We start from the raw sequence: 72,089 nt of genomic DNA on the forward strand, positions 1-72,089 counted from the left end.
GGGTCCTATGGTCCAACTGAATCAATATTTGGCGGAAATGGTTATTTTCGTCTGCTTGGAGACCATTTGGAGCTATTGAAGGACTTCATGATCCAAAACAACTATGGAATTTTTATTGATGACAATGAATCATGACACCAGGCCACGATTGTTCGCAATGGTTTGAAGAACATTCTGGAATGTTCGAGTGGATGATTTGACCACGCAAGATCGCTCGACATTAATCCCATCGAACACTTATGGGAAATAATCGAGAGATCAGTTCGGCCTCAAACTCCTACTACGGAAATACTTTCGAAATTAAAGGAGGCTGTAGAGGCAGCGTGGCTTAATATTTCTGCAGGAAACTTCCAACGACTTGTGGAGTCCATGTCACGTCTAGCTGCTGCACTACGCAGGGTAAAAGAAGTTCCGACACGGTATTAGGAGGTATCCCATGACATTTAATCTTGAGTGCATTTTTAGACTGTATTTCGTCCGGTCTGAGTACAGTTTGTCGGACAGCAAAGATAACTTAATTTATTTTGCGCTAGTAATAGCAACACCGTTTAGAAACATGTCCTGGAGAAACTTCGCTGCTGTCCTTCCTGAGTAGAACATATTTTTCCTCGAGAATTTCGTCGTGATGCAGCAGACGGCAGACACCGGCTGCTGTCTGCCTGAGGCTAGCCGGCGACCGCCAGCATGATAACAACGCTTTACACCCACAGCCTGTGTCGCATGTTGAAGCATTCGTATCGGCAAGCAATAAATTAACAGCAATGTGACCCTTGCTCGTGCAGAAAACGACTCGAGGAATATTGAAGGGTGTAACCTACCATTACATACAAAGTTTACCTGAAATAAATAAGTTGATGCGTAATTTCGTATCGTTGTTGTTTGATGTGTCTTGCCGCAGGTTGCTACAAGTTCATTTGAGGTTCTAGCATGTACTGAAGGCTGTACATTTGAATGTTAAAATGAGTGTTGTGAGGAGTGTTGTTTTAGCGTTAGAAAACGGGGCATCAAGTGGAAAAGAATCTGACATTTGCGAAATTTATGCCAACTAACAGCGCAGCCATGGAGAGTTTGAAAGAACATATGATGAGATAAAAGAAATCTTTCATACAGTTAAGGGAAAGGAAAATTTAATTGTAATGGAAAGAATTCGATGCTAAAAAAAGAAGAGAAGGAAAAATACTAGGAAATTTTGGACTGGAAGTAGGGAATGAAAGAGTAGTCGCATGGTAGACTTTCAGACAGAGTATAATTTAACTATCCGTAACATTTGGTTTAAAAATTATGAAACAGGGTTGTATACGTAAAAGAGGCCCGGAGGTACTGGAAGGTTTCAGTTTGATTGTATAATGGGAAGACAGAGATTTAGAAACCAGATTTTAAGCTCTAAGACTTCTCCAGAAGTAGATGTGGACTGTAAAGCAGGAAAAGGGGAATCCAAAGGCCTAAAATATGAGATTGGCAGCAGATGCAAAATGGCTAGGCAGGAATGGCAAGAGGGCTAATGGAAGGCTATAGAAGCATGTATAACTAGCAGAAAGGTAGATACCGTCTATATGAAAATTAATCAGGCTTTGGAGAAAAGAGAAGCAGCTTTATGAATATCAAGAGCTCAGATATAAAACCAGTACTAATCAAAGAAGGGAAAGCTGAAAGGTGCAAGAAGTACATGCATAGAAGGGTTGTACAAGGAAAATGAACTTGAAGGTTATATCACACACAGGGAAGAGGAAGTAGATGAAGATGAGAGGGAAGATTCGATATTATGAGAAGAATTTGACAGGTCACTGAAAGAACTAAGTCGAATCAAGGCTTCTGGAAATGGCTTACTAGTATTCACTGGAGAGCTTGTCGTGACTAAACTATTCCACCTGGTGAGCAAGATGTATGAGATAAGTAAAATACCTTCAGACTTCAAGAAGAATGGAATTATTTCAGTTCCAAAGAAGTCATACGCTGATAGGGGTGAATATTACCAAACTATCAATTTAGCAAGTGATGGTCGTAAAATAGTGACACGGATGGAAAAACCGGTTGAAGCCGACCTCGGGAACGACCAGTTTGAGATCGAGAGAAGTTTAGGAACGCCCGAGACAATACTGACCCTACGACGTATCTTAGGCTGACGTAAGCCTGAACAACAGTAAAGGCATTGTAGATTTAGAGAAAGCGTTCGAGAATATTGACAGAACTATAGCCTTAAAATTTTGAAGTTAATTAAGGAGGAAAACTTGTAGAGAGGCTAGATGACAGTTATAAGAGCCGTAGAACATGAAAGGAAATGTGTAGTTGAGAAAAGAAATTGGCTGGGTTGTAGCCTACCCCTAATGTATTGAATCTGTGCCTTGAGCAATCAGGAAACGAAACCAAGGAGAAATTGATTCCATTCCATTGCGGGCACCTGGTACAGTGACTGGTTATGAATTTTTGAAATAAGACTGTCTTGATTGCTAACTGTTTTATCTATTTATTGCCAATGACGCTTTTCGCTCTTGTAGGGCATCTTCAGAATAACGTAAGAAAAATATGGCGAGCAAACACCCGTCCTTTAATGCAGGGAATAGCATTAAGATAAAAGTTATAAGAAAATATCGTCTTATCGTCATAAAGCAAATAAAAATACACTCCTGGAAATTGAAATAAGAACACCGTGAATTCATTGTCCCAGGAAGGGGAAACTTTATTGACACATTCCTGGGGTCAGATACATCACATGATCACACTGACAGAACCACAGGCACATAGACACAGGCAACAGAGCATGCACAATGTCGGCACTAGTACAGTGTATATCCACCTTTCGCAGCAATGCAGGCTGCTATTCTCCCATGGAGACGATCGAAGAGATGCTGGATGTACTCCTGTGGAACGGCTTGCCATGCCATTTCCACCTGGCGCCTCAGTTGGACCAGCGTTCGTACTGGACGTGCAGACCGCGTGAGACGACGCTTCATCCAGTCCCAAACATGCTCAATGGGGGACAGATCCGGAGATCTTGCTGGCCAGGGTAGTTGACTTACACCTTCTAGAGCACGTTGGGTGGCACGGGATACATGCGGATGTGCATTGTCCTGTTGGAACAGCAAGTTCCCTTGCAGGTCTAGGAATGGTAGAACGATGGGTTCGATGACGGTTTGAATGTACCGTGCACTATTCAGTGTCCCCTTGACGATCACCAGAGGTGTACGGCCAGTGTAGGAGATCGCTCCCCACACCATGATCCCGGGTGTTGGCCCTGTGTGCCTCGGTCGTATGCAGTCCTGATTGAGGCGCTCACCTGCACGGCGCCAAACACGCATACGACCATCATTGGCACCAAGGCAGAAGCGACTCTCATCGCTGAAGACGACACGTCTCCATTCGTCCCTCCATTCACGCCTGTCGCGACACCACTGGAGGCGGGCTGCACGATGTTGGGGCGTGAGCGGAAGACGGCCTAACGGTGTGCGGGACCGTAGCCCAGCTTCATGGAGACGGTTGCGAATGGTCCTCGCCGATACCCCAGGAGCAACAGTGTCCCTAATTTGCTGGGAAGTGGCGGTGCGGTCCCCTACGGCACTGCGTAGGATCCTACGGTCTTGGCGTGCATCCGTGCGTCGCTGCGGTCCGGTCCCAGGTCGACGGGCACGTGCACCTTCCGCCGACCACTGGCGACAACATCGATGTACTGTGGAGACCTCACGCCCCACGTGTTGAGCAATTCGGCGGTACGTCCACCTGGCCTCCCGCATGCCCACTATACGCCCTCGCTCAAAGTCTGTCAACTACACATACGGTTCACGTCCACGCTGTCGCGGCATGCTACCAGTGTTAAAGACTGCGATGGAGCTCCGTATGCCACGGCAAACTGGCTGACACTGACGGCGGCGGTGCACAAATGCTGCGCAGCTAGCGCCATTCGACGGCCAACACCGCGGTTCCTGGTGTGTCCGATGTGCCGTGCGTGTGATCATTGCTTGTACAGCCCTGTCGCAGTGTCCGGAGCAAGTATGGTGGGTCTGACACACCGGTGTCAATGTGTTCTTTTTTCCATTTCCAGGAGTGTACATTATATTTAGGAAACGTGTTACGAATAGATTTTACTTAATTACTACATTTATAAAAACAATATTTCTAAGAAAATCGGTGTGAAAGACTTCTCACTTTGCACAACATGCTTCTGGAAAAACAAACTTAACAACTAAATAAAGGAAGAAAATAATTAAAAAATAATAATTATAATACAAGAAAAATATTCTTCCCTTGTCAATATAAACATATTTTTGATAATAATATGGGAGAATATAAAAATATAAATTAGTAATACAAACTAGCATAGAACAGAAAAACATGGCCGAACAGTAAGCAACAAAATTTAGATAACGGAATAATTTTTGACTGGCTTAGACAACGATTTAATCATTGCCTAACTTCAGTACAAAAATTAAGTTCGAAGGGTGGTGATATGTAAGGTGTCAGGCAAATCCAACACCTTCCATGAAAACCCTGACATGATAAGCAAATCCAGTAGTATGTCTCATAGCTCTGAAGAAATTGTGACATTCGATTAACCAAAGTAATACGAGTAACGAGTGAGCAAATGGAATACCACAGACTAACACAAGAATGCCTAAATGCATGTCATACCTTCCCACTGTGAGACGGACGCAGCTAACCGCTAGGACCACTCCCCAGCCCATGTTAAAAGATAGAGCCCTCCAGAAGATCTTTGCTTGTACAGCCCTCTCGCAGTGTCCGGAGCAAGTATGGTGGGTCTGACACACCGGTGTCAATGTGTTCTTTTTTCCATTTCCAGGAGTGTACAAGGAACATAATACAGAGCCAACCGCGTTGCGGCGTACACAGCATGGAGTGTTGCATACAGCGGACGTAATGTAGATATGTATAATGTGGTCGAGAAGACAAGATACGTCAGACCTCACAGCCGGCCACGCAAACATAGCATAATGTTTGTGGATAGAACATGGACGAGCGCTCGGTATGTGCAGAATATTGTTCCATCTGATTCTCTACCATTCTTGAGAAAGGACAGTGAAGTGCTGCTCGAATAGGATAATGCTCGCCCGCACACTCCAGTGAATCTCTGCGTGATCTGCAGGACGTGCAGAAGGTTCCGTAACCAGAACGGTTGCTGGACTGGTCTCTAGTCGACACGTGTGGGGAATGGGACGACAAAGGATTCGTGCGACTAGTTCACTCACAACCCCTACAGAGCTAACAGATCGAGCAGGTGTGGAACAACGTATCCCAAGACAGTATTTGTCACCTTTATGGTCAATTGTACATCACTCAGTGACTGCACTGTCGTCCGTGAAGGCTACACCGCGACTGATATGACTGCGACTGATATGACTGTTTCAGCAAGGATCCATACGTGGTACCTCAAAGCTGCTTGCGCTATTGATCTGTAAATACTTCATATGCTTCAGATGTACTGTTTGCACAATAAATTTTGAATGAGCTATATAAATGTCAATCGATTTTCTAATTTTATTCGGTAGTCCAAAGCCGTTGCTGTAGTAAACCGACGACTGAGGATGAGATGAGCCAGTGCAAATTAAAATGCCACCATGCTGTGGTAATCGACATGGAGATAACTGGCTCGAATTCTATCGGTGGATGATATTTTTAACGCCAACAAAGGGGTAACGACGGAGGCAAAGAGCCCTGCCGATAACAGTGTCGCTAAACACAAAATAATAGATCTAATATATTGGTCAAGTACTGGGGTGCATATTAGCAAAGGTCTCGTTTAAGAGCAAGTGATTTAGGGATTTCTGAATGCGACTCAAGTGCTTCAGCTCCGCGTCACGCCCTCCAGTAAGCAAAGGAAGGAGAGTTTATGGCCTCCAAGCTGATGATAATTGTTCTGTACTGCAATGTCCGGGATGAAATCCCAAATCCAACAATCTCATGTATGATAGCATGTGACACTTTTGACATTGATCGAGCACATCTCGCTTGAGTATATTTTAGATCGAAGTATGAATACATTTTGTTTTACCAAGAGTTTAAATCAAATATGAACACTACTGTATTGTTTAAATATTTTAATTTGTTAAGTGGAGACTTCCATATTGTATAGTGAGCAGCTTTTATTAGCAAGTTGTAAGTGGGCTGCTTCTGTGTTGACAGCGCTTTGTAGCGCTTTGTATTGGATCTCTGACTGCGCTTTCTTTGTAAGAGACTCTGTGGCTGGCTGGACACGTTGTTGGAAGTTTATCGCCAGTAAAGTTGGTCAGTTGGAAGTTAGTCGCCAGCAGTGATGCAAGCACTGTTGGACAGTTGGAGGTGAACAGCCAACAGTGATGGATGTAGGATGTGAGAAGTTAGCATTGATGGAGGGTAGAGGTCTGAAGTGTTAGCGTAGGCAAACGATCTGTACATGTTCGACTTGGTGTTTGAATATTATTCATGATTATATATCTTTGTACTAGATGTCAATGACGATTTATATTCGTCTTTGAACTGGATGTCACATTATTAAGGTAAAAAATACATTATTAATCTTTCCTTTGCTAACCACATGCTTGTTAGTAGTTAGTGGCTTTATTAGTTGGAATCTTTTATTTAGCTGGCAGTATTAACGCTCGCTGTATTGCAGTAGTTCGGGTAATGAAGATTTTTGTGAGGTAAGTGCTTAATGAAATGTACAGGTTATTGTTAGGATTTCTTTTTAGTCAGGGCCATTCTTTTGAAGTAATTATTTGAAGTCAGGTTGTAATTTTTTAGAGCAGTCAGATTGCGTTGCGCTAGAATATTGTGGGTCAGTGTTGACACCATAAGAAAAAGTAAAGAGAAAGTAGGCTGAGTACGTTCAGTTTTACTCAGCTGTTTCAGAATCAAATAACGTAGAAGTTTCACAGTACGGTAAGGCAGACCGGGAAGGCAAAGGGCCATAATGGAGAGTTTAGCGTCCTGCTGCCGTTTTCTGACGGTCACCGGGAGAAAACTATCACGTATTTTCTCTGCCAGGTCACTCCCTGGAAAGGACGAGGTCATCCTGCATCTATAAATAGTTCTGTTTTTCATAAATAAGATATGACCGTCATTAACAACATATTTCCTGGGCTATAGAAAACCGCGCCCTCCAGCAGCAAATTTTAGACTTAGTGAAACTGCATAGGATTCCACGACCCGATTCAGTCGACATGAAAGTATTCTGGGTGTGGTGTCGCGTCATATTGTATAAAACTTCTGGGTCACCAGTAGACCCAGAAGAAGGCCGCTGCAACTGTGGCCGAAAGGTTGGTTTCCTCCAGCAGTAGTTTTATACAATATGACGCGGTACCACACCGAGTAAACTTTTATGTCTTTAGCCGTAGTATCAAATCTTCGAAATTTCCAAACAAAGAAACCGTGACAGAGGGCCAGGGACGCTACATAAGCTATATAAGTCCCCGTGCTGACAGAGGGGAGCATGAACTTGGCGTCGACGACGACAGTGGCCCGTTTCCTACCTGCCGCACCAGGACTTCCAGCTACAGATGGGGAGCGCACAGGAAGCTGCTGGAGCCCGTGTCAGTTACAGTCTACACTACCCAACTGATTTTGCGTACCAATCAAGTTTTCTGTAATTTCTTGACGGGCAACATGTGTGAGTGTACGTGATTTGATTAAATATAGGCGGGTTCGATTCCCGGAGGTTAGTTAGGTTTAAGTAGTTCTAAGTTCTAGGGGACTGATGACCATAGATGTTAAGTCCCATAGTGCTCAGAGCCAGCCATTAAATATAGTGAGCAGTCAAATGAAAATGAGTCAGACCGAAAAAAGTAAGTAAACAGATAATTATTTCAAAAATAATCGCCGTAACTTTTAATACTTATATCCTACTGTGAGGCAAGACTACCAGTGCCTTCATGGCGGTTGCGTACAGAAGCATCTGTTCATAGGAGCGGACACCTCTTCGCCCGAATCAAATCGACAGCTACGAATGCTATTCTTTAGCTCTCCAAAAATACGAAAATCGGATGAGGAGAGATAGGGACCGTATGGAGGATGTGTAAGGGATTCCCAAGGAAACGTCTGCAGCGTGTTAGAAACCCCTTTGCCAGAATGTGCTCCCTCCACCCTCCCTTCCAATTGCTTCGGACGAAGAAGTGGACGCTTGGATAGGATCATGATTCTGTAGGCAGTCGTAATCATTTTCCCATGAGAAAACTGACCGTCTTGTCTCACAGTGGGCAAATGTATTAACAGCTATTGAGGTCACTTTTGAAGTAATAAACAGTTTACTTACTTTTTCCAACCTATATCGTTTTGTTTTGACTGATCCTTATAACTCATTTTCTTCCGCTATGAAGTCGCAAGCCCTACAGTAATTCTTATTCAAGTTCGGCCACATTTTCTGACCTACGATTCCGCCAGTTTTTTGCCGCTGGGCCGGCCGGTGTGGCCGAGCGGTTCTAGGCGCTTCAGTCTGGAACCGCGCGACCGCTACGTCGCAGGTTCGAATCCTGCCTCGGGCATGGATGTGTGTCATGTCCTTAGGTTAGTTAGGTTTAAGTATTTCTAAGTTCTATGGGACTGATGACCTCAGATGTTAAGTCCCTAGTGCTCAGAGCCATTTGAACCATTTTTGCCGCTGGCTGATGTTATCTCTGAGTTTCATTTACTCCACAATGTCTTACCTCTGCTATTGATCCGTCTCTGATATTCTTCCAACAACCCCGAATTCGGTAGAGTGTTCTATCACCACTTCTATAAAATGTGCACTTCGGGTCTTCTGATTTGTAAGTTATAGCATTCGTTCTGATTGCTTGCTCCTGTCCTGCCAGAATAAGTTCTTTTTACGTTTTCAGCATTCCACTGGTCCGCTGCAATTGAGTCTTTTCCATGTATAGTATGTTTTGAACCTTCTCCACCAATTCTCCGTTCAGTGTTTCATCACACCAGTTGACCTTCCACGTCTGCACAGCAGTTTGCCTGTTTTGACGCATCATTTCCAGAAAACGACTTTTTTTTTTTTTTTTTTTTTTTTTTTTTTTTTTTTTTTTTTTTTTCACTTGCTGCTTTATATTTAATGACCCACCGCCTAATTTCTTATGGTGGGTCTTATATAGCCTCTTGGCCGCTGTGGCTGGGTCCGGGGTCCGGAGTGGCTGATTGTGCTATCACCCCGGCTCCCGTCCCCACCCACACCGTTGCCCGTGTCCCGCCACGTGGAGGCGGGCTTTGTATGGTTCTTATCTTTTTTTTTTTTTGTTATTGTGCAGCATATTAAAATCTTAAAACTAATATAAAATATAAAATAAGTAGGATACAGACAGACAGACAAGTATACGAAAGAATTAGGAAAATAATAATACAAAAACTTAATAATTAATGGATGTTTGGAAGAAGTAGAGAAAAGGGAAAGGAATAGGGAAAGGAATGGTGTAGTATGGGCCCGTCACCTGGTTGTGGGCGGCGTCCAGGGTCTTGGAATGATCCTCAAGTCGCTGGACGTCGCTCACCATTCCTTCTAATGTCTGCCATTCTAAGTACTTACTTAACTATGGAAGGTTGAGGTACATTAGCCAACTAACCCTCCATGTCTAGTCTGCAAAGTTACCTTGTGATGAATAACAAATAATGCCCAGCTTTATGATCTGGCTCAGAAGTTATTGGTGGAAAGTTGTTATGGTAATGGTAATAGAGGTGAGATGGAATGTGGCTGTTTATTTCGGGCTTGCATGGCTCCTAATAAAGACTGTTCGGTTGTTAGCACCTCCCGGCCCCGCCGAAAACGACTATTCAGAGTCGGATTAATTATTATTGAGCTGTGCCATTCCGCTGCTGGTAGCTGCGCAGTTTTGATTTCCGCTGCGGCCGCGCCGGCCGATGCTCCGGCGCTGGAGGGCGCGCGATGACCGTGAACTGCACCGCAGCGAGGCATTCGGAGACACAACGTTTCTTGGCATCGATCTGAAATGGTCAGCATTGCATAGGCTGCCCACCGTGACTGCTGCTAGCCGAGAACGACGCCTACACTTGCAAAACTTACTGGGTGTGGCTGGGTTCTTCCGTGCGGCACGTCAACAGGGTCTCTGAGCCAACTGTCGGCAACTGAGAAGTAACCTGAAGAAGAATACATTTCCCTTTGAAACAGGTTTCGAAGGAGACCTCCACGGTAATACTTGTATAACTTAAAATTTCTCCTGCGAGCATTCACTTTATCGAAACTAAATATTGTACCACTAGTTTTCTAGTGTCAGTTATGTCTTAGTTAAATTCTGTTTAATTTTCTTTTCTTTTCTTTTGTCAAATGGCCGTTGTGCCTAGATATCCAGTTAAAATTGTTGTTCTTGTTATACTGGCTGTTGTGCCTTAATCAAATTCAGATTTACAATATTTTTGTTAAATGGCGACTGGGCCTAATTTTTAAATGCAATTTTTAAAAGTTTTGGTAAGGTGGCGGCTGAGCTTATTTTTATTTGTGCCCACTGGAAGCAAGTCAATTTTCTTCTAGTTTATTTGTTTTAATAAAAAATGTCATGAATAACCCACTGGGTCAATCTGACGTTCGATTCTCCTGTCACTCTGTTACAATTGTTAGATTTCAGGTAGTTAAAATTGCAGTAATATGAAGATGGCATGCCACGAACGTCAGATTGGCATGAAATGTGCTACATACTTGTATATGTAAATGATTATTACAGTGCTTTCTTGAATAACACAGTGTTAGGCATATCTGATCCAGTAACACGACGCATTTGGCCTCGTTAATGTAACTTTCTTTTTGTTACACGTTTCGAATAACCAAGACACTGATGAAACCAGGACAGGCTTGTGGACCTGACAACAGCCGCGCGGGATTAGCCGAGCGGCCTGGGGCGCTGCAGTCATGGTCTGTGCGGCTGGTCCCGGCAGAGGTTCGAGTCCTCCCTCGGGCATGGGTGTGTGTGTTTGTCCTCAGGATAATTTAGGTTAAGTAGTGTGTAAGCTTAGGGACTGATGACCATAGCAGTTAAGTCCCATTAGATTTCACACACATACTCATACTATTAATGTGGGAAACCCGCAAGGTACCAGCCGACATGAAGAATTCCAGAATTCTCACCATCTTCAAGAAAGGAGATAGAAGCATCTGTGATAACTACCGTAGAATATCCTTGCTCTCTGTCGCTGGTAAAATTTTTGCCTGAATCTTTTTAAATAGCCTTCAGACTCTTTCAGAGGCTATGTTTTCTGAGTCTCGAGGCGGGTTTCACCCGTCAAGAGGGACGATTTTCTGTCACGACAACTATTAGTTTTTTACGATCTAGAAAAGGCCTATGATACAGTTCCCAGAGAAGCCATGTGGATGGTCTTAAAATGGCTGGGCTGCCCTGAACATTTTGTTGACCTGTATAAAGCTCTCCATGATGACATGAGTGGACAGGTAATCTACCAGAATGAAACATATAACGGATTTCCAATAAATAATTAGCTCAAACAAGGATGCGTTCTTGCACCAACATTATTTGCCTTGTATCTGGCAGCTATGCTTTATGAAATATCTATGAACAACGCTGGGGTATAACTAAAGTACAGGTTCGAAGGATGATTACTTAACTAATCCAGACTCCACTCATTCACCTGCAGAGACTCAGCAGTCTGTTAATTGTTTCAGTAAGGAATACAAACGATTTGGTCTTTCCATCAATATTCAAAAGACAAAGGTGCTCGCATAGCCAGCTCCTGGCTCTTCCCTTTCCAATTTCAGCATATCCATTTCTGATACACCCTTACAACAAGTGGGGCATTTCCTTTATCTAGGAATCATATTGTCATCTGTTTGCTCATCTGAAAAAGACGTGGAGTACAGAATATGTGCTGCCCATGTAGCATTTGGTCGTCTCAGGAAACGTGTCTTCCTAAATAAAAACCTAAACCTATATACCAAACTCATGGTGTATAAAGCTGTTGTGATCTCAACGCTGCTCTATGGTTGCGAAACCTGGCACCAACTAAGATGGGTTAGGCATGTCCAGCGGACGAGAGATGACAGAATTCCACACCAAATCTTGTACAGTGAAGTGAGCACAGGTATAAGGCCTCGAGGTGCCCCTCTTAAACACTATAAGGATCAGTATAAGAAAAATCTACAAGCCTTGAACATAGATCCGAGTAACTGGACCACCATAGCAGAAGATCGCAGTCGCTGGCACTCAGCTACCTCAAATGCTCTTCAGAACTCTGAGCAGGAACATCGAGTACTGGAGAATGGCAAATGCCAGAGATGTAAACTCCCGCAGGCCCAGCCACGACCTCCACCTTCCATCATTTGTTGTTTCTGTGGTCGCATGTACCATGCTAGGATTGGACTACTAAGCCATTAAAGACATTTCCGCGCCTGAACCGTGACAAAGGAAATCTCAAGAGAGAAGTGAAAACTCGGATACGGGAATCAGCCGCCGCCGCCACCGACGACGACGACGAATAACCAAGAAGCGAAGCATGTGATGAGGAAAGGTTGCTTTCGTAATCTGGAATTTTCTTTAATATGGACTGACACAACTGGTGTTCCGCCTATTTCCTCTCTCTCTTCCTTTCCTTTTTCTTTCTTTTCTTTTCTATATCTGAACGGTTTGCAATATTTCCTTCTCACAGCGTTTAACCAGAGCGCTGTTCGAGTTGTATCGGTCGGAAATCTAAAGTCACATTACAGAAATAAAACAACTAAAATTCATGTACATAAAAGAAAATATCGCCTGAAAAACGCCACTGACGAATGAAAGTGGTTTCTTTACATTATATAACCAGAATGATTAGTACACCTGTAAATGATACAAGCTGGCATCTATTATCAAAACAGTTGCACCATAAGCTAATATTTAGCCCCACTAACATGTTGGACGTCCCTTTATTATACTTCCATGTCAAACTGGCAATCCATTTACCCTTTGGAAAAGCTATAAGTTCCATGACAGCTGTAATTTTAGAAATCAATGCAGTCGGATTTCCCTCGAGACTGAGGTTACGAAGTCAGACAACCGAAAATTTCACGGCTCGTTAACTACCGCAGTTGGTGATTGTCAGGGAATTTAATGTAGGGCCCTGTTGTGTAGTGTCTGACCTAGGCCGATGACAAGAGCTTAGTGCATCGTGCAGGCCTTTCATGGATTCCAGATCAACTGCAACACAGGGCCACACGAAAGTAGATTCGGCACACTGTTAATCTGGACAGTAGGCGTTTCGTTTCTAACATCTTAAGACCGGTGGCATTTCCCTGTTTTCGTAGTCTCCGTGACGTTATGTTTCAGAAAGATAATGCAGGGCCACATGATGCCTATGCCGACCTGATGCACATCGGTGCACATGGCTTTTTACTATTGCCCTGGCATGCTCGTTCTCCAGGTTTCTCAACCTCTGAAAGCATGTGGGCACCGCTGGACGACAGGCCGACACTTCTCAGCCACTACCACTAATGGACTAAAGCACTATCGAATGTCGTAACCGTATCTGCCATCCCAGTTCAGACGGACTCGATGCACGGGGAGTTAGAGATATTGAGGCCGCAGTGGTAGCACTGTGTAGTAAGTTTCACACCCCGTATGCCCCCAAATCACTTACAAATTTCATATAGTCTTGCTACTATACTGTGTACGAAAAATAAGTAAAATTTCATAATCTCCTGCCCTTCCTGGAGTCGCAATTTCAGTGGTCAACAGTTATTATTATTATTATTATTATTATTATTATTATTATTGTGATAAGGTGTAAAAAATCAATAGCAATTCCACTATTAATCGTTAATCGGAGACGTGAGAGTAGGTATGTGGAAAGAGTACATTTAAGGTCTATACGAGAGTATAGACTTGTGTAACGACTTGGTAGAAGAAGTAATCGTAATGATATGGAACCGACAGAGGATCCAGTATTAGCGTCAGACTTAAAACCGCACTGGAAGACATGACATCAAATAAGGGAGAAGGGGGATAAACAACATTCCACTGGGATTCCTAAAATCATGGGGGAAGTGGCACCAAACGATTTTTCAAGTTGGTGTGTAGAATATATGAGGCTGGTCACGCGCCATCCACACAATTCCGAAGGTATCAAGGACTGATAAGTGTGAAAATTATAGCTCACTAGCTTAACAGCTCATAAATCCAAACTGCTGATAGAATTATACACAGCAGAATGGAAAGAAAATTGAGCATCTGGTATATGACGATCACCTTGAGTTTGGAAAAGGTAAAGCCACCAGAGAAGCAATTCTGATTTTGTGGTTGATAACGTAAGCATGACTGAAGAAGAATCAAGACACGTTCATAGGATCTGTCGAACAGGAAAAAGCGTTCGACAATGTAAAGTGGTGCAAGATGCTTGATATTCTGAGAAAAAAGTGGTAAGCTAAAGAGAAAGATGGGTAAGTACAAGAGCCAAGAGGGAACATTAAGAGCCGCCCGAGGTGGCCGAGCGGTTCTAGGCGCTACAGCCTGGAACCGTGCGACCGCTACGGTCACAGGTTCGAATCCTGCCTCGAGCATGTATATGTGTCATCTCCTTACGTTAGTTAGGTTTAAGTAGTTCTATGTTCTAGGGGACTGATGACCTCAGATGTTAAGTCCCATAGTGCTCAGAGCCATTTGAACCGTTTGGAACATTAAGACTGGAGGACAACGAACGTAGTGATCGGATTAAAATGGGCGTGAGCCAGCACAGGCAGGTATTCGGGCCAAGAGAAATTTACTAGTATCAAATGTAGACCATAATTTGAGGAAGAAATATATGACAACTGGAGCACAGCGTTGAATGGCACTTAGAAAAGGCTTGTAGGAGAGCCGTAACAGAAGAGAATCGAAACGTTTAAGATGTGGCGCCACAGAAGAATGTTGAAAATGAGGTTGACTGATAAGGTAAGGAATCGGCGAGGAAGCAGTACATCTAAAACACAGACAAGCAGGAGGGAAAGAGCGATATGACACATATCAGGGTATCAGGATCCATGGTCTGGAGGGAGAAGTAGAGGGTAAAAAATTCAAGGGAAGACCGGGACTCGAAGATACCCAACAAGTAATGAGGACGTAGGTTTAAATGGCTCTGAGCACTATGAGACTCAACATCTGAGGTCATCAGTCCCTTGGAACTTAGAACTACGTAAACCTAGCTAACGTCAAGACATCACTCACATCCATGCCCGAGGCAGGATTCGAACCTGCCACCGTAGCAGCAGCGCAGTTCCAGACTGAAGCGCCTAGAACAGCTCGGCCACAGCGGCCGGCAATAAGGACGTAGGCTGAAAGTACTACTCTGAAATAAGGAGGCAGGGGCAGGAGAGGAATTTGTGGCGGGTCGCATTAGACCATTTATAAAACTGATGACTTAGAAGCATGAGAGCCTCTATAACTTCTCTTATCGAGTGGGGAAATTAAAATTCAGTTAAGTGGTACAATAACTGGGACCTCCATCAATATGGTAGCAGATTTTGTCGCTATTTCTTGTCAGACGGTGAGATTTACCCGCAAGAACCATTGCATTACCATAAAATTTCAACCAGTCTGTCAGAGGCACGAGACATTTTTCGCCAACTACGGTCTCTCTTTTTGTTTTTTTGTTTTTTTTTTTTCGTAACGTGCGTTGCGGAGATTGCTCTCGTCGCAATCATAAACCGCGAGAGGCGAAGCGCGCGGTCCGTGGGAAGAGGGCTGGCCAACATTTATGGAGCGGTTGTCGCGTTGCGCCGCGCCGCTTACTTATTACACGGGCGCGGCGGCCGAGTTTAACAGGATGAAAGTAACGCAACTGGTCGTGAATGGAGAGGACGGCCATTGGGTCGGGCGGAAACGGCGCGGCCGATATTGTGGCTCCTGATTTATGGCGCGGGGCCCGAGTCGCGAGGCCCAGCCCGCACAAAAGCCTGCCTGCTGCGTTATGTAAAAGTGGTATCCGCCGCGCCGCGAGCCCATACGTTACTCTGTGTTCATCCGCTTAAGCCGGCGCGCCAGCCGGCGGCTGGTAGGCGCCACCCGTACGCTGCCGATCGCTGTTTTGCGGGCCCACTGCGACCGGCATCGCAGTGTAGTTTGTAACTGCTGTGTTTAGGGTAGCGCTTGTTGGCACTGTGCAACGTTTAACTCGTAAGAGGTTCCCACTCAGTGCACTACAAGGTGGCTCTACACTGCTGGACATTAAAATTGCTACACCAAGAAGAAAGATCATAAACGGTTATCCACTGGACAAATATATTATACTAGAACTGACATATGATTACATTTTCACGCAATTTGGGTTCATAGATCCTGAGAGATCAGTAACCAGAACAACCACCTCTGGCCATAATAACGCCCTTAATACGCCTGGGCATTGACTCAAACAGAGCTTGGAGGGCGTGTACAGGAACAGCTGTCCATGCAGCGTCAACACGACACCACAGTTCACCAAGAGTAGTGACTGGCGTGTTGCGACGAGCCAATTGCTCGGCCACCATTAACCAGACGTGTTCAGTTGGTGAGAGATCTGGAGAATGTGCTGGACAGGGCAGCAGTCGAACATTTTCTGTATCCAGAAAGGCCCGTACAGGACCTGCAATATGCGGTAGTGCATTATCCTGCTGAAATGTAGGGTTTCGCAGGATCGAATGAAGAGTAGAGCCACGGGTCGTAACACATCTGAAATATAGTGTCCACTGTTTAAAGTGCCGACAATGCGATCAAGAGGTGACCGAGACGTGTAACCAATGGCACCCCATACCATCACGCCGGGTGATACACCAGTGTGGCGATGACGTATACACGCTTCCAATGTGCGTTCACCGGTATGTCACCAAACACGGATACGACCATCATGTTGCTGTAAACTGAACCTGGATTCATACGAAAAAAAGACGTTTTGCCATTCGTGCACCCAGGTTCGTCGTTGAGTACACCATCGCAGGGGCTCCTGTCCGTGATGCAGCGTCAAGGGTAACCGCAGCCATGGTCTCTGAGCTGATAGTCCATTCTGCTGCAAACGTCGTCGAACTGTTCGTGCAGATGGTTGTTGTCTTGCAAACGCCGCCATCTGTTCACTCAGGAATAGCGACGTGGAGGCACGATCAGTTAAAGCCATGCGGATAAGATGCCTGTCATCTCGACTGCTAGTTGCCGTTGGGATCCAGCACGGCGTTCCTTATTACCCTCCTGAAGCCACCGACTCCATATTCTGCTAACAGTCATTGGATGTCGACCAACGCGAGCAGCAATGTCGCAATACGATAAAGCGCAATCGTGATAGGCTACAATCCTACCTTTATCAAAAACGGAAACGTGATGGTACCCATTTCTCCTCGTTATACGAGGCATCACAACAGCGTTTCACCAGGTCAACTGCTGTTTGTGTATGAGAAATCGGTTGGAAACTTTCCTCATGTCAGCACGTTGTAGGTGTCGCCATGGCGCCAACCTTGTGTAATTGCTCTGAAAAGGTAATCATTTGCATATGACAGCATCTTCTTCCTGTCGATTAAATTTCGCGTCTGTAGCACGTCATCTTCGTGGTGTAGCAATTTTAATGACCAGTAGTGTATATTCTGAGACGTTTCGTGATCAGAAAATGCAAAGAATTTGCGTGCAAGTACCGTGAAGCAAATGATTACTCGCTGCACTTACAGTGATACTTCTAACTTCCGCAGTTTATGAATAGTTCATATCTCTATAATGGTCATGTTTTATTTATTAAATTTTATTGTAGAGTAAGAGTGCAGCAGAAATCAAATTTCGTAATTGGTCACCATTCACACCAGTGGTCGTTAGACTTTTCTGATTAAGACCCAATGTTGACACTGTACGGTGACAGTTCGGGCAGCATAGGAAGAGCGGGGGAGGGGGAGTTGGTCAGCTGCCATCGAAAAATAAACGCAATTTGGACTCAACCATGGTTATTGGCAGAAGCTTACCCCTTACACATTTTGAATATATAAAGTACCACGCCCAAGAAGCTTAAGTAAAAATGAACTCTTACATAGCAACTACGTGCATTTCTGTTAAGGCTTATATAGTGGCCTTTTTTCTCTACCTATAGGATAATATGGCCTATATCATTGCATCAGCAACCCATGTTTGTTATTCTCATTTCCGCACATATTTTCTAAGCAGCTTGATTCCACAGTATCTGAAACAATACCAAGTAGCTGGAGAGGACCATTTTCAGTCGGACTCTGCTATTAGGCCAAATATAACAGTACACAGACAGTTTTAATTAAATAAATTAATTAATTAAAATTGTTATAAAATATTAGAACAGGAGATGATAGCTTTGTATATAAATGGGTTTAGGAATGAGTTTTACCTATAGTTCTTTTTAATTTGTGGTAAGGTTCGCCCGCATCTCGTGGTCGTGCTGTAGCGTTCTCGCTTCCCGCGCCCGGGTTCCCGGGTTCCATTCCCGGCGGAGTCAGGGATTTTCTCTGCCTCGTGATGGCTGGGTGTTGTGTGTTGTCCTTAGGTTAGTTAGGTTTAAGTAGTTTTAAGTTCTAGGGTACTGATGACCATAGATGTTAAGCCCCACAGTGCTCAGAGCCATTTGAACCATTTTGGTAAGGTTCTATTGGATCAAACTGCTGAGGTCATCGGTCCTTAGACTTATAGATTAATTAAACTAACTTAAACTAATTTACGCTAAGGACAACACACACAAACACTCATGCCCGAGAGAGGACCTGGAACCTCCGACGGGGGAAGCCGCGCGAACCGTGACATGGCGCCCAAGACCGCACGGTACCCCGCGCAGTTTATCCATCGTATTATTCGTATTTTTTAAAATTAACTAATTGTTATTGGCCTGAAAATCTTGGCCTCATTTTCTGATCAGACGAGAAGTCGTCAGTTTCTGTGACCTACTTCAATTAGTAAAATATATTAGTTAATAAAAGTTGTTGCAATGTGATACACGATCCCAAATAATTACTAAATGTTTTGAATGTCATTTTTCTTTTACAAATTGCATTGGATTTGTGGCCATTCTACAAACCACTCTGCCCCTAACCTAAGCGACCAATTGGTTACTGTGTACGAAAAACACTCTTCTCGAGTTCTTAACGTCAGTCGACGTTTTTAGGTGACGAAACATTATCGATAAGGGTTTCGGAGCGAAGGCCCACTCGTGTACCCTTGATGACTGCTCCACACAAAGCTTTACGCCTCACCTGGTAAGCCTCCGAAAGAACTTGATATTTTTTTTAGCATTTGAGTAGTTTTTCCGAGCGAAGTCAAGTGGAAAAGTATCACCCTAATTTGCAAAACAAAGGACGGCTGCTGGCTCTGAAAATACACATAAAGACTTAATTTCCACTGGTGTAATAACTTGATACCGCTTCAAAAGCACACATCCGTATGAATTTCTGTGTCATATAATATATCAAAATATCTGTACCGAGGGCTTAAAGCTAAGGGTAATTAATCTGAACAATATTTTTAATATTTAGTGAAATTATTAAATTCATATTAGCTTCCTCAAACTGAGGCATGTGTCATGCTTCCTGCATATGAAATGCACATAGCTGTTGAATTACATGTCTCTAACGTGATTCCCCAACGGCCATAAACACATTGAATCAACACTAGTATCTCCAAAGGAAAACGACTTTGCAAAAAATGTTTTTGAGATAGCTAAAAGCGATGACAACATTATATATACTGCCCAAGATTTCTTTAGCGGCTCTTAGATGACTACAAGACAGGTTCTTGTGTCACCATTACGCGACAGACAGAGCGGTCGCTGTGTAATATACTTTAGCCGCAAATGTCTTGTATTAGCGTTGTATTTAATCTTTGCGAGACATAATGTAGCCTTGTATAGGAGCGTGAAACGCTAAATATGCATCGTTTCTGTCATCTACTAATATGTTTCGCTCGTTGTTGAAAAATATTATAAAACTAATTACGACCATTTTGAATTTCAACTTCTGTTTTTGCTGGTTTCCTTGAACGACTGAAAGCAAATGTACACGTATTTATTCGGAAATAAAAGTATAAATGTGTTAATCATTATATACGTGTACTAGGTTTTTATTACGTTCTTTCACTCCCTAAATTAGCTATCACATCAAAGAAAGAATTTATGTGCCAATGAGTGGCGAAACATATTAAACAGCTTACAGTGTGCTATGTGTGTTCGTATCTCGAAAAGCAGTTGCTAGAGACAATATATGCTCAGATTAATAGCAGCAAAGAAACGAACCTACAGATTTATAGCACATTTCAGAGATTACCTTTTACAACTCACAAATAAATTATTTTCCACTTTTGTCGTCTGTCTCCAAACAGAACAGGCAATCATAATATCTGTTAGTTTGTCTTCTAAATATGTATGTAGCTGTACTGGCGATGTGACAGCTGGGAGAAAGACTTACTTGCTTCCTCACACTACATCAGTACCTTGGAGTATCCAGTTTCCAAACAAGCTTACAGTGATATAGATCTATGATTCGCGAAAATTCTAAGGGTGAATGATACAAATGAGGAATTTCAAAAATGAATGCACATATTTTCCGAGAGAGGGGGGAGGTAGCCGAGCGCGGCGCGGCTACGCCTCCCGCATTTGTCCTGTTCCGCGTGGTTGCTTATCGGCAGGCGCCCCCTGGAGACGGCGGCTAATGCTCTTACGACCAGTGAATGCCTCGGCCCCGCTGCCGCAGCTCCTTCTCTTGCTAGTGTGCCATCTCCTGGTTTTTACTGCTGCTGGCGCCAGTAAAAGCAAGTTAAGTGCTGGCGAGTGCCGGGGACACTTACAGCACCGAGCTGCCACAGCAGAGTAGTTTTCGACACTGCGCGGCTAACGGGGCTACTAAGTACACGCAGAATCGATGGCGCGGCAGTTTCCGAAGAAATCGTCTCCACTTCGGAATATTTCATCGGCTGAAGAACGATTTGCATATCAAAGCAGCGTGTGTTGGGTAAATTACTTTCTGAAAATTGCAGTTAATGCTCCGATGAGATTCAGGCTCTGTTCAGGCAACACACTCACGCGGTGTACAGCATTAATGAGCATATGACGTATGTGGTGTAACTGCAGAAATGTCCCGGAAAGCATTTTCTCTTCTTGGCGAAACTTCTAAACAAGTCTAATCTGCCCCCGAAATGTCCCGAAAAGCATTTTCTCTTCTTGGCGAAACTCCTAAGCAAGACAAATTTTTGGCATAATCTCGAACGTAAGGAAGACATCTAATGAAGAAAGCAGTTGGCAAACAATGGTGTACTGACAAAGCCATTGTTAAGTACTTTGGATTTTTCTTTTTACTTATCTTGTACACCCACTGTAATATTTTACTTACACTAAGTCGCTTAAGGTGACTGCCACTAAGATTCCATTTAAAATGGCAAAACCGACCTCCGACCCCACCTTTTGTGCAATCGATCACAACCGATTACTATGTAAAATTTCTAGCCCCTATATTTCATATATGCGTCGTTACTGACCTAACGTCGATTTAGGGAAATCACGGAAAAGCTAAATCAGGATGGCCGGACGCGGGATTGAACCGTCGTCCTTCCGAATGCGAGTCCAGTGTGCTAACCGTTGCGCCACCTCACTCGGTACCCATTCCTTAAGGGACGGGTAGGCAGATGCGTCTTCATAGAGAAGAACAGATACTTGAGGCAAAAAAAAATTTCAAAAATTCCAAAACATTTATCTGATGCATAAAAATCCCAATAACTACTCTCATACAGCAAAACAAGATACTTCCATGTTACGTGAGCTCTTGTTCATTGTTTCCGGTAGTGAACATCCCCGTGTTATCGCCTATCAAGAATGGTGTTTCTGAATATATATAGTTTGTGAGTTGTAAAGTACTACCTTGGTGGAAGCGCATCCTGCATGAAAAATGGGAAGCTAAAATGGAAATAGGACAGCATGAGGCGTTTTTGAGGCAAAGAATATGAGAGTATCCCACATAAAATAAAATGCTGGAAGTCTGAGTTCTTCCAACTTAATGCTTCTGTGAAGTGGCTTGCGGTTAAAATAAATCAGAAGGTTTAGAGTAATCGATATAAGTGTAGGTATTTCTATTCTCTATATACGTAAATGCTTTGGTGGACACGGTGTGTTTGTCTGCTGATGATGCTAAAGTGTATTGTAAGGTGTCGAAGTTGAGTGATTGTAGGAGGACACATCATGACTTAGACAAAATTTCTAGTTGTTGTGATGATTAGCAGCTTACGCTAAACGCAGGAAAATGTAAGTTAATGCAGGCGAGTGGAAAAAACAAACCCTTAATATTCGGATACAGCATTAGTAGCGCCCTGCTTCACACAGTCAAATCGTTTAAATCTCTGAGCGTAACGTAGCAAAGCGATACGGAATGGAACTAGCATGTGAGGATTGTGGCTGCGAAGGCGACTGGTCGAGGTAGGTTTATTGGGAGAAATCTAGGAAGTGTGGTTCTTCCGCAAAAGATGGAAGACATCGAAGCAGTTCAGAGGTGGACTGTTAGATGTGTTACTGGTAAGTTCGAAAAACACGAAAGTTTTACGGAGATTCTTCGTGAACTCAAATAGGAATTCCCTGGAAGGAAGGCGACGTTCTTTTCGAGGAACACCATTGAGAACATTTAGAGAACCGGCATCAGAAGCTGACTGCAGAACGATTCTGTTGCCTCCAACATACATCGCGCGTAAGTACCACGAAGATAAGATACGAGACATTAGGGCTCACACGGACGCATAGACATTCGTTTTCCCCTCGTTCTATTTTCGAATGAAAGGGAAAAGAAAACGATTACTAATCGTGAGGGGTACCGTCCGCCACCCGCCGTAAGGTAGATTGTGGAGTGTCAATGTAGATGTAGATGTAGATGTAGAGTCCCGGTCAGGAACAAATTTTCAACTTTCGCCATTGAATTATTTCAGCGCTCAATTGCAGCTCAAGCAGGTACGTTCGTGGAAATAATCGAAGATGAGTCAGGCAACGTATGGCTTCCTCCCGTCATGCATAACAACGACGACTGTAAAAGCAGTGAACTTTGAGCGCATGTCAGCAGTTGTTCTCCACGCAACGATTAGCAAATAGAAACGAAAGAGTGTAAATCATAGCGGTACCAGAAGTACCCTCTGCTATGCACCGAAGGGTAGCTTGTGGAGTCACAATTAATAAAATGTTCAGAGCTTTTATGCAGTGGTCGAATGGACTTCACATTAAAAATCGACGTTTCGTTCCCATCTGTGGAGGACATTTTCAAGTGGGATCGTATCTTTGCTGAATGTCCGATTCACACACTGGCTCGCTACTGACTACAGCAAAATTCCGCATCCCCGATAACCGCGTTGCTGCTACAGTCGCAGGTTCGAATCCTGCCTCGGGCATGGATGTGTGTGGCGTCCTTAGGTTAGTTTGGTTTAAGTAGTTCTAAGTGTAGGGGACTGATGACCTCAGATGTTAAGTCCCATAGTGCTCATAGCCATCCCCGAGCTTCCACTCAGTGGCGTGACGCCACATGTTTTGATCACGAGAGCGTAATAGATAGATTTCAGCGATATGCCGCGGTCAGTCATATATTTAATGAATGGCAGCAAAGTTTTCGATTTCATCGGCGCTTGAGCATCGCTGTGACCCCTACGCGGTGATCTTAAGGTTCTTTTCACCTCTGCAAACGAATAACCACTTTTAAGCGATGCGTTGGTTACATGTTTTAAGTCTGCGTCAAACAGCTCTGGTTCGCAGGTTTTCCTTGCTCTATCCGCTAAAGTTTTTATGATGCCTCGCTTTTGTTGTGGGTGGTGGTTCGAATCCCGGTGTAGGTAACGGTCTGTGTATGTGGGTTTTCGGAAAATCGTGTGGCCTAAGCTACCATCTTCATTCTTGAAAACTATCACATCAAGAAAATTTTATCTTCCGTCTGCCTCCTCCTCTTGGAAGTTGAGAGGGAAAAACGAAGCGGAACTTCACGGTTGAGAGGGTATGTGCTGCTTTTCAATGATTACAAACTCGAGTCAAGTTTATAAAGAAGACCCCACTTATCTCTATTATGTTGGATCCCCTATGGTCTGGGTGCAGGCACTGGCCTTGTTGGTAGCGGTATCAAAAGACGTTGTCTCTTCTCGTGAAACATGGTGGGTCACAACATATGTAATTGGTCCTCGGTATCTTAGATACTGCAATTAGGACAAAGTTAATGTTCCACCTGGTCCCATACATTTTCTATTGGAGACAGATCTCGGGATCTTTCTGACAGACGAATACATCAATATTACGCAATAAGTTATATGGCCCATCCCATTACTTGCTGTTATACTCTATTCCACTGGTAGCGTATTCTCTCGTTAATGACATCTTGATAATTAAAGGCCTCTCTGAAAGACCTGCAACGTCGTAAGAAGACCCGAGATCGGATGAGAATCAACCACGCAACAAACACACCTGATTGTAAAATTAGTATGAAAAAAGCGTGTGTGCTGCGCAACAAAATAATTCACAGCTGAAATCCCCAATATGCAGCGTCGTGTTAGCAACAAGGGTTTCTCTTAATCTTTACCGCATCACACAACTTGTGATAAGCGAACTCTACAACGCTACAGAGCGCATCATAATAATTCTTGAATGTGTCGAAGCAGTTGTTGCATAGAATCGCACCAGCTACATTCGGGCAATGATGATGGACCCGATAAATTTTGATTATTACCCATTGATAACGATTGACTTTGGCATCAAATGACATGTTGCCCCCCGAGATGCGTTCAATTAATTCGAAATTTGAAAGATGGAAAGTTTTACAATACGATGTAAGCTTTTACGTCTAGAGCTTCCTCCAGTTATAACGTCCTCGCTGAGAGTCCAAGGTCGATTAATAAAACTATTCATTCATGTTTCATTCCCCGTCTACAAGACACATTCATTCTTTCTTACGGCCTTTGTCCCGCTGCAACGTGGGGTCGGCCGGGTTACTATTGATTTGGCAATGTTAGATGCAGAGGATGACCGGATGCCCTTCCTGCCACCACCCCGAACCCCCTGGGACGAAATTAGTGTAGCCCAGCTGTCTGCGTCTAGTGTAGATCATGTAATACTGCGAACGTTTTCAAATATCTGCAAGTCGTGTAACTGAAGCGGAACGTGGGGACTATCCCGGTATTCACCTAGCGGGATGTGGGAAACCGCCAAAAAACCACACCCAGGTTGGGCGGCATAACAGCCCTCGTCGTTAATCCGCCGGCCGGATTCGATCCGAGTCCAGGAAGCAGCGCATTGGCATTCTCGGCTACCCTGGCGGGTCCTACAAGATATATCTTCTGACATACATCAGAAGTCCATAAAATGCTAATTTTTCTCTGGTGATGCTTCCCAAGATGGTGATGAAACGTCAGTTAATAATTTTTCACAACGACCACTGGTTTTAACTGAAACGGCATGATATCTTACAGTAAATTACAACATCCACTACGGTTTACAGTATTCTGTCACACCGTTGCTCATCCTCGGCGAAGTGTATATGAGAGGTTGCGAGACGCTTCAAACAGTTAATCAGCAGAGGTGGGCTCGCTCTCAGCGGTCGGGGCGGCGTGTCTGATCTGCGCCGCTAAGTGCTTTTAATGGTCGCCGCTGCGGCCGCGGCTGCGGTCGGCGCTATGGCGTCCATCCATCAGCCACCGCAGCCGGTCCGGGACATCGCAGGCGGCGCGCCGACGCTCCTCGAATAAATTCCCCCGCCGCTGCCGCTCGTCCGCTGATGCCCGCAACCCCGCGCCCCCACCAATTACGCGTCACTCTTTCTAGGGTGAGCCTGACAGCAGAGTCGCACGCTGCGTCCCGCCGTCCATGAATACAGATAACCATTGATCAATACAAACACACTCGCGAGGCGCACAATAAATAGCCCGTGCTATTTGTACGTTTAATTTGACGCGGTGATTCAGATCCGTCGCACTTTAAATGTTCCATTTCTTTTCGCTGCCTCACAACAGTGAAGTCAAGTTATAAATAAACGGCTTGTACGTGTTATCGCAACTCTGTGAGTAGTCATCTACTTTGCGGGACCCTAACCCTCAGCTACAGTACTTATACTGCCATGGGATACCTTCTTCCCGACGTAATGAAGTCTCTTCGGCTTCATCCTACTCTTAGTGGTGATGGAGAGCAGGATGAAGTTATGTCCGGAACCGCGCGACTGCTGCGGTCGCATGTTTGAATCCTGCCTCTGGCATGGATGTGTGTGATGTCCTTAGGTTAGTTAGGTTTAAGTAGTTCTAAGTTCTATGGTACGGATGACCACAGCTGTTAAGTCCCATAGTGCTCAGAGCCATTTGAACCATTTGAACCAGGATGAAGTTATAAGAGACCAGTGAGGAAGAGTCACTGCGCAATGAAGTGTGATACGGAAAAACTAAGGAATGAAGACAAAGCCGGCCGGTGTGGCCGAGCGGTTCTAGGCGCTACAGTCTGGAGCCGCGCGACTGTTACGGTCGCAGGTTCGAATCCTGCCTCGGGCATGGATGTGTGTGATGTCCTTAGGTTAGTTAGGTTTAAGTAGTTCTAAGTTCTAAGGGATGATGACCACTGCAGTTAAGTCCCATAGTGCTACGAGCCATTTGAACCAATGAAGACACACAACTGAAGTTCACCAAGGCTACTGAAATTGCGATATTGAGCAGGACAGTAGACGGTTCAGTTGAAGTGAAAGGGACATCTCTAAAAAGGTCAGTCACAGAAGTTGAAAAGAGAATCAAAGGTACAAGGAAGGCAACTGCCACGAAGCCATAGATAACAGCAAAAATGCTTCAGTTGATCGGTGGGGGAAGCCAAGGCGAAAAGGCTGCTTGAAATATATGGAGAACTTGAGAAACAAATGACTGTCGGAAGGTCTGACACAGCATGTAGAAAAGTCAAAATAACGTTCAGTGAAATTAAAAGCAAGAGCGTTAACATTAAGAGTGCAAAGTGAATAACACTGTTAAATGCAGAAGAGAGAGCTGATAGGTCAAAAGAATAAATTGAAGGCCTCTTTGAGGGGAAAGACTTGTCTGATGACGTGCTAGAAGAAGAGACAGAAGTCGATTTAGAAGAACTAGGGGATCCAGAATTTAAAAAAGAGTTTAAAAAAGCTTTGGAAGACTTAAATTAAATGAGGCAAAAGAGATAGATTTAATTCCTTTACATCAGAGTGTCTAAAATCATTAGGGGAAGTGGCGAAAAACGACTATTCACGGTGGTGTGTAGGATAGAGTTGTGAGAATTGTCGGGCAATCGTCTTAACATTTCATGCATTGCATAGAAGTTGCTGAGAAGAATAATTTACAGAATAATGGAAAAGAGAGTCGAGGATGTGTCAGGTGACGATCAGTTCGGCTTCAGTACAGGTAAAGGCACCAGAGAGACAGTTCTGACGTTGCGGTTGATAATGGAAGCAAGACTAAAGGAAAATCAAGATACGTTCATAAGATTCATCGACCTGGGAAAAGCTTTCCACAATGTATAATGGTGCAAGTTGTTCGAAATTCTGAGAAAAAAGTGGTAAGCCATAGAGAACGACAGGTAATATACAATATGTACAAGAGTCAAAAGGGAAAATAAGACTTAAACAGCACGAAGGAAGTGCTTGAATTTAAACGGATGGGGGACAGTGTGTCTTTCGACCCTCCTGTCTAATATACACTCCTGGAAATAGAAAAAAGAACACATTGACACCGGTGTGTCAGACCCACCATACTTGCTCCGGACACTGCGACAGGGCTGTACAAGCAATGATCACACGCACGGCACAGCGGACACACCAGGAACCGCGGTGTTGGCCGTCGAATGGCGCTAGCTGCGCAGCATTTGTGCACCGCCGCCGTCAGTGTCAGCCAGTTTGCCGTGGCATACGGAGCTCCATCGCAGTCTTTAACACTGGTAGCATGCCGCGACAGCGTGGACGTGAACCGTATGTGCAGTTGACGGACTTTGAGCGAGGGCGCATAGTGGGCATGTGGGAGGCCGGGTGGACGTACCGCCGAATTGCTCAACACGTGGGGCGTGAGGTCCCCACAGTACATCGATGTTGTCGCCAGTGGTCGGCGGAAGGTGCACGTGCCCGTCGACATGGGACCGGACCGCAGCGACGCACGGATGCACGCCAAGACCGTAGGATCCTACGCAGTGCCGTAGGGGACCGCACCGCCACTTCCCAGCAAATTAGGGACACTGTTGCTCCTCGGGTATCGGCGAGGACCATTCGCAACCGTCTCCATGAAGCTGGGCTACGGTCCCGCACACCGTTAGGCCGTCTTCCGCTCACGCCCCAACATCGTGCAGCCCGCCTCCAGTGGTGTCGCGACAGGCGTGAATGGAGGGACGAATAGAGACGTGTCGTCTTCAGCGATGAGAGTCGCTTCTGCCTTGGTGCCAATGATGGTCGTATGCGTGTTTGGCGCCGTGCAGGTGAGCGCCACAATCAGGACTGCATACGACCGAGGCACACAGGGCCAACACCCGGCATCATGGTGTGGGGAGCGATCTCCTACACTGGCCGTACACCTCTGGTGATCGTCGAGGGGACACTGAATAGTGCACGGTACATCCAAACCGTCATCGAACCCATCATTCTACCATTCCTAGACCGGCAAGGGAACTTGCTGTTCCAACAGGACAATGCACGTCCGCATGTATCCCGTGCCACCCAACGTGCTCTAGAAGGTGTAAGTCAACTGCCCTGGCCAGCAAGATCTCCGGATCTCTCCCCCATTGAGCATGTTTGGGACTGGATGAAGCGTCGTCTCACGCGGTCTGCACGTCCAGCACGAACGCTGGTCCAACTGAGGCGCCAGGTGGAAATGGCATGGCAAGCCGTTCCACAGGACTACATCAGGCATCTCTACGATCGTCTCCATGGGAGAATAGCAGCCTGCATTGCTGCGAAAGGTATCCACTGTACTAGTGCCGACATTGTGCATGCTCTGTTGCCTGTGTCTATGTGCATGTGGTTCTGTCAGTGCGATCATGTGATGTATCTGACCCCAGGAATGTGTCAATAAAGTTTCCCCTTCCTGAGACAATGAATTCACGGTGTTCTTATTTCAATTTCCAGGAGTGTAGATATATCTAAGAAGCAATGACAGAAATAAAAGAAAGTTTCAAGAGTAGAAATCAAGCAATGACAGAAATAAAAGAAAGGTTCAAGATTAGAAATAAAATTGAAGGTGAAAGGATGCTAATGACAAGATTCACTGATGCCATGGCTATCCTCAGTGAAGGTGAGGAAGAATTACGGGATGTGCAGAATTAAATGAAGTGTAACCAGTACGGAATATGGATTGAGAGTAAATCGACAAATAAAGGAAGTAATGAGAAGTAGCAGAAATGGGAACAGCGAGAAACTTAACATCAAGATTGGTAATTTCGAAGTACTTGAAGTTAAGGAATTCTTCTACCTAGGCTGGATGTGTGTGATGTCCTTAGGTTAGTTAGGTTTAAGTAGTTCTAAGCTATAGGGGACTGATGACCTCAGATGTTAAGTCCCTTAGTGTCCACAGCCATTTGAACCATTTTGCTACCTAGGCAGCAAAATAACCTGTGATGGACAGAGTAAGGAGGACATAACAAGTAGACAAGCACTGGCAAAAAGGGAATTTCTGGCCAAGAGAAGTCTACTACTACCAAATATAGGCCTTAATTTAAGGAAGAAATTTTTAAGAATATACACTACCGACCATTAAAATTGCTACACTACGAAGATGACGTGCTACAGACGCGAAATTTAACCGACAATAAGAAGATGATGTGATATGCAAATGATTAGCTTTCCAGGAAATTCACACAAGGTTGGCGCCGGTGGCAACACAAACAACGTGCTGACATTAGGAAAGTTTCTAACCAATTTGTCATACACAAAATGCAGTTGACCGGCGTTCCCTGGTGAAACGTTGTTGTGATGCCTCGTGTAAGGAGGAGAAATGCGTACCATCACGTTTCCGACTTTGATACAGGTCGGATTGTAGACTACAGAAATTGCGGTTTATCGTATCGCGACACTGCTGCTCGCGTTGGTCGAGATCCAATGACTGTTAGCAGAATATGGAATCAGTGGGTTCAGAAGGGTTATACGGAACGCCGCGCTGGATCCCAACGGCCTCGTATCACTAGCAGTCGAGATGACAGGCATCTTATCCGCAGGGGCTCTAACGGATCGTGCAGCCACGTCTCGATCCCTGAGTCAACAGACTGGGACGTTTCCAAGACAACAACCATCTGCAAGAACAGTTGGACGACGCTTGCAGCAGCATGGACTATCAGCTCTGAGACCATGGCTGTGGTTACCCTTGAGGCTGCATCACAGACAGGAGCGACTGCGGTGGTGTACTCAACGACGAACCTGGGTACGCGAATGGCAGAACGTCTTTTTTTCTGATGAATCCAGGTTCTGTTTACAGCATCATGATGGTCGCATCCGTGTTTGGCGACATCGCGGTGAACGTACATTGGGGGCGTGTATTCGCCATCGCCATAACGGCGTATCACTCGGCGTGATGGTGTGGGGTGCCATTGGTTACACGTCTCGGTCACCTCTTGTTCAAATCGACGGCACTGTGAACAGTGGACGTTACATTTCAGATGTGTTACGACCAGTGGCTCTACCCTTCATTCGATCCCTGCAAAACCTTACATTTCAGCAGGATAATGCAGTAGGTACTGGGAGATGAAGAAACTCGCACAGGATAGAGTAGCATGGAGAGTTGCATCAAACCAGTCTCTGGACTGAAGACCACAACAACAACAACAACAATGCACGACCGCATGTTGCAGCTCCTGTACGGGCCTTTCTGGACACAGAAAAAGTTCGACTGCTGCCCTGGCCAGCACATTCTCCAGACCTCTCACAAATTGAACACGTCTGGTCAATGGTGGCCGAGCAACCGGCTCGTTATAATACGCCAGTCACTACTCTTGATGAACGGTGGTATCGTGTTAGAGCTACGTGGGCAGCTGCACCTGTACACACCATCCAAGCTCTGTTTGGTTCAATGCCCAAGCGTGTCAAGGCCGTTATTACGGACAGAGGGGGTAGTTCTGGGTACTTATTTCTCAGGATCTATGCACCCAAATTGCGTGAAAATGTAATCACATGTCAGTTCTACTATAATATATTGGTCCAATGAATATCTGTTTATCATCTGCATTTCTTATTGGTGTAGCAAATTTTAATGTCCAGTAGTGTACGTTTGGAGCACAGCATTGTACGACAGTGGATCACGAACTGTGAGGAAATCTGGAGAGAAGAGAATCGAACCATTTTAAATGTGGTGCTACGGAAGGATGTTGAGAATTAGGTGGACTGATAAGGTAAGGAACGACAGAGCCCTTCGGAGAATCGGCGGGGAAAGGAATATATGGAACACACTGATAAGAAGAAGGAACAGGATGATAGGAGCTGTTGAGGCTAAAAACTGTAGAGGAAGACAGAGACTGGAATACATTCAGCAAATAATTGAGGATTTAGGCAGCAGTGTTACTCAGGGATGGAATGTCACATACACTGCCGCATCAAACCAGTCAGAAGACTGGTGACTCGAGGAAAAAAAATGCAGCAACTCGTCGCGGTATGGATTCAATGAGTCGTTGAAATACTGAGCCATGCTGCCTATATGACCGTCAATAATTGCGAAAATGTTCCCGCGGTGCAGGACCTTGAGAACGAACAGACCTCTCGATTGTGTTCCACAAATGTCTGATGGGATTCATGTTGGGCGATCTGGGCGGCCAACTCATTCGCTAAAATTGTCCAGAATGTTCTTGAAACCAATCGCGAAAATCTGAGACTGGTGACATGTCTGACTGTCATCTATGAAAATTCCAATGTAGCTCGGGGACATGAAGTCCATGAATGGCTTCTGCAAATGGTCTCCAACTAGCCGAACATAACCATTACCAGTCAAACATCGATTCAGTCGGCACAGAGGATCCAGTCCATTCAATGAAAATACAGCCCACACCATTATATAGTGACCAGCAGCTTGCACAGTGCAACTTGGACAACTTGGGTCCGTGGCTCATAGGGTCTGCGCCACACTAGCACCTTATCGCCAGTTTTTAGCAACTGAAATCAGGATGCATCCGATCAGGCCACGATTTTCCAGTCGTCCAGGTTCCAACCAATATGTTTATGAGCCCAGGAGAAGCGCTGCACGTGATGTGCTGTTAGCAAAGGCACTCGTGTAGGTCGTTTGCTGTCGTAGCCCATTAACGCCAAATTTCGCCACACTGTCCAAACGAACATTTTCGTCATACCTACCACATTGATTTCTGCGGTTATTTCATGTGGAGTCTCTCTTCTATTAGCACTGACAATGCCGCTGCTCTCGGTCGTTACGTGAAGGCCGTCGGCCACTGCGTTGTCAGTGGTGAAAGGTATCCTCGGAACACTCTTGACACTGTGGATCTCTGAATGTTGAATTCCCTAACGATTTTAGAAATGGACTGTCACATGCGTGTAGCTGCAACTTCCATTCCCTTTCAAAGTGTGTTTATTTCCGTCTTTCGGCTATAACCACGATGGAAACGTCTTCATATGAATCACCCGAGTACAAGTGACAGCTCCGTGAATGCACTGACCTTTCATACCTTTCGTAAGCGACACTACCGCCGTCTATATACGTGCATATCGCTATCCCATGAGTTTTGTCACCTCATTGTAAAGGGCTTCAAGAAACACGATTATATTTTTAATGGGTGTGTGACATTTATTATTTAATGAATCGAAACATATAGTCAAGTGTTACAGAGATATTTCGTGCAAGTGGTGTCGCATAGCTCCTAAGTATTTTCTGACGCCAGGAGTTGTTGATACACAATCACAACCAGTTTCCTTATTCAGATCACCGGGCATCTTAAAGCTGTAAGGCGTGTAAATTACTGGGATAAAATGAATTAAATGAATCTGCCGTCCTGCATGACGGGATTTCCCTATTAGCAGCTAAAAGAAATTTCCACATGTTAATCTTCCGTTAGTTGACCGTGGAGACATCGGTCTCCTATCTTACTATATATGTTTGCGTAGCCGCCGGCCGGAGTGGCAAAGCAGTTCTAGGCGCTACAGTCTGGAACTGCGCGACCGCTACGGTCGCAGGTTCGAATCCTGCCTCGGGCCTGGATGTGTGTGATGTCCGTAGGTTGGTTAGGTTTAAGTAGTTCTAAGGTCTAGGGTACTGATGACCTAAGATGTTACGTCCCATAGTGCTCAGAGCCATTTGAACCATTTGAGAAGCGAGACAGAACAAGAAATTAAGGAAAGATTCGGATCAGAAGTGCCTACTGCGTCTGAAGTATAATTTTTGTTTGTCTCTTTTCTGTCTTCTTTACAAGCGCTGTAGCACCGACCACTGAACTGTTGATATTATTGCCGCAACAGTGAATTTAAGCCTTCAATCCTATACGAATTCTTCTTGTATCAGGAGCAACTGTAACATGAACATAGCATAGACTTTCCAAATTAAAACCTTTTGAAACTTCCTTTTAGGAAACATTAATGAATTACTGTGCTGCTAAACCCTTACGTTATTTGATTTTCAAACAGCTAAACAGAACTGAACGTACTCAGACATTTCGCTCTTTACTTATCCTGATCAACACTAAACTGACACACAATATTTTCAGCGCAACGCAATCCGACTTTCAATAATCCCTACTAAAGAATGGCCCTGACTAACAATAACCTATACCTTTCATGAATCACTTAGCTCACAAAAATCTTCGTTACTCAAACTACTGCAATACAGCGAGCGCCAACACTGCCAGCTAAATAAAAGATTCAAACTACTGAAGGCACTTACTACTGATAGACATACTTAGCAAATGAAATATTTTGATAGAGAACAATGTATTTACCTTAATACTGTTCAAAAGAGTTTAGGTTAGGTTAGGTTAGGTTAGGTTAGCATGACATACAGTCTTACAAATTTACTGTCTCTGATGGACACACGTCCAGATCATCCGCTCTCAAAACTCCGTCATCACTATCCACACATCCAACATTGCTCGCGGCTCACCTCCAACTGCGCAACTATACGCGCTGTTCACATCCAACTGCCCAACAGTACAATAGCGAATATTCCAACAATGCCAACCAGCCACAGTCTGCACACAGCAAAGCCAGTGATTTTCATACAGAGCGCTACGTGGCGTTACCAACATAAAAAGCAAAACAGCCTACTTACACCTTCACAAGCTCCACAGGGATTATTTTTAAAAAAAATACTAGTTTTATATCTAACTACATTACACTCTCAGAAAGACAGAGATACCGAAGAGACAAAGTCAATTATACGTCAAGACATTGGACCCAAAGCTGCGAATCTTTGATAGTGGATAATCAAAAATATGTTATGTACTTTGCATCATCAGTACCGTGAAGCAGAGGAGACTGGATTAAGTTAGTAAGCTACTGAGCTGTTTCTCTTTACATTGATCTTAGTTCACAAAATTCAGAATCGCCGGTGGCTGCTATTTACTAAGTATGCCATAAAATCGCCTTTAAATCGTAGGAGCGCTACATACAACAGGATTAAGGTGTACGGCTGATTCGAGCTACATTTTCGCGCCGCGCTGGCCGCAAATTTTCAAACATGTTTTTTTCAGTTATTGCTTAAAAAGCTTTAGAAAACATAAACGCGGAATTTCTGCAGGAATTGAATATTCATTAGCGAGTGGATACATGAAAAGTAAGGCAGAGCAACAAGTGGGCGGTAACGAGCGCTACCACCGGCAGCGGCAGGAGGCGGCAGGCGGTGTTTGGGCTGCCGCACAGCAAGCATCGCAGACGCTCGAGGGCCGCGTCCCAGATGTGGAGGGTGCTACAGCCGCCAACCCGCCTCGAGAGGAAAGCAACTCTGTCTCCCGCGACGAATGCGTGCTCTCTGCTGCAGGCCAAACAACAAAATCTCAAACCACTCACACAGTGAAGTTCACCCAGCCAATCCAATCAGCATATCAAATTTTTCAATAAAAGTATTTTCATGTGAACTGAAGCGCCAAAAAGCCTCGTATAGGTATGCGTATTCAAGTACAGAGATATGTAAATAGGCAGAATACGGTTCTGCGGTCGCCAACGCCTATATAAGACAACAAGCGTCTGGCGCTGTTGTTAAATAAATTACTGCTGCTACAGTGACAGGTTATCAAGATTTAAGTCAGTTTGAACGTGGTGTTATAGTCAGCGCATGAGCGATGGGACACAGCATCTCCGAAGTAGCGATGAAGGGGGGATCTTCCCCGTTTGACCATTTCACGAGTGTACCGTGAATATCAGGAATCCGGTAAAACATCTCCGACATTGCCGTGGCCGGAAAAAAGATCCTGCAAGAACGGGACCAACGATGACTGAACAGAATCGTTAAACGGGACAGAAGTGTGACCCTTCGGCAATTGGTTGCATATTTCAATTCTGAGCCGTCAACAAGTGTCTGCATGCGAACCATTCAACGAAACATCATCGATATGGGCTTTCGGAGCCGAGGGCCAACTGGTATAAGCTTGATGACTGCACGACACAAGGTTTTACGTCTCTCCTCGGCCGTCAACACCGACATTGGACTGTTGATGACTGGGAACATGTTACATGGTCGGACGAGTCTCGATTGTATCGAGCGGATGGACGTGTACAGGTATGGACACAACCTCATGAATCGATGGGCCTTGCATATCAGCAAGGGACTGTCCAACTTTGTTGAGGATCTCTAATGGTGAGGGGCGTTTGTAATTGGAGTGATGTGGGACCCCTGATGCGTCTAGATACGACTCTCACAGGTGACACGTACATAAGCATCATGTCTGATGACCTGCATCAATTCATGTCCATTGTCCATTCTGACCGACTTGGGCAATTCCAGCAGGACAATGCGACACTCCATATGTGCAGAATTGCAACAGTGTGGCTCTAGGAACACCCTTCTGAGGTTAAAGACTACCGCTAGTCAGCAAACTCCCCAGACATGAACATTATTGAGCATACCTGGGATGCCTTGCAACATGCTGTTCAGAAGAGATCTCCACCCCCTCGTACTCTTACTGATTTATGGACAGCCCTGCAGGATTCATCGTGTCAGTTGCCTCCACCACTACTTGAGACATTAGTCGAGTCCATGCCACAACGTGTTGCGGCACTTCCGCGTTCCCGCTGGAGTCCTACATATTAGGCAGGTGTACTAGTTTCTTTGGCTCTTCAATATATTATTCAATTGTAGTTCATTGCGACTTGCGTCGCTACAGCAAAGTTCATTGTTCCCCTGAAGCATAGATGTTCTGTGGACACTGGACCACTGTCCAGTGTGCGTTGCCCTCATGTCATGCCGCTTTGTTGGGAAAGGACGCTGGTGTGCAAAATTTAAGAACGAAAGTAACTGAAGATGCAACATCTCTACTAAAGAGACTGTCTACATTACGCTTATCCGTCCTCTCTTGTAATACTGCTGCACGGTTGTACTGGAACAAAATGATTCGCCCGTTTTGGCAACGTAATTTTTTTAGGGTTCGTTTCACTCTATTGAAACAGCACGAGATAAATAAAACATCGGTAAAGAAACACGTAAAAATTTGTATATTTCTGTATGAAATGTGTGTCTTGTGTAGTTAGCATGTTCGGGAAGTGGTGGCAAAGCTCGTCCGTCAGCCTAGAGACAACCGCAGTGCGCTGGAGACAGACAGTCGTGCACCAGCTGACCGCTAGAAGAACGACAGACGGCTAGATGTTGCTCATTGATAAGTGTTAAGGAATAATGGCGGCGCCGTACTTATGTCAACGAAATCGTTCAGCTATGACTTTATGACCGATGAAAGCAATTACTATTGAGAAGCAGTGAGAGACACAATAAGAACTAAGTTTGTGTATATAGTGTCGAAAGGACTGGATATTTAATTACTGTTTGTTGGATAAATTGAGCTAATGAGTTTATCAACATTAACTAATCGGACGGTTGTATAGATTTATTCTGCAGATGGAAAATTTCCGCAATTTTAGAGGTATGACTGAAACAGTCTATATTTCTGTAAAATGTCTGTATTTCTGTGAATGGGGCTTTGACCAGAGACGTCATATTTTAGTCACAGATAACAAATTCGTCGTCTTCTGTGGAAAAGCATCATAAACGAAAATGAAAAGAAATCTATATGTTATTAAGAGATAGATATTGTGTATACTTTTTGTCGCTTGTAGTAATTTTAAATCATGTGTGTACACATCCTGAATAATACCTTTCTCACATAGTGAGTCGTTCCAGTTGCTGTTTTCTCTGCAGTTGATTCGAATCCTATAGTAAGCTGAAGAATATGATAGCAGTTGACTTATATGGGTCAACTGAAGTACAGAACACAAATTTTACGTTTGTGGCTTTTTTCGTCTTCGCTAGTACTATAGTATTCTTCAGTTGACCTATGTAGGTAGATCAACTGAAGTACAGGACAAAAAATTTTAATTTTACCACATTTTTCTCCTGCGGTAGTATTGGTATCCTACATAAAGTCAACTGAAGTACAGGACATAAATTTTACGTTTGATTTTACGTTTATCGCTTTATTCGCCTTCGTTGATACTACTACCCTATTCTTCAGTTGACACTAGTCCTTCTAGTCCTGTACGACACCGCCGAGCCGTGTGCTGACGGAGATACTTCTCCATAGGCTGTGTATGGCTTACGACCTTCGGGTATTCGCCTCTGATGGTATCCGCACTACTATTGTGGTTTTTTTTTTTTTTGTCATCAGTCTACTGACTGGTTTGATGCGGCCCGCCACGAATTCCTTTCCTGTGCCAACCTCTTCATCTCAGAGTAGCACTTGCAACCTATGTCCTCAATTATTTGCTTGACGTATTCCAATCTCTGTCTTCCTCTACAGTTTTTGCCCTTTACAGCGCCCTCTAGTACCATGGAAGTCATTCCCTCATGTATTAGCAGATGTCCTATCATCCTGTCCCTTCTCCTTATCAGTGTTTTCCCCATATTCCTTTCCTCTCCGAATCTGCGTAGAACCGCCTCATTCCTTACCTTATCAGTCCACCTAATTTTCAACATTCGTCTATAGCACCACATCTCAAATGCTTCGATTCTCTACTGTTCCGGTTTTCCCACAGTCCATGTTTCACTACCATACAATGCTGTACTCCAGACGTACATCCTCAGAAATTTCTTCCTCAAATTAAGGCAGGTATTTGATATTAGTAGACTTCTCTTGGCCAGAAATGCCTTTTTTGCCATAGCGAGTCTGCTTTTGATGCCCTCCTTGCTCCGTCCGTCATTGGTTATTTTACTGCCTAGGTAGCAGAATTCCTCCACTTCATTGACTTCGTGACCATCAATCCTAATGTTAAGTTTCTCGCTGTTCTCATTTCTACTACTTCTCATTACCTTCGTCTTTCTCCGATTTAATCTCAAACCATACTGTGTACTCATTAGACTGTTCATTCAGTTCAGCAGATCATTTAATTCTTCTTCAGTTTCACTCAGGATAGCAATGTCATCAGCGAATCGTATCATTGATATCCTTTCACCTTGTATTTTAATTCCACTCCTGAACCTTTCTTTTATTTCCATCATTGCTTCCTCGATGTACAGATTGAAGAGTAGGGGCGAAATGCTACAGCCTTTTCTTACACCCTTAAGAAATACGAGCACTTCGTTCTTGATCGTCCACTCTTATTATTCCCTCTTGGTTGTTGTACATTTTGTATATGACCCGTCTGTCCCTATAGCTTACCCCTACTTTTTTCAGAATCTCGAACAGCTTGCACCATTTTATATTGTCGAACGCTTTTTCCAGATCGACAAATCCTATGAACGTGTCTCGATTTTTCTTTAGCATTGCTTCCATTATTAGCCGTAACGTCAGAATTGCCTCTCTCGTGCCTTTACTTTTCCTAAAGCCAAACTGATCGTCACCTAGCGCATTCTCAATTTTCTTTTCCATTCTTCTGTATATTATTCTAGTAAGCAGCTTCGATGCATGAGCTGTTAAGCTGATTGTACGATAATTCTCGCACTTGTCAGCTCTTGCCGTCTTCGGAAGGATGATGCCTTTCCGAAAGTCAGATGGTATGTCGCCAGACTCATATATTCTACACACCAACGTGAATAGTCGTTTTGTTGCCACTTCCCCTAATGATTTTAGAAATTCTGATGGAATGTTATCTATCTCTTCTGCCTTATTTGACCGTAAGTCCTCCAAAGCTCTTTTAAATTCCGATTCTAATACTGGATCCCCTATCTCTTCTAAATCGACTCCTGTTTCTTCTTCTATCACATCAGACATATCTTCACCCTCATAGAGGCTTTCAATGTATTCTTTGCACCTATCTGCTCTCTCCTCTGCATTTAACAGTGGAATTCCCGTTGCACTCTTAATGTTACCACCGTTGCTTTTAATGTCACCAAAGGTTGTTTTAACTTTCCTGTATGCTGAGTCTGTCCTTCCGACAATCTTTTTCGATGTCTTCACATTTTTCCTGCAGCCATTTCGTCTTAGCTTCCCTGCACTTCCTATTTATTTCATTCCTCAGCGACTGTATTTCTGTATTCCTGATTTTCCCGGAACATGTTTGTACTTCCTCCTTTCATCAATCAACTGAAGTATTTCTCCTGTTATCCATGGTTTCTTCGCAGCTACCTTCTTTGTACCTATGTTTTCCTTCCCAACTTCTGTGATGGCCCTTTTTAGAGATGTCCATTCCTCTTCAACTGTGCTGCCTACTGCGATATTCCTTATTGCTGTACCTATAGCGTTAGAGAACTTCAAACGTATCTCGTCATTCCTTAGAACTTCCGTATCCCACTTCTTAGCGTATTGATTCTTCCTGACTAATGTCTTCAACTTCAGCCTACTCTTCATCACTACTATATTGTGATCTGAGTTTATATCTGCTCCTGGATACGCCTTACAATCCGGTATCTGATTTCGGAATCTCTGTCTGGCCATAATGTAATCTAATTGAAATCTTCCCGTATCTCCCGGCCTTTTCCAAGTACACCTCCTCCTCTTATGATTCTTGAACGGGTATTCGCTATTACCAGCTGAAACTTGTTACAGAACTCAATTATTGTGGTGCTAAGTAATAAAAGTGTAGTTTATTAATGCTGTTATCCTTGTGTATCAGGCAGATACTCCCGTCTCACTGCTACTCTGGGTGGTGAATTAACAGCATTCTGACCTTCAATTGGTCTTAATTGTAATCAAGTCCGTACTTACTTCTGTCATGGTGCAGGCGAAATTTTCGCGTCCAGAAATGTTTCCTACTTGACAAATGGCACGATCTATGCTGTGCGCAGAGGAGGTGGTAATGGAGTAGCAGCCGAAAATCCAGGCTGCCCCACTGGTATATTGCTGACGGCAGCGGTTCAGCCCACTACCTGTCAAGTGCCAACCAGTTTAAAAGAAACTGCAGAGATCAGCCTATACACACGGCAAGCCACTAATTTACTTTCGATCTTTCTTATTATTTCTATTGGCCGTCTCCTGCATCATCACATTCTCAACATAATCTGCAGTCGGTACGTACTTTCAGTACTTCGACTGTCAGACCAGCGGGATTAGCCTACTGATCCCGTCTACCATCTCGAGAAGCGACTGCATCAACTAATATGTCTCGTTTCGATGGTGGTCGTGTAATTATTAGGTTATTCCGTACCTATACGGGCTTCGCTTACATGAACCACACTCAGTGGCGGGTATATATGGTGGGGCGTGCAGGGTCCCCCCCCCCTCCCCCAAATCACACTTGCGGGGCCGTCCTCTTTGCCACCCACGCCGCCCCGCCAGTCACCCGGACGCTATTCGTTAGTTTCTTTCGTCAGTCGACACGAATGAACCGAGTTATCGAGTATTTGTACTTTCCTATGTAGCATGCTCATACGCGTCATCGTATATTATACTTTTGTGTCTGGCACATAGATAGCTTAACACGTACACTATGTGATCAAAATTATCCGGAGAACATCCGAAAACTTACTTTTTATATTAGTTGCATTGTGCTGCCACCTACTGCCAGGTACTCCATATCAGCGACCTCAATAGTCATTAGACATCGTGAGAGAACAGAATAGGGCGCTGCGCGGAGCTCACTGACTCCGGACGTGGTCAGGTGATTGGGTGTCACTTGCGTCACACGTCTCAACTCGAGATTTCCACACTCTTAAACATCTCTAGGTCCACTGTTGCCGATATGATGGTGAAGCGGAAAAATGAAGGGACACGTACAGCACAAAAGCGTACAGGTCCACCTCGTCTGTTGACTGACAGACACCGCCGACAGTTGATAAGGGTCGTAATGTGTAATAGGCAGACATCTATCCAGACCATCACACAGGAATTCCAAACTGCATCGGGTTCCATTGCACGTACTAGAGCAGTTAGGCGGGAGGTGAGAAAACTTGGATTTCATTATCGAGCGGCTGCTCATAAGCCACAAATCAGGCCGGTAAATGCTAAATGGCGTCTCGCTTTATGTAACTAGCGTAAACATTGGACGATTGAACAGTGAAAAACGTTGTGTGGAGTAACGAATCACGGTACACAATGTAGCGATCCGATGGCAGGGTGTGGGTATGGCGAATGCCCGGTGAACGTCATATGCCAGCTTGTGTAGTGCCAACAGTAAAATTCGGAGGCGGTGGTGTTATGGTGTGGTCATGTTTTTCATAGATGGGGCTTGAAACCCTTGTTGTTTTGCGTGGCACCATACATCACAGGCCTACATTGATGTTTTTATGCATCTTCTTGCTTCCCACTGTTGAAGAACAATTCGGGGATGGCGATCCATCTTTCACCATCATCGAGCACCAGTTCATAATGCACGACCTGTGACGGAGTGATTACACGACAATAAAATCCCTGTAATGGACTATCCAGCACAGAGTCCTGACCTGAATCTTATAGAACACCTATGGGATGTTTTGGAACGCCTACTTCGTGTCAGGCTTCACCGACCGACATCGATACCTCTCCTCAGCGCAGCGCTCCGTGAAGAATGCGATGACATTCCCCAGGAATCCTTCCAGCGCCTGATTGAACTTTTGCGTGCTAGAGTCGAAGCTGTCATCAAGGCTAAGGGTGGGCCAACACCATATTGATTTCCAACATTATCGATGGAGGGCGCCACGAACGTCTAAGCCATTTTCTGTCAGGTGTCCGGATACTTCCGATCACCTAGTGTACCTAAGTGAAAGGTCACGGCCAATTCTAGTGATTTCGATACTACGGAAACATGACGGTAAGGATCTGGCACATGAATTGAGTCAGTGCTTAACTGAACTACCGTCCTTTGAAGAAGAATCACTCTTTCTGATTAAAAAGAGACTAATGGGAGAGATTCTTCAATACTGGCAAACGACCAAAAACACCTTTAATGGTCATGATTCTGTTATGCAAGCGCTTTTTGTTTGTCCTGAATCTGACTATCCTACTTTACACACTCTGTAGAAAACATTTGTTCATCTACCTGCATCTAATGCTACAGTAGAAAGAAGATTTTCGACATTGCGGCGTACAAAAACATGGCTGCAGTCGACAATGAAGGAGGATCGATTTAATGGCTTATCTCTGACAATGCTTGTCCTATTAACGATGCAATTAACCAATTTTCCAGGAAGAATAGGAGCATAGAATTCATCATTTAAGGAAGAGAACCGTAATTGTAACTTTTTTATAAGATGGCATTGTCTTGTATATGTGTATAATCAGTATACATGAAACCTCGCAACTTGAAAAGAAATATTGGCGGAATCTGCAGCTGGCTAAAAAATTAAATAACAAAATATTAATTGGCTTTTGCGGCCGTTGAACTACATCTGCATTTATATTCTGCAAACCTCTGTGGAGCGCATAGCACAGGGTACGTCTCATTGTACTAGTTTTTAGAACTTTCTCCCGTTCCATTAACGTATGGTGCATGGGAAGAATGGCTGCTTAAACACCTCTGTGCACGTTATAATTAGTCTATTCTTGTCTTCGCTTGCGCTATGGGAGTGATACCTAGGGGGATGTAGTAGATTCCTAGATTCATCACTCAAAGCTAGTTCAAGAAATATCCGAAGTAAGCTTCTACGGGATACTTTTTGTCTGTCTGTAAGCGTCTACTAATTCAATTCTTTTAGCAGCTTCATGATAAACTCCCCTGTCACCATCCGTGCTGCCCTTCTTTGTACTTGTTCAATATGACTTGTTACTCCTCTTCGGTACCGATCCCACACACTGAGCAATATTATAGGATGAGTCGCACGAGTGTTTTATATAAAGCCTCCTTTGCAGACTGATTGCATTTCCCTAGTATTCTACCAATTAATCACAGTCTGCCACCTGCTTTACCTATGAATGTGACTTTTTGATATTTCCATTTCATATCCCTTGGATAGGATACCACGTTTTCTTTTTCATTTCGAGAAGAGCACAGTTTTACATTTCTGAACACATAAAGTGAGTTGTCAATCTTTATACCACTTTAAAATCTTATAAAGATCTGACCGAATATCTGTGCAGCTCTTCTCAGAATATGTTTTTGAGATGCTCACTAAACCCGCTGGACAGAACAGGTGATTAGGACTGTGGAAAGGGCCAAATAAAGTGTCGGTCATATATATAATTATGAAAAAGTGGATAGAACAAAGACAAACAAGGTGTAATACAAAAGGCTGAAGGTCACAATTAAATTTCAAAATTTTAAAATATATTACCATGATTTTAAGGCACAAGGGCACATTCTTTTTCCTTAAAGGAAGATTTTGAGAATAAGGTTTTAAGTAGCTAAAGGTCCACAACTGATTTACATAAAACACAATACAAATAATTTCTTTTAAAGCGTTGGCTATAATAGATTACCAACAGACCATTAAACACCCATGAAAAGGACAGTATAGACAACAGCACTCAGGCGACACGGGTGGGGGGTGGGGGCTGCCCTCGAAACATTAACGTTCACTTAGGTGAGACCTGTCGGTAACCCAACGCAGAGACAGTCACTAAATGACCGACCAAACGACTTGCTAGCCACCCATCGGTACACAAAAACTCAAAAGACCAAACTGTTACAGACGTGGTTATCCTCAATGAAATATGTATTAAGCTGTCAAAACTACACACCATGTTGGACAGCGACAACAGGTGAGGAAAGGACGCTGCCTGAAATTACGTTAGTGGCCAAGGCAGGTAATCGGAACACTAACGGCCACAAGGCAGAAAATTCCGCTGATGCACTTGAATTTGAATAAGGTAATATACACTCCTGGAAATTGAAATAAGAACACCGTGAATTCGTTGTCCCACGAAGGGGAAACTTTATTGACACATTCCTGGGGTCAAATACATCACATGATCACACTGGCAGAACCACAGGCACATAGACACAGGCAACAGAGCATGCACAATGTCGGCACTAGTACAGTGTATATCCACCTTTCGCAGCAATGCAGGCTGCTATTCTCCCATTGAGACGATCGTAGAGATGCTGGATGGAGTCCCGTGGAACGGCTTGACATGCCATTTCCACCTGGCGCCTCAGTTGGACCAGCGTTCGTGCTGGACGTGCAGACCGCGTGAGACGACGCTTCATCCAGTCCCAAACATGCTCAATGGGGGACAGTTCCGGAGATCTTGCTGACCACGGTAGTTGACTTACACATTCTAGAGCACGTTGGGTGGCACGGGATACATGCGGACGTGCATTGTCCTGTTGGAACAGCAAGTTCCCTTGCCGGTCTAGGAATGGTAGAACGATGGGTTCGATGACGGTTTGGATGTACCGTGCACTATTCAGTGTCCCCTCGACGATCACCAGAGGTGTACAGCCAGTGTAGGAGATCGCTCCCCACACCATGATGCCGGGTGTTGGCCCTGTGTGCCTTGGTCGTATGCAGTCCTGATTGTGGCGCTCACCTGCACGGCGCCAAACAAGCATACGACCATCATTGGCACCAAGGCAGAAGCGACTCTCATCGCTGAAGACGACACGTCTCCATTCGTCCCTCCACACCACTGGAGGCGGGCTGCACGATGTTGGGGCGTGAGCGGAAGAAGGCCTAACGGTGTGCGGGACCGTAGCCCAGCTTCATGGAGACGGTTGCGAATGGTCCTCGCCGATACCCCAGGAGCAACAGTGTCCCTAATTTGCTGGGAAGTGGCGGTGCGATCCCCTACGGCACTGCGTAGGATCCTACGGTCTTGGCGTGCATCCGTGCGTCGCTGCGGTCCGGTCCCAGGTCCACGGGCACGTGCACCTTCCGCCGACCACTGGCGACAACATCGATGTACTGTGGAGACCTCACGCCCCACGTGTTGAGCAATTCGGCGGTACTTCCACCCGGCCTCCCGCATGCCCACTATACGCCCTCGCTCAAAGTCCGTCAACTGCACATACGGTTCACGTCCATGCTGTCGCGGCATGCTACCAGTATTAAAGACTGCAATGGAGCTCCGTATGCCACGGCAAACTGGCTGACACTGACGGCGGCGGTGCACAAATGCTGCGCAGCTAGCGCCATTCGACGGCCAACACCGCGTTCCTGGTGTGTCCGCTGTGCCGTGCGTGTGATCATTGCTTGTACAGCCCTCTCGCAGTGTCCGGAGCAAGTATGGTGGGTCTGACACACCGGTGTCAATGTGTTCTTTTTTCCATTTCCAGGAGTGTATATGCACAAGACTGAAGATGGTACACGGTGCAGTATCGATACACATCGCTGCTGCCACATGTAGAAGGAGGAAGAACCAGGGCATAACCGCAACAACGGCGGGGCACCAAACACAGATAGACAGCCAAGTTCAAGGAAACGTATAGTTCGGAGTGAGCACGACTCAGTTTCATTCGAGATAACTGTATTATTTGCGAAAAAATTTACCATTAACATTGTCTGCAAAATCAACAATATAAAACGTGAATAGAAGGGCTCCCAACAGATTTTCCTAGGGGACATTTGAAATTACTGCTACATCTGTCGATGATTCTCAGTCCAAGACAACAGGCTGCGTCCCCCCTATCAAGAAATCCTCAATCCAGCCAAGATCTCGTTTGATACACCTACAAACGTACAAATGCCATTTGGAAGTCAGTAACCATTGCACGTATGTGACTGTCTTGATCCATAGTTTTCGGGATGGTTACATTTAACGAAGGTGAAAATACGTTGCACTGTAGCTCAAGTACCAATAAATCGTTGATCCAGTGAGCTAACTATGACTAACACTTATTGCCCAAACAAAAAAAAAAAAAAAACGCTATCAAAGGATTTGATATTTTGGTAGAATATTACCAAGGCAGCTAAAAACAGAGTAGTGCAACAATATATATCAAAACACACACATCAATGTCCTTTCATTTCAGGATGGCCCATACACTCCAATGACGAAATAAACAACACTGCTCTATGACTGCTGTTTTCCTCCAGTCCTCTGTGGGCAGAGATATTGAATTATCACAGCCAGAGAGTTTCCCGCGATACAGCAGAGTTACACATACGTCCAGAGAGAATTCCAGAACCTGAATTCAATTCCATACTGTCTGATATTTCTGGAAAGTGGGCGGGACTTTGAAATCCCGTGGGACAGGAAAGTGGTCGGTGCAGTGACCGCTCGAACGACGGCGAAGGTTTGGTCGGCGATGCTGACAGCTTGGCTGCTCTTGGAGATGACTGGTGTCCAGAACTGGATCTCGGCTGGAACTCTTCTGACGCTGTGTCGGGCGGCTGATTATATGCACGCTCGGTGGAAGATCACACAATCGGTTTCCAGGGGGCACGTTACCGGTGTAGGAATAGAGTTTCGTGACTGTGACGCCGCCGGGAGTGATGTTGTCGCCGTGGTATTGTTCGGATCTTTCCGTAAGTCTGCCAGTCAGTATGCTTATGTTTGTATTGTATTGAACTGGGGACGTAGAAACGACGGAGAGGCTTCGTCCCCGCCGTAGCCTCAATGGAACACAACCCCGCAACAGGTTACAGCAGTCCACTCACCCCTCCACCGCACCACACGGAACCTACGGTTATTCTGCGTTTCGGTCCCCAGTGATCACAGACACAAGGGATAATCCCCATTACACGAATTTTGGCTAAAAAGTGAAAGCATTCATATCACATAAATTTTGGACACGTTCTTGATGAATGGTTACTTAATATTTGATGTTTATGTATGTAGCAACGCAAAATTCATTTCCATTGCTGCTACATTAAGTAAGTGTATGTGTCTATGACTACTTTGTTAAACATTTGCAAGTGGATCAAGTTATTAATATCTTTTTTGGGGCATAAATATCCAAATATTACAGCATAGCTTAATACTTCACTAAGTGTACCTAAATTCTCATGGCAGCAGTCCATTCTTATTAAGTAGCACACCGCTTACAGACCCTTCCTCTATATTATGGGCTTTATCTTGCATTTATTCAGATTTTAAGAACACTCCAGTTCATCAATAAGGAATTGTATCCTAATCTTTTTCCATTTTCTTTTGACTGTCAACTGATAAAACTTTGTAGCAGATAACAGCATCGACAGCGATGAACTTGATAATGCCTTGGACGCTGTCATATAAACTGCGAGAACACGGGACACACCTGATGCTACTTTCATTTGTATAATATAGATAGCAAGGTTCTATCCGTCATATTCTTCGGCCAGTGTCACCGGTAAAGTTACTCCGTGTGATAGTATCTGTGTCGTCACTTGACAATGTGGGGTGGAGGGGGAACACTTTCCACACATCTCAGAAGACGGAATCCACCAACACAGATGCGTCTGCTAACTACAGCATAACGCATGCGACCTGAAGGAGCCTCGTTTCACTCTAGCGACTTCTCCTGATCCCATTTTGATTCTTTCAGAGGAGCTTCTCTTGATCTAGGAACATGTTAATATTCGCGTTTGAAATGCTCTAGCGTCTCGCAAGACAAAGGGCAACAGCGACATTGGTTTGTAATTCGGTGCACTTATCCATCTGTCCACTTTGTAAACAGAAAGCGCCCGCACTTCTTTCCAGCACGCAGGATTATTTGCTGTAGGGGAGATACGACATTAATACGAACTAGAGGGGCTATTTCCGTAGCGTGTATAATATAAACCTGCAGCCTTCGTATGATACAAGAGACATGAAGTATAAACTGTTGGGACGTTCGCTCTGTGCATCAACTTTGCTCCACCCAACTTCCAATTATTTTCATTTCTTAAGAGAACTCGTGCCTAACGAAGTAATTGTGGTAACCACAGTCTGACAAAAGGCTCTTGTAGAGATTGAAAATTTTTTATGTTCATACAGTCCTTCACTAGTAGGCTGAGAAATTTTCTTTGTTTAAATACTTTTTTCCTTCAGATGGAATATTTTATATGCACCTTATGTCTGCGTTAGAGTTGGAACGAATATGTCTCCATACTTTGATTCGTTTGGCTTGTATCGGAAAGAGGAAACTTGTTTGACTCAGAAACGACGCCCGAACGACATCTCATTCAGATTGCGAATATGAGACAGAACTCCAATACGTGACAGCTCGCTGCAAATCCTCTAACGCCAAAATCCAGCTACATGTCATTCAACTGCCATGCAAATTGGGATGCGCTGGCGAATTAGACCGTAAAACGCGTGTTTTAAGCGTATTCAAGTATTCGCGAGTTTCCAGGGAGCGCGCACTCCAGCGGTTTAACGCCCGCTGAGTGAATGTCAGAAGCAACTGCTGTTGTGGCTCTGCGGCTATAGGCCAAGTGAGCTGATAATTTAGGGATACTGCTAATCAGCGTTGCTAATTCTTACTGAGGGAATCCCGCTGCCTTGGATTTCATAAATTTGTCGTTAGAAGTTGAAACGGTACAGTAGTTTCCGCTCTATAAGCAGCAGGTTTCGCTGCTCGCTCGCACCGGGAAATAGAAACAGAGGCGGCTCCGCAGCCAATTTTATTACACGACGCGGCTGGCAGCGAGTGCAACAGAACCCATATGGACGGGTGGAAGGAAATGTGTCAGGCTTCATAATACGTATTTATATGTGTCGTGTATATGCATTTCTTGTACATGAATGTGAATCTGCACATGAACTTTCCTAATCCTCCTCATACCTTTCCGTAAAGCGTGGCCAAATCTTTGTTAGGACGTAATTCTGTAGTATAGTAGTGCCGACCTTACTCCTGGCTAGGGGATCAGAGAGACAGCACAGTCAGGTAAAAGTCAAAGACTTTCCAGTGTCACAAGATTTGGGGTGGAGAGGTTGGTCACGGCCAGGTGTTTCTACCACCCCTTCCACCGGGGCCCAGGAAGACCTCCGGGTACTCGCCATATACTAGGAGTGTTACAGACGACGTGTAAGTCAGCAGACGTGCCCTCAGTGCGTCTGTCTCAATGTTCACACACGGAAGAGAGGTATTTGAATATTTATACTAATTCTTTTATTTCCAGCTTCGTATTGTGTAAGGAAATGAATGATCTCGTTAATTTAGGAAATTTGACCCCCTGTGTTATGTATCTGGTCCCCAGTTTGCCTGTTATCCTCCTCACGTAGTGGATGTCCTATGTAAAATATTGGGAGGCTTCCGTGGTATACATTTGGCCAACGCAATTCCGTCTTGCCCGTAGAAAAGTGCGTGCAGATTGGTATATAATATACCCGAGCTATGAGTTGTAAAATTGTAATATCTGTAAACTGGAACAACTGCTGCAATCGCTGTAAAATCGAGTGATAATATTTAAAATAAAAACGTAATCAATTGTCATCAATCTTTAACATACCTTAAAAATCACAAAGAAGTCAAAGGAATTCGTTTAAAATAAAAGATATAGAATGCAGGGACCCACACATCAGCGTGTGAGCCCTCCAGCATCTTGCCTAGTATCGTATAGAAAGGGCACGCTCTCTAGGCAGCGCTCTTAAGCACCCCTTCGCAGTTATCCGTTGCGCAATTTTGATTCAGGGCTTGACGACATAAACTTTCATCTGTCGTCCCTAGGCAAGGATGTAAGACGGTAAACTTTCAAAGTGTATGACACATTACTTAACACCCACAATAACATTTGTTTTCTGTGTAGCTCCTGTCGCACAGTTTCTCCAATTTTGACTAGCTCAGATGGTGATCGTATTGTACTGTGACCTATGTCGCTGCTGGGACGTATAATTTTGGAGACAACGTGAGCTTGCTGCTAGTCAATATACACATCAAGTCCTGGACCTTGTGGGATGGAGCTGATATTTTGAGAGCATTGGGTGTTTCAAATCGGGTGTCAGTGATCGTCAGTGGTCAATAATTTTGTGCCGCCAGTGCCGAAAGCTTTAAAGTGGTCGCATTACCGTGCACTGTTGGGGATTTCTGCTTCGTTATTTTCCCGTGTTTAGGACGCCTGTTGCAGTTTAGTGAGCGAGCGTGTAGTCGTTGTGGTCATCACGGCTGACTGCCAGGCCGTAATCGGCAACACTGCTAGAGATTTTACGTTGGAAAGCGGTGCACTCAATCCCTTGGGAGCAATTGAGCAGCCATTTGGCCAAGTAGTAACAGCGCCAGGTGAGCAAAGCCGATAACAGCCGGAAGGGCGGTGTGCTGGCCCCACTCCACTCCAACCTGCATCACGATATCGTCATTGGCTGAGGATGACACAGCGGTCGGTAGATACTGATTGGCCCGCCTGTCGGCCTGTGTTACGCACCCGGCCTCATTTCAGAACGTAAAGTTATTGGGTAGGTTGTAGCTGTATAGATGGTATTTGACAAAACTGACGAGCTTGGCTAGGTTTAATTGAAACGACAAATTTAAATTGTTTTCGTGGGAACGATACTTGCAGGTCTTTAATAGCGCACTAGGACTCACATTTAGAGTTACAAAACTATCGTGAGCTACACAGAAACTAGAAGTGGCACACAGTTTGGAAAATGAGTGAGGATATATAAAGGACCAAAGGGTTATAATCCATTTTTGTTATACATAGATATCCTTTTGTCTGTTACTTATACATCAACAGTATTGAGCCGTTGCTCCAAATTTCACTTCGCTTGGGTCTTGTCTGACGCCACTGGCTTGAGTTTGCTATTTGTTCACTAAGCATCTTTGGTCAAAGTCGGCCTAGGAGAAAATGATGGCTGTGTAGTGTGTTACTGAGTGGGAAAGCAGTTGGTCTGAGACAGCGGAGTTGCTCGGTCAGAGCATACTTGGGCTGTTTGAGCCAAGTTGGTCTGTGAAAGCAACACCGACTCAAAGGAAGGTCTCGGCGCTTGTTAGTGACGTCACGTCAGATAGGCACGGCGAACGCCAAGCCTGTTGCAGGCAGAAAAGCCTGGGCGTGCTTATAACTATAAATCTCTTATTTTTGGACAAACTGTTTGGTGTTGTTTTGGATTCTACAGTTTTATTTAGATGAAAGATTTTCTTACTGTCGTAAAGCTACAAATGAAGATCATAGTTCTGTATTACTGAATCCTATCGAAACAAACGTAGATCAATAAGAGAAGATGCTTTGCCCCATTGCAAGCTTCAGAAATTTTACATTCAGGAAACTGTATTTACTTGGTCCATTTTGTTATCGAAACTTACCCCAACCCCCTTACAATAAACTCGTTTCTTTTATTTATTTATTTTCGTTTGACATCGTCACTGGAAATATGAACTAATTTACATGTGTAAATATCCAACTGTTTCCTAGTCATTAGATTACAGTCGTTTTCAACGAAAGGAATTCTAAACAGGAAACAAAATAGCTTCATACATCGAAAATACTGCTGAGCTTAAACTTTTTTAAACATGCACATTATAAAAGATAAGTATTCCCCTCTTGCAACTGAAAGGAGTAACTTTATGCGATAAAAAAAAATTTGATAAAGCCAGTATCTCTTTTTCGCCTCTTCTTCTGTCCCCCGCCCTTCCCCCCCCCCCCCCCCCCCCCCCTCCCAACGTGTACAATCGCAAGATATTTCATTAACATTCAGTGCTCCTCACCCCATAGTCAACCAAGATACCTAAAGAAGAGCAACAATATGTTCACAGTTTCTTGCAAAAGCAACCCAGTACAAACGTAACTTCCTCCGATTTACAAATAAGGTAAAGAAGCACGAATTCTGTTGCTACTGGACCATGAAGTTGTTTTTGTATGTCAATCCTTAAAACAGATGGAAATTTAAGTTCAGGAGTACACTCTTTGATAAGAAGTGTAATGAATTGCACAATTAATTGACTGCAGAAATCTCTCAGAACGATGTGTGTTGGTCAACTACCACCAATAGTTTCACATTTTCCTGTGTCAGTGAGGGAGAGACTACCATTATGAGTATGCCTGCAACAGACCGTGCCTAGCTGACATGACGTCACCAACAAGCGCCGAGGCCTTCCTTTGAGTCGGTGTTGGTGAAATCCGCATCCGTCCGACAAAGGAAATTGGCTCTTGGACGAGTGGTGTGTGGGGCGTGTCGGTCGGTTTGTGGGGTCTGCCTTCGTAGCATCCGCCAGCTAGTGCGGGTCTCCGGCTGTAGGAAGGCGCAACTTTGTGGCCGTTCGATCGTTGGTTAGTGACAGAGCAATTCATCGGGTTGAATAGACTGCTGCTTCACCCGACTATTTGTTTAAAAATTACCATCTCAAGGCACCTCTTGCATCCATGCAGCGCCGAGACCTTACACAAGAGGAGTATTAAGTGTGGCTTCATGTGACTACGTAGTCCGAAAAGAGTAGACTTGTAGTCATATTTCTTCAAACTCTAGCCTTAAGATTTACATTGCAAATTTCATCTAACTTTTAAGTAGCTGGCACTTTCATTCACATTATTAGTATTATTAATAGCATGTTACATTTCTGCCGGCCGCTGTGGCCGAGCGGTTCTAGGCGCTTCAGTCCGGAACCGCGCTGCTGCTACGGCCGCAGGTTCGAATCCTGCCTCGGGCATGGATGTGTGTGTTGTCCTTAGGTTAGTAAGGTTTAAGTAGTTCTAAGTCAGGGGACTGATGACCTCATATGTTAAGTCCCATAGTGTTTAGAGCCATTTGAACCACTTTTTGTTGCATTTCTCCAAACTGTGCCCTTAAGATTTAAATTGCAAGTTTCACCTGAACTTTCACATATCTGGCTCTTTTCTTATTAATATTACCAAAATTATGTTCTATTGCTCTAAACTGTGGCCCTAAGATTTAAATTACAAATTTCACCTGAACTTTTGCGTAGCTGACCCTTTTATAATTCTTATTAAAAGCATACCATATTTCTTTTAAAATGTGGCCTTAAGATCAAAATTGCAGTATTTAAAATAAATTTTAACTTATAAATAAATTGTTATTTGCTTAAAATAATAACCCGTTGATTTGTGGGGTCGGTCCTTCCCGTTTCCGGTAACTGCCGATTGTCCGGTTCAAGTATCTATAGCAAAATAGAAATTGTCGACGCTTAATACATGTTTTATTCGGGTATTGTTCATTTGTGTCTTGCAACAGAATTTTTGTAGTATAAATAATAAAACAATGCGGACTAATCATACAGTGCTAGAAAACGCAATTTCCTTAAAAAATAAACTCATGTTTTTGTTATTCAGAAACAATTTCCACAGCTATCAGTAACAACAGGAAGCCACTACCTTTTAGCATGATGAAGAATATTGTACTGAGCACAAAATAACAATAATTATATATTTTTTTGCTCTAGCTTTTGCAAGTAAAATGTAGTTGCATCAAAAGCAATTGCTTTGGTTACATAAAATCACAGAAGTTACGCGATTAACTAATTTTTATTACTCATAAAGTGCAATTTATATTTTTAAGATATAAAATACATACACGATGAAAGTTGAGCGGTTCTAATTCGGTGCAAAGTAAACGGACAAAAAACAAAGAGAAGTTCTCGGCTCCCAATTTCTCCCTCACACATTCATTATCTTTCTTTTCTGTAAAAATGCTTCCAATACTACGGATAATCCGACGTCATTCACGTAGTCTACCATAACTACCGAACCGCAGTTTTTCTAGAGAGCAATTCTACTCAGGAGCGTGAGCAGGAAAACTAAAAACACTGTGGAGGTAAACGACGGCCTCGCAGGTGCACTGCGTCGCCCGCTGCCTACAGCAGTCTACGCAGAATCAGTAAAAGACGCTAAGGTCGCCGTGTCACAGCTGCAAGAAAAGACAAACGAGAATAACGGAGTCCAGGTAAATGGTCTCATGCAGTTCGTAACAATTCAAGAGCGTACTGGCTTTAGAGCTTTTTTTCTTTTTTCTTTATTGCTGTTTCAGATCCCCACGAAAGGGCGGGCTGGCAGCGGACAAAACCGCTCTTCAGCCAAAGATTCAACAAATTTACGTTATAAAATAAATAAAAAATGCATGACAAGAAATAGCGTCTTTTAAAAAGCGCATTGTTATGATTTTTAAAACTTTTTAGACGACTATATTTTACAGTTAAAATAAACATCCTGACAAAACAAGTGAAGCGCCCAGAAGGAGAGGACGAAACGAACTTCACGGATTGAGATTGTATCCCTAAGCGGGTCAGATTTGCAAAGAACTTGGCAGTTTGATCCTCTCACAGAAAGGATTACCTTTAAGTCTGTTACGAGGACGTGCTGAACAGTAACGTCCCCGAATGTTCTATGTGCAAACTCTTAAGAGCTTCTTGTATAAAACAAACGTTATTGACATTCTGCATCTTAATTCTTCATCCCAAAATGTTAGTTTCTCAACCTAGTCACCCTGGCGACGAACGCATTTCCCCCAACGAGAGCCCGGTTTGTTGATACCGTCACTGTAGAATGTTTGTTTCTGTTGACAAGAACCACAAACTCACCTCTGCTTGCACCGCTTCATCACTATCAAACTGACGTCTTCGAAGATGTTCTTTAAGTTTTGGAAACTGTGGGGTTAAAATCGGGGCTTTACGGAGGATGATTGATTTCAGTGAAACGAAAGGGTCAGATAGCTGCAAATGTTGCAGCGCTCCTGTGCAGTCTGGTATTGTCATGCTGAAGGAGAATGATTCTCCATGTGTGGACGAATTCTTAGAATTCTAAACTTCATTACTGCACGCTGCTTCTCACACACTAACATAGTTAAGTTACACACCGCCATGTTACACGTTACAGTTCGGATCCCTCTAGAAACATGTAGACACGAACAACAAATTAATAATGTCTGTTTTATTTATAAAGCTTTAAGGGTCTTCCCATAAAAAAATTCGGAGGCATTACTGTCCAACGCAACCTCATAGATACGAGAAGAGATCAAATTGTACTTTAATTGTAATGAATATAACATGCAATATTTAACGCAATTTCAGGTGTCTTAGTTTAACTAAGTGTTAGTTTAACTAAGTATTATTTAAAGGGTAAATCTACATAAAATATCTACATAAAAGTACGAGTAATTTTTAAAATCACATGCTACCCTTTGGCCACTGGCGCACAGTTACATGTTCTTCCGAAATCCAAAAGGCACACGTTACTGGTCTACTGAACCTTGCTACACTGCTGCATCACAAATTTTGTGATTGCTAATTCTTGACTACACCACTACAACACTACACTACAATACTTGGTATCAGAAGCAAGCTAGAATTCCTCACTTGTTTGTATGACGATGTATCCCCTCTGAGATGGATGTATCCGCATGCTGTCCAGCAGCTGTTGTAACAGGACCTTGATATCACAGACACTGCATTGCGGTACTGAGGCCCGAGCTTGCCCCACAAGTGTCATCAGGGAGGTATCTGGGGATCTTTCTGGGAACGGGAGTACCCAAAATTCAGGCAGATCACAGAGACCCGTGCCATGTGTGGACGAACATTGTCCTTTTGAAAAGTGGTTCAAAGATACTGTCGTATGACAGGTAACAGGCGTGGACAAAGTATGTGGGTGACGTTCCATTACGCTATTAGGGATTTCGCATCACTAACACCTGTGGTCTAACGTCGTACTCGATGGGTCCACATGCCCCAACAAAATGAGTAACGCCATCACCCCCTTCCAAAACTTTGGAATAATTCAAGCTCTCCACAGGTCGCCAATATACACGCTGACTTATCTGAGGTAGTACAGAACATCAGGTCATTGCTGACACAATGCGACGATATACATCAGTAGACTATCCTTCCTGGTCCAGAATCGCACCGAGTGCAGCCGTTTGTGTTGTGTTGTTAACAGCAGCCTATATATCGGATGGTAACAATCTGGTCTTGCTGTATCTTGTCTCTGATCAGTGGTGTGGGGTGACAGAGGGAATGGCAGGCGCAGATGGCAAGGACTTACAACCGCCCTCTCTGTTCCTCTGACGTGGTCGACCGGAAACTTGATGACGAGTATGACGGTCATCAAATTTTCATGCAGTCAACATCTCATCACCATCACATCTGAATGCCCCACAAACCTGGAAACTGAAAATTTGTACAGTTGGTGACCACAACGAGATCACTTTCAGACTCTGTCAAACGCTGTCTCACATGAGTACGCAGCATCTCTGTGTCCTTCACAATGATCTCTCTGCATCTAGAGCCGTTCACACTCCTTATATACTCTGCCAAGCCTGATAACAACACTAACCACGAACAACACTAATGTACTACGGTGGATGTTATACGTGTGCATGTCCTCTGGGTACACCACTTTCTTTGCCAGTCAGTGTATAGTCCTGAAGATAATGTTAATCAGGCTATGGTGTATTGGTGATGCTGGTGGTGCATGTTATTGTACGTTACCGTGACGGAAGTAGAATGCTATGACTATGGGTCCCTGTGGAACTGCAAGTTGCCACTTAAAAGTCGATGAGTTGTGGTCCCTTGGCGGTACAATAAACGGTAGCTGCTAAGTCAATGCAATCAATGGACATATTTTGATACTCGCAAACACGCTTATCAAAACGTATAGGGTACTTCCCAAGATCTAGAATCATGAAATTATCGAGCGAGGTGACGCAGAGTCAGCACATTAGACTCCAGATTTAGGCTTTCCGTTGTTTTGTTAAGTCACTCCAGGCAAATGCCCGGGTGGTTCCTTTGAAAGGGCACGGCCGTTTTCTTTCCCCATCATTCACAAGATTCAAGCTTGTGCTCCAAAGATCTCGATGTCGTCGGGATGTTAAACCAAATCTTCCTTCCTTACTCAGAATCATGAAATTTGGCAAGGTTTCACTGTACACGTAAAGGAAAAATCCAGAAATTTTGAATTTGTAATTATATCACAGGAAAAAATATTTTTCCGGATTTGTTGTCTGACTGTCAGTCTGTCCGTCCATCTGTCAAGCTCCTTTTTCTCGGGAACTGTTAGACATATCGGGTTAAAACGTATGTGGCATACTGAGGTCTACAGTAATTCGGTGGTGTAAAACACTGAAGCTTCTAAGTCTATGCAGTAAAAGGATACGCCCCTTATGTCACATATTTCGACACACGCAAACTCGCTCGTTAAAACCTACAGGCTACTTTCGGTTGACGTAGAATCATGTAATTTGGCAAGAAGCCTGGTTTACAGTAAAAATAAAGCAAAAGTCAGATAATTGTTAATCTGTACTTACATAACATGAAGAAATGTTTCTTTGTCATTTGTTATCCGCCTTCAAACTTGAAATTAAAACATTATCGAAAGCCTTGGAATCTCTGGCCACGACATCTTGCCAGTAGCAGTGTCGATAACAGACAAAAATCGTCAATTTCTCGATTCCTGTGTCGATTAACAGCCAATACACACAACAAAGTCTGGACGGAACCCTCAGTGCGCGAATCCTACCAGCATCTGTACAAATTTTTTGACTCTGAACTGCTACCGCGTTTTCTTTTTGGAGGAGATTATAGGTCGAAACTACTAGAAACCACGTAAAGGCGAGTGACTGCGTTGTGAGTTTTTCAATCTAATGGTTGGCTGCGAGAGTCTTTCTGAAGGTAGTTGCATTGTTATAAGTATTTAGTAGTAGAATTTTAAAACTGTTTCGCGGGTCAAAGCGAACCTGACGACCCTTGAATAGAGTGAATTAATAGATTTTCTGTTCAATGGATCAGTGCGGGTCCGGCAGTAAATGTGTGCTGCTACAGGTCGCATGATTGTCTCGCGCAGTGCACACCGCTGACAGTAAGCGGATTCTGATCGTGGCTTCAAGACACCAGACAGGATTCGAGGACGAGACTCAAGGAACGTTTCGGCCTGTGACAATAGAAAGGTTGCACAGCTCATCTGTGGATGGAGGCCCTCTCTTGATCACATGTTTTGTGCAAGGCATTTCGGCAGCCAGCGAATAAGAGGTGATTAAATTCACTATAAATTGACTACATGTGAAACTGCACCCCCGCCCCCCTCCCCCCCTCTTATCCATGGATCTTGCCGTTGATGGGGAGGCTTGCGTGCCTCAGCGATACAGATAGCCGTACCGTAGGTGAAACCACAACGGAGGGGTATCTGTTGAGAGGCCAGACAAACGTGTGGTTCCTGAAGAGGGGCAGCAGCCTTTTCAGGAGTTGCAGGGGCAACAGTCTGGATGATTGACTGATCTGGCCTTGCAACACTAACCAAAACGACCTTGCTGTGCTGGTACAGCGAACGGCTGAAAGCAAGGGGAAACTACAGCCTTAACTTTTCCCGAGGGCATGCAGCTTTACTGTATGGTTAAATGACGATGGCGTCCTCTTGGGTAAAATAATCCGGAGGTAAAATAGTCCCCCGTTCCGATCTCCGGGCGGGGACTACTCAGGAGGATGTCGTTATCAGGAGAAAGAAAACTGGCGTTCTACGGATCGGAGCGTGGAATGTCAGATCCCTTAATCGGGCAGGTAGGTTAGAAAATTTAAAAAGGGAAATGGATAGATTAAAGTTAGATATAGTGGGAATTAGAAGACTTGTGGTCAGGTAAATAAAGGGTTATAAATACAAAAGCAAATAGGGGTAATGCTGGAGTAGGTTTAATAATGAATAAAAAAAAAGGAGTACGGGTAAGCTACTATTAACAGCATAGTGAACGCATTATTGTGGCCAAGATAGTACAAATTTATATGACAACTAGCTCTGCAGATTACGAAGAGATTGATGAAGTGTAGGACGTGATAATAGAGATTACTCAGATAGTGAGGGTACGAAAATTTAATAGTCATGGGTGACTGGAATTCGATAGCAGGAAAAGGAAGAGAAGGAAACGTGGTAGGTGAATATGGAATGGGCGTAAGAAATGAAAGAGGAAACCGCCTAGTAGAATTTTGCACAGAGCATAACTTAATCATAGTTAACACCTGGTTCAAGAATCATGAAGGAAGGTTGTATACATGGAAGAGGCCTGGAGATACTAGAAGGTTTCAGATGGATTATATGATCGTACGACAGAGATTTAGGAACCAGGTTTTAAATTGTAAGACATTTACAGGGGCAGATGTGGACTCTGATTACAATTTATTCGTTATGAACTGCAGACTAAAACTGAAGAAACTGCAAAAAGGTGGGAATTTAAGAAGATGGGACCTGGATAAACTGACAGAACCAGAGGTTGTAGAGAGTTTTAGGGAGAGCAAAGGGAACGATTGACAGGAATGGGGGAAAGAAATACAGTAGAAGAAGAATGGGTAGTTTTGAGGGATGAAATAGTGAAGGCAGCAAAGGATAAAGTAGTGAAAAGACGAGGGCTAGTAGAAAATCGTGGGTAACAGAAGAAATATTGAATTTAATTGATGAAAGGAGAAAATATAAAAATGCAGTAAATGAAGCAGGCAAAAAGGAATACAAACGTCTCAGAAATGAGATCGACAGGAAGTGCAAAATGGCTAAGCAGGGATGGCTAGAGGACAAATGTAAGGATGTAGACGCATGTCTCACGAGAGGTAAGACAGGAAATTGAAAGAGACCTGTGGACAAAAGTGAACGACTTGTATGAATATCAAGAACTCAGATGGAAACCCAGTTCTAAGCAAAAAAGTGAAAGCAGAAAGGTGGAAGGAGCATATAGAGGGTCTATACAAGGGCGACTCTTTACAGACGAAAGGAAAAAGCGGTAGAAGCAGGCCTCGGAGAAGATCAGTTTGGAATCCGTAGAAATATTGGAACACGTGAGGCAATACTGACCCTACGACTTATCTTAGAAGAAAGATTAAGGAAAGGCAGATCTTAGTTTCTGGCATTTGTAGACTTAGAGAAAGCTTTTGACAATGTTGACTGGAATACTCTCTTTCAAATTCTGAAGGTGGCAGAGGTAAAATACAGGGAGCGAAAGGCTATTTACAATTTGTACAGAAACCAGGTGGCGGTTATAAGAGTCGAGGGGCATGAAAGAGAAGCAGTGGTTGGGAGGGGAATGAGACAGGGTTGTAGCCTATCCCCGATGTTATTCACTCTGTATATTGAGCAAGCAGTAAAGGAAACAAACGAAAAATTCGGGGTAGTTATTAAAATCAATGGAGAAGAAATAAAAACTTTGTGGTACGCCGATGACATTGTAATTATGTCAGAGACAGCAAAGGACTTGGAAGAGCAGCTGACGAAATGGGCAGTGTCTTGAAAGGAGGATATAAGATGAACATTAATAAAAGCAAAACGAGGATAACAGAATGTACTGGAATTAAATCGGGTGATGCTGAGGAATTAGATTAGGAAATGAGACACTTAAGGTCGTAGATGAAGTTTGCTATTTGGGCAGCAAATAAAATGATGATGGCCGAAGTAGAGAGGATATAAAATGTAGACTGGCAATGGCACGGAAATCGTTTCTAAGGCAGAGAAATTTGTGAACGTCGAGTATAGATTTAAGAGTCAGGAAGTCGTTTCGGAAAGTATTTGTATGGAGTGTAGCTATGTATGGAAGGGAAACATGAACGATAACTAGTTTGGACAAGAAGAGAATAGAACCTTTCGAAATGTGGTACTACAGAAGAGTGCTAAAGATTTAATGGGTAGATCACATAACTAATGAGGAGGTATTGAATAGAACTGGGGAGAAGAGAAATTTGTGGCAGAACTTGACTAGAAGAAGGGATCGGTTGGTGGGACATGTTCTGAGGCATTAAGGTATGACCAATTTAGTACGGGAGGGCAGCGTGGAGGGTACAAATCGTAGAGGGAGACCAAGAGATGAATACACTAAGCAGATTCAAAAGGATGTAGGTTGCCGTAGTACTGGGTGATGAAGAAGCTTACACAGGACAGAGTAGCATGGAGAGCTGCATCAAACCAGTCTCTGGACTGAAGACCACAACAAGAAGTGAAACTGATACTTTTTACGTACTAATTTCCACGTCATAGTTAAAATATTAGCAATACTTGCTTGATACTCCGTCTTAGACGAAATTAACAATGCCTGTCGTAGGTAGCGCTCAAATCGGATGACAGTTTCATACTTGCGAAAGAAGAGAAAAAGACATCGATCGTTTTTTCAACACTATACTGTACGCCATTTTCCAGGGCTAAATCTAATATCTCTACGCAGCGGTTCATGGAGTGAAGGCATTTTACACTGCTGTGGCAATTTCGCACATATAACGGGTTCGTTATCTTAGCGGCTATGTTGATATTACTGCGGTTGTTTTCTGACTTAAAACTTGAAATTAAAACATTATGGAAAGCCTTGGAATCCCTGGGAACGATACCTTGCAGGTATCAGTGTCGATAACAGATAAAAATTGTCAATATTTCCCATTCTTGTGTGGATGAACTGTTAATACACACAACTAAGTGTGCACAGAACCCTCAGTGCGCGGGTCCTACCAGACAGTCAAGTCTTGCGGCACAATAACATTACTGGACGTCAAAAGCACTGAACTCAGTAATTCACAGGATACCCTACGCTTGTGACATTATTTTCAGAAGAATCGGATGGGGTGGAGCAGTAGTTAAGGCATCAGTATCTTATCCGGAAGAAGTGTGTCTCAAACTGCAGTCATAACAGCCTGAACTTTATCATTTTCTTCTGCGTTTCCTTAAAATGCTAAATTGATCAGGAGACGGGTGCGGTGACTGAAAGGACATCGCCGAGTGCATTCCTCTGTCTTGTCCATCTTAGCTATTGAGCAACATAGACTTGCATTTGGGACTAACAGTGTTCGCTTCCCCCTTTCAGCGACACAGATTTGGTTTTCCTCTGCTTGCTGCAAATCACTTAATGTGGAGTACGGGGCGGAAGGATGCTGCCGACTTTCTTCCTCATCTTTATCGAATGCAAGCTATTGGCCATCTGCGATGACCTCGCCGTCAACGGAACGTTAAACTTTATCTCCTTATTTCTTTTTCACTGATTGACGCATCTCTAATGACGAGGCCAAAATTATTAGTTCTCTCTAAGTAGCTCACTACTGCATTCGGTAAACACTGCAGAAATTGGATTCCGGATGTAACCGAATGTCTAAGTTCATAGGTGCCAAAATATGAAATCTAAGGAAGCACTCATCATTTATTGGGCGTTCTATAATAACTCTCAGTTCTGATCACGAATAAGCTTTGTTTTATTCTCTTCAGGAATTACTACTTATTGTGGTTGTGTATCACCTGATCTGTTAAAATGAAACAAGAGATTACAGTTACAGACTGAAATAAAATATTTTTCTATATTCTATCTTAGACTGCCGATACAAACTGTGTTTCATGTGGACAGATGGGAGATCTCCAACGACAAATATCCGTCAAGTAAACTGATCACAGCAATAAAAAAATAGACGTTACTGTTATTTAACTCTTTACCTCCTTTCTTGTTTCAGATTTATTGCCAAATCAGATTATAATAGTAATCAGGTCTCAATGAAAGAATACTTTTATTTTCATTAGTCTTCCTAGCATTTAAACGGTCGGCCACGAATTCATCTCCTGTGCTAACTTCTTCATCTCAGAATAGCACTTACAACCTAAGTCCTCTATGATTCGCTGGATGTATTCCAATCTCTCCCTTTCTCTACAGTTTTTGCTCTCTACAGCCTCCTTGAGCAGCACGGGTGTTATTCCGTGATGTCTTCACCGATGTGCTAACATCCCGTCTCTGTTATTGCCAGTGTTTTCTACATATTCGTTTCCTCACTGATTCTCCGGATAATCTCCTCCTTCCTTACTTTATCAGTCCACCTAATTTTCAACATTCGTCTGTAATGCCACATCTCAAATGCTTCTACTCTATTTCTTTCGGTTTTCCCACAATCCATGTTTCACTGTCATACAATGCTGTGCTCCAAAGTACATTTTCAGACATTTCTTTATCAAATTAAGGCCTGTGATTGACACTAGCAGACCTCCCTTGGCCAGAAATGGCTTTTTTGCAACTTCTAGTCTGCTTAATCATTTCTCTTTCGATTTTTTACATTTTTCGTGTAGATACTTCGTTTTAGATTCTCTGTAATTCCTATTTATTTCATTCCTAAGGGACTTGCATTTCTGCATTTCCTGAATATTTCCACACTTTCTTCTTTCATCGATCAACTGAAGTATTTCATACATTAACAATGATTTCTCCTCAGTTACCTTCCGAGTACCTGCGTTTTTCCTCTCACTTCTGTGTTTGCCCTTTTCAGAGATGTTCATTCAACTTAACTGCCTACTGAACTATTCCTCATCGCAGTATCTATTGTCTCAGAGAACTTCAAGGGTCTCTCTTCATTCCTTAATGAGAGACGATGGCGTAAAAAATGAAAAACAAATTTTTTAATTTTCTTATTTTAAAGTAAATATATTTGATATTATTATCTCATATTTTTTCTTTGAAGTTGGAACTACAAATGGTATTAAAAAATGAAAACCGTAGCAGTGTAATGCGCCATGCCCACTTTTAAAAGTACCCAGTGGAGGAAAAATTGTCTTTCTCAATTTTGCCTGTTAACATGGAAGCATAGCTCTAGAAGGCTGTGATTTCTTGCATGTAACACAGCAGCGTTGTATAGAAGGTTGTGGAGCCATTTTGTGGTCCAAGTAGTGTGGTATAGAAGGCTGTGGAGCTTTGTATACAAGTTTTGCGCTGTTTAGTGGAATTTGAGTGAATTTGGATTCATTGCGTCATTCTTTGTGCAAGGTCGAATATATTGATCGTTTTTTTACAATGCCTAGTCCTCGTAAAGTATTTAAAAAAAATATAGTAAGTCCTATATTTCAAATATAAAGCGAAAAACTTATGTTGAGCTTAGGGTCTGGCCTGCAGATGCAAATATCAGCTTGTCTTCAAGCGCATCTAAATTAAAACTTAGGGTTTTTTTACAATGCCTAGTCCTCGTAAAGTATTTAAAAAAAATATAGTAAGTCCTATATTTCAAATATAAAGCGAAAAACTTATGTTGAGCTTAGGGTCTGGCCTGCAGATGCAAATATCGGCTTGTCTTCAAGCGCATCTAAATTAAAACTTAGGAAAGATATTGTGTAAAAAGAAACAAATCATGGCAGAAATACAGGTTTCTAAACTATGGATCTGGAATTGGCGGCAGAGGCACTTATAAAAGCCTGCAAGTGCTCTTTTTGTGGAGGAAATGTGAATTTGGTGGATGATGGAAAGATAGAAGGTTGGTTTGCACATGGCACATTTTATGTCAAAACTGTGATGCTGACACACCATTCAAGACATCGAAGGCCAGTGCTAGAATTGTATGAAGCCAATATGAGATTTGCTTATAGACTAAGATGTATAGGGATTGGAAGCGATAGTGGAAACCGTTCATGTGGTATTATGAACATGCATTGTCGTCCCCTAAAATTTACTTTAATGAACATTACTCTCCTCAGTCCAGTAGCAGAAGTAAGTGAAGAGAGCATGACACTGGCAGTCCAGGGGGCAATTCAAGAAAATTGTGATACAACTAATGCCAAAGTAATAGCGGTATCCTGAGACAGTTTCTGGATGAAGAGGTGGCATACTTCTCTGAACAGAGTCTTAACAATTGTTAGTGCCAACATTGGAAAAGTAGTAGACTTACAGGTGATTTCTAAATATTTTTCTGCATGTTCCTGGTACAATAAATATAACGATGCTGGTAAACAAACAGAATGGAAGAAACTCACAAAGCTGTTTATAGCAGGAATTATGTAGGCTCCAGATGTGGAATGGAAACTGCTAGTATGAAACTCATTTCCCATAGGTCTTTGCGAAAGTATAGAGTAAGAAATACACTATTTAGGAGATGGAGGCTCTAGTGCTTTCAAGAATGAAGTTGAAAGTCAGCACTATGGAAAAGGCGGCACTACTGAAAAACTGGAGCGCTTAGGCCATATCCAGAAGAGGATGTGTGGACGAGTCAGTATACTTGTAGCAGACAATTAAGACAAGCTACTACAGGGTGGGAAACCATTAGGAGGCAAAAACTAACAAAGAAAAGAAGCGACAGCCTGATTCACTGATTCTTCCTGACTAGTTTCTTTAACTCCAGACTACTCTTAATCATTACTAATTTGTGATCTGTGTCTATATCTGCCCCTGGGTACGACTTATGGTGCAATATATGCTTCCAGAATCTCTGCCTAGCCATGAAGTAACCTAACTGAAATCTTCCTGTCCCTGCCTGCCTCTTCGAAGTATATCTCCTCCTCTTGTGATCCTTGAACAAAGTATTCGCTTTTACCATCTGAAATTTATTCCAGAACTCAATTAGTCTTTCTCCTCTCTCATTCCTCTACCAATCTCATATTCCCCCGTAACCATTTCTGCTAACTCTTCCCCTACAATCGCATTCCAATCCCCCACGAATATTAGATTTTCATTTCCCTTTATGTACTGAATTGTCCTTTAAATATCCTCATTTATTATCTTTATCTCTTCGCCTTCAACTTGCGACCTAGGCTAGTATACTTAAATATCTTTGCTGGAGATGATTTGCTGTCGATTCTGATGAGAACAACCTGTCATTGTCTGCCCTGCTTTCAAATTGATAACTAAGCCTTCCCCAGATTTACCATTATCTGCAGTTATTGATATTACACTACACTCGTCTCAGCAGAAATCCTTATCTTCTTTCCATTTCACTTCACTTCACTAACTCTCATTATATTTAGACAGGACCTTAACATTTTCCTTTTCAGATATTTCTAGCTTCCCTACAAGGTCCAGACTTCTGACGTTCCACTCCCGAATCGTTGAACGTTGTCGTTTCGTTGGTTATTCAATCTTTTTCTCATGGTCACCTACCCTTGGCAGTCCCCTCTAGGAAATACGAATGGGAAGTGATCTGGGATCGTTCAAATAGATTTCGGGCTTGCAGCCGGTCGTCGTAAACTACTTCGCACGATATTTCGGCTGGACAACTGCCAGCCATCTTCAGGTGAGCCGAACGAGGACTGACGAAGACGTTTTTTTCTTTTTTTTTCTTTATTGTTATTTTATACCTATACATAGGTAGGCCAGCAGCGGCGTAACTAAGCCGCTCTTCGGCCACAGACATGAACATAGTACAAGCAGTAAGAGATACAAAGAGACATGGAGGTTAAAAAACAGTAGACAAACAGAGTAAAATAACAGAAGCCGTTCACTGTGGAGCAGACAAGTTAAAAGCGATTCACACAGCACATAACGGAGAGATACAAAGTAGCACACGTGAACGATGGAGCACGGAACAAGAGACACGGATGCACTAACAGGACGACAAAACACATAAGCACTGCGGCGACAATCTCCGGCGGTTGGTGATGCACTTGTCACACGAGTAAGGCCGGGGACCTGCCAGAGGGAAGGGGAGAGGGTAGTAGGGAATGGGGGAGGGGTTGATGCCAATGGGGAGAGGATGGGAGAGGGAGGGGTGGTGTGTGGAAGCCCAGGGAGAGGGGGAGGGGAGGGAAGGAGGGAGGGAGAGAAGAGAGAGAGGTTGCCCACAGGATAAGGAGAGGAGAGGGAAGGCAAGGCTCAAAGTTGGTAAGAGGGGTAGATGGAGGGGAGGAGGGCACCATCTGGGAGGGGGAGTTGGCGGAAGCCACCTTGGGAGAGGGTGTGGAGAGTGTGAAGATGGAGAGCAGGTGGGATACAGGAGTACAGGCGCGGCAGCGGGTTGGGGTGGGAGAGGATGGGAGAGACAAGCGGGTGGGGAGGATCAAGCTTGTGGGAGGTGTAGAGGATCCGTATCCGTTCGAGGAAAAGGAGGAGGTGTGGGAAGGGGATGAGGTCATACAGGATCCGCATGGGGGAAGGGAGGTGGATGCGATAGGCGAGGCGGAGTGCATGGCGTTCAAGGATTTGAAGGGATTGGTAAAAGGTAGGAGGGGTGGAGATCCAGGCGGGATGGGCATAACAAAGGATAGGACGGATGCGGGACTTATAGGTGTGGAGGACAGTGGACGGGTCCAGACCCCATGTGCGGGCAGAGAGGAGCTTGAGGAGGCAGAGTCGGGAGCGTGCCTTGGCTTGGATTGTCCGGAGATGAGGGGTCCAGGAGAGGCGACGATCAAGGGTGACGCCAAGGTACTTGAGGGTGGGGGTGAGGTTAATAGGACGGCCATAAATGGTAAGATAGAAATCAAGGAGATGGAAGGAAGGGGTGGTTTTGCCTACGATGATTGCCTGGGTCTCGGAAGGATTGACCTTGAGCAACCACTGGTTACACCAAGAGGTGAACCGGTCAAGATGGGATTGGAGAAGGTGCTGGGAGCGTTGCAGGGTGGGGGCGAGGGCAAGGAAGGCGGTGTCATCGGCGTACTGGAGAAGGTGTAGGGCGGGGTGCAGGCGGAGGCATGTCCGCCGTATAAAGAAGGTAAAGAAGAGGGGAAAGGACGGAGCCTTGGGGCACACCGGCGGAGGGGTAGAAGGTGTAGGAATCCGTGTTGTGGATGGTGACATAGGAAGGACGGTGGGAAATGAAGGAGGCGACCAGACGGACGTAGTTGATGGGAAGGGCAAAGGTTTGGAGCTTGAAGAGGAGACCAGAATGCCATACACGGTCATATGCGCTTTCAAGGTCGAGGGAGAGTAAGATGGCAGAGCGACGGGAGTTGAGTTGTTCTGAGAGGAGGTGAGTGAGGTGAAGGAGAAGGTCATCGGCAGAGAAGGATGGCCGAAAGCCACATTGGGTGGAGGGAAGGAAGCGGTGCTGGTGGAGGTGCTGGTGGATGCGGTGGGTAAGAATGGATTCCAGGACCTTGCTGAAGGCTTATAGGATTGTAGGAGGAGACAGCGGAAGGTGGTTTATCAGGTTTGAGGAACATCAGGATCCGGGAGGTTTTCCACAGGTCGGGGTAGAAGCCGGTGGACAAAACCACATTGTACAGTCTGGCCAGGGTGGAAAGGAAGGAGGCGGGAGCTTCACGGAGGTGACGGTAAGTAACACGGTCGTGACCAGGAGCGGTGTTGCGTTTGGTGCGGAGTATAGCTAGGATGTCTTGAAGAGTGATAGGGGTATTGAGTTCGGTGTGTGTAATGTTGTCCAAGTATTGGAAGCCAGGAGCGAGTGGAGGGACAGAGGTGTCAGTTCGATCGCGGACATCGGGGAAGAGGGAATAATCGAACTGGGGATCGTCAGGGATGGTAAAGATATCCGTGAGGTAGGAGGCAAAATGGTTGGCCTTACTAAGGTTGTCAGGAAAGGGACGGTCATTATGGAGGAGAGGATAGTAAGGGGGGGGTTTAGATCCGGTAAGGCGGCGGAAGGCAGACCAGTACTTGGACGAGTTAAGAGGTAGGGTAGCATTAAGACGGGTGCATGTCTGTCGCCAGTCCCGGCGTTTCTTAGCCGCGAGCAAGTTCTGGATATGTCTCTGGAGTTGCCGGTGGCGTCGTAGTGTGTCCCGGTCACGCGTGTGAAGGAAGGCACGGTAAAGGCGACGGGATTCTCGAAGGAGGAGAACGGCCTGTGGGGGTAAAGTGGGACGGTGCGGGTGGATAGCGATGGTAGGGATGTGGGCCTCCACGGCCTCAGACAAGGTCTGCTGGAGAAAGGACGCGGCATGGGTGATGTCATCAGGTTGGTGGTAGGTGAGGGGGTGGCTATCGACTCGGGCAGTAAGGGTATCCCGGTAGGCATTCCAGTCAGCACAGGTGTAATCATGAACATACCTGGGGGGTGGGTCAAGGCGAGGGTCGGGACGGGGGCGACGACCGTCAGATATGGTAAGGAGGACAGGGAGATGGTCACTGCCAATAGGATCAAGGACGTCCACCGCTATGCGGCCAAGGAGGTTGGGGGAGGCCAGAACAACATCGGGAGTGGTATTAGATTCAGGGCGGGTGTGTTGGGGAAGAGGAAGGACATCTCCTTGGAGGGTGGCGAGGAACCGATGCCACCGCTGTAGCTGGGCAGCGGAGCGACTATGGATGTTAAGGTCGGCGGCAATCACGTAGGAGGAGAAGGTACAGTCGATGTGGAAAAGGAAGTCGAAAGGAATAGGGGCAGTGGAGCGGACATAAATGGTGGCACAGGTAATGGTGAGGCCGGGGAAGAAGAGGCTGAGGATCAGATGTTCTGTGGGGTCAGGAAGGAGGTGTTGGAGCCGAACAGGGATCTGGCGGTGGTGGCCAATGGCGACTCCACCACGCGCTATTGGGAGGGGATTGTCAAAGCGATGAAGGAGGTAGGGGGAGGTGTGGACGGTGATGTGGGGCTGGAGAAAGGTTTCGTTCAGGAGGTAGGCATCCACGCGGTGGGTCGTGAGTGTATGCAGAAGGAGGTTCTTGTTGACAGGAAGGGAGCGGATGTTATTGAACAAGATACGGTGCTGTCGCGCCATGATGGGAATTTAGACGAGGGTGTCAAGACGGGAGAAGGTGAAGTGGGCCTGGTTATGGGAGTAGGTGGCATAGGTATTGAGATGGAACACAGAGCGTGCGGCAAGGGATATCTGCTGGAGGGTGTGGGGGCGCTGAAAAGGATGGACGTTTTGGAGGACAATGGTGACAAAGCGGATGATATCCTCCGCAGTGGGGGGGGGGACGAAGGGAGTTACCAGGGTGGGGTAGGGTCATCTAGAGGGTGGACAGGGACAGTGAGTTCAGGAGTGTAAGGGGCTGGTCGAGCCTTGCATTCCTGGGAGTATTTGGGGTGAGAGAGGTTACAGGTGTTGCAGGATGGAGGGGACTGAAGGTTGGGGCACTGCCGGAGGAAGTGCGCTTGCTTGCAGTGCGGGCAGACAGGGGCCTCGCGGCACTCAGATGTTGGGTGTGCATTATAGCGCAGGCACCTCTGGCATCGGATGGACTGGGGAGGGGAGCGGGAAGGGTCGACCTTGTAGCGGCGGTTGAAGAGGAGGGCACCCTCCTTAAGGAGAAGGTCGATCGAAGGAGCGTGCTCAGAAAAAACCCGCATAAGGCGGGTGGGGCCGGCAGCGTTGTGGATCCGGCGAACGGCACAGACATTGAGGTAGGGATGCGCCTTAAGCTCTGCCAACACCTCCTCCTCCGTGATCGTCGGACTAAGCCGAGTGATCACGGCGGTGAGGGTTGGCGGGCGACACGGGGGTTGGGGTTGACGGGAGGAGGAAGGGGAAGGAGCAGGGGCGAGAGAGGCATTGGGGCCGAAGCGGGTAATGGGGATGCAGGATAGGATGTCGGTGTGGAGGGTGGGGCTAGAGGAGGTGATAAGGACGGAGTCCCTACGGGGGGTGAGAAGGGAGATAGGGGCGCCAGGAAAGTGTTGACAGAGGAGCAAGGTGAGGTTGCGGGCCTCCAGGAGAGAGGGAACTGGATGGGAAAGGAGGTATCTGTAGGAGGGGGTGGTAGAGGAAGCGGTAGAAGGGACGGGCGGGGAGACATCCATGGCATCTTTGGGGGGAGGAGGGGGAAGGGGCTGTGATTTCTTGGGAGTGGAGGAGGCAGGGGTGCCACTTGGACGTTTTACAGGATGGGAAGAGGGGCAGGGTACAGGAGCAACCGGGAGATGGTGGGAGGATGCAGGTCCTGGCAGTGGTGCTGGGGCCGGTGCTGCAGATGATGCAGGTGCGGGCGCAGGTGCTGGTGCTGGTGCTGGTGCTGGTGAAGGTGCGGCACGGGTGGTGGCTCTCCGAGCCACAACCCTGGCGGGGGCTGCATGAGCGGATGAAGTGGCGTGGGGGAGTGGAGGGAAGGGGTCAGGTGAGGTGGCTGGGGGAGAAGGAGCGACAAAGGGAGCTGGGGAGGGAAGGGTGAGGAGGGGTGGGATGTAGGGGGCGGGGGGTGTTTGAGCACACCAAGTAATGGTGGTGGCAGCTGCTGAGGGGGAGGTGTAAGTTATGGCTGTGATAGTTGCGGTGGTGGTAGGGGTGGTCATGGTGAAATGAAACAACTGAACGGGATGAGGGAAAAAGAAACACTAAGGATGACAGACAACGAAGACGAAGATGAAGACGAACACTACACTACACTGCACAAGTCCAGGAAGGCGAAGACGGCGGCGGCGGCTGCTGCTGAGACGGCGGGGAGCGGGGTCCGGGACCCCGCCCTGCTGCTGCGGCGGCGGAGGAGGACGGGCTCGGCGGCGGGCTGGCGGAGGCGGAGGCGGCGGCGATGACGACGAACGGGGCAGACTGCGACAGCCGGCGACGAGGACGGCGAGCAGGAAGGGCTGCACCGGCGACAGGAGTCGCGCTGCGGGGGCGGCGGCGCTGCCGGAACTGTTGGAACTGCTGGAACTGCTGGAACCGCTGGAACTGCGACGGGAACCGCTACTGGAACTGCTGCTGCTGCTGCTGCTGCTGCTGCTGCTAAACCTATCGCTTCGGCGATTGCGGAAATCAATCCTCGAAGGGCGCAACTCTCTCGAGTTCCGCCGAAGATGCCGACGAAGACGTTCTCCGTTCCGTCTTATATAGTGCGCTGATAGTACTGCCACGCATGCGTTGCAGTCGCGGAGACAGAAGAACCACACCGGCCAGCAACAGCGCCCTCGCTGGTGGAACTGTGAAACTCAGGTGCCGTCGGTATTGTCGCTGGCCGCAGGTATCGATGTCTTCTGGCGTCTTCGTCTCGAGAAAATTTCTGTGATGACGTGATTCCATGCATTATTCAATTGGTAACCACTGTCCCGGTTCATTAAATTTCCAGCACTGCGTATTTCAACGGATTCTTTAATAATGGAGTCCCAAAAAGTTGTTGCTGTGGCCAAAATCGAAGTTTTGTCGTACTCCATTGAATGTCCGTTAGAAATACAATGTTCCGCAACTGCAGATTTACTGGGTTGCAGTAGACGGGTGCAACGTTGATGTTCTATACAACGCTCTTCCACAGTACGTGTTGTCTGTCCTATATAGGCCATACCGCACGGACACGGTATTTTGTAAATTCCCGCCTTCTGCAGCAACAGATCATCCTTCACCGAACCCAGCAAATCTGAAATCTTAGAAGGCGGACGAAAAATAACTTTCACATGAAAAGTATGTAGAATCCTTGCTATTTTAAAAGAGATATTACCAACGAAGGGAAGAAAAGCTAGGGACTTGGCTGGCGCACTCTCTTCTTTATCCACTTCCCGGTTCCTGGCTCTA

Source organism: Schistocerca gregaria, chromosome 1 (assembly GCF_023897955.1).
Source record: "Schistocerca gregaria isolate iqSchGreg1 chromosome 1, iqSchGreg1.2, whole genome shotgun sequence".
Classification (NCBI taxonomy): Eukaryota; Metazoa; Arthropoda; class Insecta; order Orthoptera; family Acrididae; genus Schistocerca; species Schistocerca gregaria.